Genomic DNA, 72,089 nt, shown 5'->3' on the forward strand with positions numbered 1-72,089 from the left:
AGTTTCCACATAACACCCAGTGCTCATCCCCATGAACTTGTGTTTTGTAAGTGAAGTCCAGTGGTACCACGGAGCATGTGTGTGGGCCGGGTCTGTGGGTCTCCATCCCTCACAGCCCCGTTTGTGTGTTGCCTTTGTGACGCTCCACGAGCATAGAATCCTGGTGGACTCATAGTGTGTGAGATTCTGAAAGACTCACAGTGAGTACCTCTGACCTAGTGTATCAATTTCTTTTGCTGCTGTGACAAATTACCACCAACCTGGTGGCTTAAACAATACAAATTTATTTTCTTACAGTTCAGGGGTCAGAAATCTGAAATATATGTCAGACGGCTAAAATTAGTCTGCCTTCTTTCCAGAAGCAATAGGGGACAATCTGTTCTCTTGATTCTTCTAGCCTCTCGAGGCTGCCTGTATCCTTTGCCTCATGGCTGCATCCTCTGCCGTCTTTAAAACCAGCAGTGTAGCCTTTTCAACGTTCTTTCTCTGCTTCTGTTGTTACCTCATCTGACTCTTTGATCCTCCTGACCCCCTAGAAGCATTATGATGGACCTCCCCAGATAATCTATGACAATCCCCCATCATAAAATCCTTAGCTAGGTCACATCTACAAAGTCCCTCCGGTCATGTAAGGTTACATACAGGTTTTGGGGATTAGGAGGGTGATATCTTTGGGGGGTATTCTTTAACTACCACACTAAGTGAGGACACCACACTTTCTGAGCCAGAACTTGCTTCAAACACAGAAAAAAGCCAGTGGGGTTTCTAGAAACAGAGATGACCAAGCAGCCCTATCTTTTCTTGTTCATAGCCCTTCCCTGCAATTAGTCAACTACTTGTGCTTAAAATGATGCCACAGTTTCTTTCATTTTCAGTCCTTCTTTCTTCACCAATAAGTGAAGAGTAGGAGTATAGGTAGCGTGTATGTATCAAGAATTGAAATAAAAATAGTGGCAGTTGTTCCACTGTTGAGTGGAACGGGATGCTTTTGTATGTATGAGCTATGAAATACAGTGTGTAGTTTGGTGACTTTGCATATGAGGTAAATGCTCTTAAGTTTGCATTTAAAACTGGCACTGTACAATATAAAAATGCACAGTAAAATTCATGTTAATAATTAAAATTTTGAATTTTTTCAGAACGATGTTAAGTAGCGAATACCAAACACTAGATGAGAAAGAGAGATTATGGAAGAATAACAAACCATTGCATCTCAGCATCTTTACAGCACTTTCTTGCTTTCTGAATAAGGGTTCCACATCTTCAGTGTGTAGACTATGTGGCTGCCCTGATTCCAGGAACCAAAAAACTCTGTTGATCTTCCATATTTCGTATATGTGCACACACACACACACACACACACACACACACACGCATGTAAGTGTATGTGTGTATCTATGTATTTGTGAGAAAGTGAATTGCTTTCTCTGAATTGAAAGGAAGTGGATACTTGTGGGAGGGGGAGAGCAAGAGGAAGCAGCATTCTGTTGAGGGTCTTCTCTCTCTGCTTCAGCAGATTTTTCTTTTTTAATTCATATCAGCAGGTTTCAAACTTTTTGTTGATAGGACCTCTTCCCTATAATATCTTAACTTTATTGAGGATGACAATGAGCTTTCTTTGTATATTATATTTATTAATGTTTACCATAATTAGAAATGAAAACTAAAAAATTAGAAAGTGCTTATTAATCTATTAAAAATAATGTTAATTGGCTATTGTCAGAAGAAAAGCTGGTAAAAACAAGATAAAAGGGGCCAGTCAGATGCCTGAGGCTGAATACTCCTCTTGGATACTTTTGGCTTTTGTAATCTTGTTTGCCTCCTGCCCCCACCAACTACCCATGTAGCACCACTGAGAAGGGCCCCCTCCCCTTTTTCTTTTGTCTCTCAACCTCCTACCAGCCTGGCCATAAAAGGAAGCTGATGTCAAGGTTCAGGGCCCAGCCTTTGGAGGTGTCTCCCCTGGCACCTATACGCAATAAGCAGTCTTTTCTGATCCCCTGAGTGTGTGCGGCTTGCATCTTCCTGGGTGCCCAGTATGTGCTGTAACAATTACATGTTTAAATTTGTAAAATAAGGATTAACTGTATTTTTCTAAGTAGAAAATGAGAAGCTTTGTTGTACATTTCAGTAAACTTCTTTAATAGCTGCTTAATAAAGGACAGCTGGAATTGCAGATCTTCTCATACATTTAATTTGTTGCCATCTTGCATATCATGTTGCTGTTGGAAAATTTCACCACACATCCATGACAGAATCATAGTGAAACATGCAAGTAGCATCTTATGTTATTATGAAAATACTTTGGGCTATTTTCACTGGGGTTCCTGGCCACACTATGTAAACTGCTGCCTTATATCATGCATTCCCTTGCCACAGGGCCTTTGCAGGGACTCTGACCTCTGACTGGGACCCTGATTTTCTCTTCTATCAATTCTTCCTCTTTTCTCAGCTTGAAGATAATTTGCCTTAGGAAGCCTTCTCTTATTTCCTCCAAAGGTTGTATTCTGTTACTTTAGCATTTATAACGGTAGGTACTCCCTGTTTAAAATCCTTTGTCATAGTTCTACGTACATCTGTATGATTATGTTTTTTTCTCTCCCACAAGACTAGAAATTTCAAGAGAATAGGACTGCGTCTCACCATTGCATCTCCAGAATGAAACGTGGTATCACAGTCCATATAAGTTCTGAAAAGCTGTTGGATAAATAAGCATGTTAATCTCAATAATATGGAAGATTTGCCATCTATCATGAATTTCAGAACATTGCAGACGTCAGTCAGTAGAACCACTGTTTTTTTTCAAGACGAGGACATAGAAAATCATAAGCCTATTCTCTTTGCATCACAACAAAATAAGAAGGTGATCAAGTTAAAGCATGAGGGGTTTGAGTTAAAAGAATTTCTTGATATTTAGTTTCTACTTTAAACTAAAATTATGGGATGCCAGGCCAAGATGTTGGCTTCCTCTAGATACATATAGAATACTAGATAATAGGTGCACCATTACATTGACAGTCAGGTGATTGATTATTTGGTAAATGAAACATTTGCATTAGTGTCAGTAGAACCAAGGTAACAGAAAAATCAGTAAAGACATCTTCTTTTGAGGTTTCTGCTGAAAATGTTAGGGAGATGATTTTTTGATTTAAAAATTTTTTTTTGAAATTTCATGGGTATATGAAAATATCTTTTTTTCATAACTAAGAAAAACTAACAAAAAATCATATGCATAGTCAATGGGATGCACAGATTCTTTTTTTTTAAAGTTTATTTATTTTGAGAGAGCGAGAGTGAGCAAGAACGGGGAAGAGGCAGAGAGAGAGAGAGAGAGAGAGAGGAGAGAGAGAGAAGGAATCCCAGGCAGGCTCCACACTGTCAGTGCAGAGCTCGATGTAGGGCTTGAATTCATGAATGGTGAGATCATGACCTGAGACAAAATCAAGATGTTTAACTGACTGAGCCACCCAGTCACCCCAGATGCATAGATTATTGAATTTAGGGTAAAGTTTTATATCTGTTTTAGGGGATGGATGGTTTTCTGGTTTCTTGATCTCTGGATTCTATAGCTCACCTGATGTCAAGGTCCAGGTCTAACTTACTTCTCTCCCTGGTTCTAGTCAAGTGCTTGGACAAAAAAAGGTGCTTAATAGTAATGAAGAAATTGATGCTTGAAGCAAACTTCTTTTCTCTGCCTAACTCTCTGATAACTGACTGAATTATTTGTAGTGTGTAGTAAAAGCGGCTTGAACAGTCTTGGTTATTGAACATTAGGTTTCCAATTTATTTTCTTTAATGTATAGGATTATATTGATAGTCTTGTTCTCTTATCATTTTCTATTAGACAGGAGGAAAAGTAATCCATGTGGCTAAGTAGAAGTTATTAAGTTATTGTCTACTGAAGATTTCAAGGTCATTTTCATTTTTATGTTCCCCAGTTATTATACCAATCCAGCAGGCAGTCATCTCCTTTGCCTCTTCAGGTATGAAATGGCAGCTGCTATTGAGACACAGCTTGGTCACTGTTCACACAGTGGAGCAGAAGTTAATCACCCTTTGAAAACAATTGGCTGACATTAGACCAGAGAGTTAATTAAAGGGAAACTGTTGAGACAAGAATTATGCTCCTTTTTAAAAAGTTTGCCTGTATGACTCACAGTCAAAATCATTAAGAATAAGAACAGAAATTTAGATTCCTAAATTCTAATAAATTCTATTTACCTAACTTTTGGATTGGCTTAATCTAAATTTACTTTGTTCCCTTCTGTTTTTAATGTACTCTGCTTGGAAAATGATATTACACTGTTCAATGTCATCTGTCTTTTCACAGTTATAAGAACCCCCTCTTTTTTTTTTTTTTTTTAAGTTTTGGCTTCTCATGCCTCTTTAGAATGAATTTTGTCTTTCTCTCACGGCCTGCTATCCAAAGTCACAGGATAAAAGACCTTATAAAATCTTCTCTTCTCTGAGTTTTAAGTCTTTGTAATTTTAAATCCATTGACTAATTTAGTGTCATTGAGTTTTCAATCTTCAGAGGGACTTCTTTTCATTTAATGGTCTTGCTTTCATTGAGATAAAGATATCTATTTTTAAAACACCTTTAATGCCAAATGAAATTGAAATTATTAATTGAATTGTTCTGTATTTCCCTGTACAAAGGATTTTCTGATCCTATACCCTGTTATTTGCGTGCATAGAAAGAACTAGAAAGGAGGTTAGTGGGAATGATCTACATTTTGGAATTAATGTATTCTTTTTGGATATATAGCATCTATAATTTCAAGGTCAGTTTAGGGAGAAATAATACTTTAACAACAGTACTTTTCCTGTGCACAAAGCTTCACATTTTCTCCTTACATTTGATTGTGGAGAGAACAGACTGGTGTAATATACAATAGCAGAACTTATCTCTAGGACTTGACTTCCTGAATTCAAATCTCAATACTGTACTGTACAGCCAAGTGGCTTTGCATGGATTACTTAGTTCCAAGATACCTCTTTCCACATAGCTAATATGATAGTAGTAATAATATATATCTCATCAGATGTGAGGTTGCAACAAATTGTTTTTAACAATTAGGTCTATTTCTTAGAATAAGACCTGGTCCAGAGTTAGAAATAATTATCATCATCCACCATCATTCAAGAAGCTGGATTGAAATATGAACACAATTATACCCCTGAACCCAAATCCTTATAGATTTGAAATACATACTGTTGGTTGGTTAACTTCAACATTAATGCCCCTTCTTTGCTAACCGAATGCTGCTAGCAAAGTACCCAGTCATGGGTCTAAATCATGAGGCATAAGCCAGTTATGGCTCTTAGAGTTCTAGCCAGTGAGATATAAGAATAGATATGCTGGGGATTTTCTGGATTTTATGGGATTTTCTTCCTGTTAAGCAAAATTGCCCATTTGTATGATTCTTTTTTTCCTGCTTTGGGTGCTATGATGACATGATGGCTAGTGGTGTGGCAGCCATCTTATGACCATGAGGATACAAACTTGAGACAAAATCCTAGACTTTAAGAGTGACAGAATAGGAGGAGAAGAGGAAACTTGGCTTTTGATGGCATTTTTGAAACTGGGGTCACCTTTAGGCTTGTTAACAATAAATATTCTTTTTCTTAAATGATTTTAAGTAATCTGTACACCCAGCATGGTGCTCAAACTCACGACCCTGAGATCAAGAGTCACACACTTCATTGACTGAGCCAGCCAGGTGCCACTGTTAACAACACACATTCTTAAAGTTTGAGATACTATCAGTAATTTTTTTTTTACTTGCAGATGAAAGTATCTTAACTAATACTTCAGCCATGAATTGTTTTGCATGCAAGTGGCAGAAACCCAGCTCACACCAGTGAACTTACTCAGGCACTGTGTATGAAGCAAAGGAATTGCTACAAGAACCATGGTTGTTCTGAGGAGCTCAGAGATGGAAACTAGGGCCTTGAACAACCTTGCACACTTCCCGCTCTGTTTCTCCTTTCTGCTTCCTCCTCTGTCCACCTCATTTGTTCCTCCTGATGAACAAAGAAAAACATGAACTTTTTCTTTCTAGTGGCGTGGGTTTTTTTTCTGGTCCATCCATAAAAACAAAACAAAACAATAAAAACAGAGTCATCTCTCTCAGCTCCTGTTTGAAAAAAAGGAAAGAATGCTAATTTGGTTCTTGCACCAATTGCTACAGCCAAAGAGGAAGGTTTTATCAGCTCACTGCTTTGATTAGGTTGTGAGGTCTTTCTGCTAGACTAATTGGGATAATGCACATATGACAGACAGAGAGTTACTGTGGGAAAGGCAGCCATCCTTTTATTTTCTAGTATAAAAATTTCATATTTGTGAAACATACTTTCCCTGGGGTCATTTGATTCATGGTTTGAATTAGTTTTGATGTGTGTGTGTGTGTGTGTGTGTGTGTTTTAATAAGGTCATTTCTAATTTCCCACTCATTTGGCCTTCTGTGTATGTGACCAAATGAGAAACTTAAAACCTGGAGGGCTGTGGGAGAATGCTCCTGTGGAATTTGCTAATGTGTCTTACATTCTTATATCACAGAGGCTACTGTGTGGTAGGCTGTGCTGCACTGGGATTTGAAATGAGGCACTCCAGGCTATATTGGGATTAAAAATGGGGTATCAAAATCAAAACCACTTGGGTTTTTGTCTGAGACTTCTAATGTCAGTCCAGTGCCTCCTTCAAAGACCTCCCCCTCTTTATCTCAAGTGTTTTTAGGAGGTGTCTCATAAATGCTCATTGAAAACCACAGGGTAGGGGCACCTGGGTGGCTCATTCGGTTAAGCAACCAACTCTTGATTTTGGCTCAGGTCATGATCTCACGGTTGTGAAATCAAGCACTGCATTGGGCTCCATGCTGAGCATGGAGTCTGCTTAAGATTCTCTCTACCTCTCCCTCTGTTCCCTCCCCTGCTCGTGCTTATGTGCTTGCTCTCTCTCAAAAGAGAAGACCACATGGTGTTCTCTGAGCTCTGCTCCACAGAAGACACGGCTGCTGGGCTCCACAGTGCCTGCTAGGTGTCGCTGTTGCTGCTGGACACCGCTGTCCTGCCTCAGAATCACTGATGCCGATCGGGGCTCCTCTGCCCTGTTTGGCAGAGCACAGTTGTTCTCCCTGCTCATGGCAGCCCCTTGTTTGTCTCCCATGAGGCTGCCACAGGCACAGGTATGAGGAAGGCTCTGAGATGCCCAGGCTCCCCAGTGGCACACAGGAAAGTGTGGGGGATGCCTCTGCCCCTTTGCATGCTACACTGTTTCAGGTGTTTCTAAACGTCACTATCCTATGGAGGTTTTAATAAGAACTTGGCTCTTCTTCTTTTTATGACCATTTCCCTTTTCCTGTACTCCCATAACCATACTGACAGCACCTAGACTTAAAGACCATGCCTGAAGCTGTGCCGGATTCTGACACAGAACCATCGCCCCCGTTTCCTGGAAAAGGCCTCTGCTGTTTAGCCTAGCTTGTCCTCTTGATATTATTTTTCTTTTCTATTGTGCTGTTGTTTCTTGGGAGGTTCTTCAGTTTGGAATGAAAATAGATTTATGGCAGGCTTATACCACCCACCATTTCACCCTGAATGCACAAACTTGTCTTATCTGAGAAATGGGTACCACTAGATTCTGTGGTTTTCAGAGCCTTGGGTTTAAAATATCAGCAAAATTTCAGGGGGAAAAAAAGAACTTATATAGATGTTCCAGCTCTCTTTTGCTTAGTATGGCATTAAAAACACTAACCCAAAACACCCTCACTGCTACTATCTATCCATTATATCATACATGAAAGATAAAACTTAAGAATGATAAAAAATGACATAGTTTTAGAAAAATGTAATTTGTTTCAAAAATGTACAGTTGAAAATACACTTATAGGCACAAATACTCAACGGTACCTAAACCTGACTGCACTTCACAAAGTACATATATTTACAGAGTTTCTGGACTTAATGCCTAGAGATGTTGATTTAAGACTAGTGATCTATATATTTTAAAATCTCCCCAGCTAGCCAGATTAGTACATACTCTATTTTTCTCTCCTTTCTTTTTTTCCCCCATGAGGTGGTGAAGAATCAATTGCAGATCAGCAATGTCTATAGACTGGCTCTCAGAACCCAGCTGGCTCAAATAAAACCTGGAGCCCTGGTCATCTGAGATTTCCCTGAGATACCCAGGTGCTTTCTTTTGTCACTGAAAGAAGTACTAAATGGTGAAATGTGGATAGGGAAATTATGTGACTCGGTCCAGGTCAAGCCTGGCAAGTGAGTGTCAAGGGATAATGAAGCACCGGTCAGTCGGCACTGACTGCTAGAATGTCATGCTGGACACGGTGCTAAGGATCGCTCAAGCTCAGAAGAAATGACTGTCATGATTGATCAGCAGCGTCTCTTGTAGGGTAGAAGTATCGTAGCACACGTGACATGGACTTGCCATATTTTGTCTGCCTCCTTGTAGGTCTATGCATAATGTTGAGAAAATATTAGGCGTTTTAAATGTTCTGGCATTCGATTCATTATAGTGCAGTAATAGTCTATTTGGAACCATAATAAATAATGCCTGAATGTCATCTCAAAAGTCTTTGTGCATTAAGAAGTCGTTTAATCTAGAATTGAATTACAATTATTGCATTTAAATTGAGACCATACTGTTGTGTCACATCTGTATGGCTGCTAAGGCACCTTACTGTTTATTGAATGAACATTTATTGGCTGTTTGCTAAATATCAATTCTAGGCAGTGAGTTAGGGGAAAAGTAAGGAGAGAGTCCTTACTTGCAGGGGCTTTATCTATAGGGGGAAGCAGACTATAAGCAAATGATAATAATATAAAATATGTGCAAGAGGCACCTGGGTGGTTCAGTCAGTTAAGAGTCTAACTTTGGCTCATCCCGTGATCTCATAGTTCGTGAGTTTAAGCGCTGCCTCAGGCTCTGTGCTGACAGCTTGGAGCCTGGAGCCTAATTCAGATTGTGTGTCTCCCTCTCTCTCTGCCCCTCTCCGACTTGCACTCTGTCTCGCAAAAATGAATAAATGTTAAAAAATAGAAACAAAAAATATGTACAAAACACTCCATGAATAAAGGAAAGATTAACTACAATGTATTTATTATTATTTTTAAGATGTTTATTTATTTAGAGAAAGAGAGCTAGCACAAGCAGGAGAGTGGCAGAAAGAGAAGGAGAGAGAATCCCAAGCAGGCTTTGTGCGATCAGTGTGAGCCTGACAAGGGGCTCAATCCCATTAACCGTGAAATCATGACCTGAGCCCAAATCAAGAGTTGGGTGCTTAACCAGCTGAGTCACCCAGGAGTCCCAAGAGACCTAAATTTTATTTTTTTTTAGTTTATTTTGAGCGAGATAGATAACGTGCAAGCAATGGAGGGGCAGAGAGAGAGAATCCCAAGCAGGCTCTGCACTGTCAGCACAGAGCCAGATGCAGAGCTTGAAGTCATGAACTACAATATTATGCATGAGCTGAAACCAAGAGTCAGATGCTTAACCAACTGAGACATCCAGGTACCCCAAGATTAGCTAAATTTTAAAATGAAGAAAGAGAGATAGCATATTTCAGTTAGTGGGAAAAGTTAGCAGAGTAAGTTATTTCAAACAAGATGCTGTAGTGAGACCTGGAATGTGTTTCTAATGTGGTCATTGAGTCTTTGGGCTATAGATTTTTACAGCATCAACTAGACATGATATTTACTTTGAGAAAACAGAAAATGTTACAAAGTGTTTCATGGTATTTATCTTACTTTTACTAGCATATTTATCTAGAACCTTCCTCCCTTAACAGATTTTAAGCTGTCCTATATAAATAGGACAACTATCAAAATAAGATGTAGAAGAATGGAGTGAATTTCCTGATATTAATTCCATATTTGGTATATGTGTGACCTTGGGCAAAGAAGTTTAAAAAATTCTTTATAAATTCTAATCTGCAAAATGAGGATAATAACTGTCACATTAGGTTGTTGTGAACATTAAAGAAGGAGATATATTTAAAAGTTGTGAACATTAAAGAAGGAGATATATTTAAAAGTTCTTAGCACAGTGCTTGGCACTTAGTAAGTGCTTAATAATTGTGAACTATTATTAATATTATTATATGTCCTTGAACTCTAAATCAATGCTTGTGTCACAGGGAGCACTTAGTAATTACTTGTTTGTGTTGAAATTAAGGACCCTTCCTTTTCTGAGTTTCTTCATCCATCCATCCATCCATCCATCCATCCATCCATCCATCCATCTCTCCATGCATTGAGATTATCTGCTACGTGTGCCTGACATCACTCAGGACTCACTCCTGTTCCCTCCAAAGAGCTCACAGTCTTGTTTTCTGAGTCTACTTTGATAACTTTTTAATTTTTCTAACTTTTTAGTCTATTTCAGACAGAGTTGAGTAAAAGCTTTACTTGAATAGCTTAATCCTGTTTTGATCAGTAGGAAGGGGCAATGATGTTAAATTTACTGAGGAGACAAATGGCACACACAGCATCAATATAACATGAGATAGGGTACCTCTGAAAATGACAGTGTGCTCTGTCACATAATCCTGTACTTTTCATCATGACACTGAACACAATCTTAAATTACTTTGCTTTTTAGTCATCTCTTATCTAAATTTCTACTCTTGGGGTGCCTGGGTGGCTCAGTCTGGTAAGCATCTGATTTTGGCTTAGGTCATGATCTCACAGTCTGGGAGTTCGAGCCCTGTGTCAGCCTCTGTGCTGACAGCCTAGAGCCTGGAGTCTGCTTTAGATTCTGTGTCTCCCTCTTTCTCTGCCCCTCCCCTGCTTGTGCTGTCTCTCTCTCTCTTTCTCTATTTCTCTCTCAAAAATAAATAAACGTTAAAAATAATTTTAAATTTCTAGTCTTAAAATATAAAATATGTTGTATCTGTTTTGTTCTTTCTATTTGTATTATCTAGCTGAGTGACTTTCACCTAGTAAGTACTCAATATCATTTGCCAAAGGAAAGCATAAATAAGTTGTGGAATTGACATTATGACTTTGTATTGTAGGGAGGGGTGTGATTGGTTTGAAGTAATATGAAACAGTGTTCCAGTTTAGACCTTTGCCTTTTTGGCTTCTTTAAGGCAACAGTACTCGGCATTATTCAATGCGTGTGTGTGATAGGGTGGGGTGGAAATGTAACCTGGTGATCACTTCCCATTGAAGGAGTCTGGTGTTCTGGAGAAGATACAGTTTTACAATTGGTAACATGGCTAGGTCAAAACTCATTTAAAAACTCTCAGTGTTTTGGGGCGCCTGGGTGGCTTAGTCGGTCAAGCGTCCGACTTTCGCTTAGGTCATGATCTCGCGGTTCGTGGGTTCGAGCCCCGCGTCGGGCTCTGTGCTGACTGCCGGCTCAGAGCCTGGAGCCTGTTTCAGTCTGTGACTCCCTCTCTCTCTGACCCTCCCCTGCTCACGCTGTCTCTCTCTCTCTTAGAAATAAAACATTAAAAAAAAAAATTAAAAAAAAAAACTCTCAGTGTTTCTACAATATAATTCTGAGTTAAGTGAAAGTACCACATAAAGCATCAAGCTAAATCAAATTAATACCATGTGTTCTTGAAGTCCTACATCTTATCCAGATGCATATGCCAATGATTTCAGAATTCGGTACACCTATTGCCATATACTTTTAGTGCTGTTTGACTTCATTTACATTAATGTGTTAGATAAAACTTAAATAAAGGAGAAATTAAGAATAAGGTATTATTCATATCAAACATTGTAGCATCACTATTTTTTACCCAAGTCTTGGGAGTAAAAATTCTTACAGGAAAGATATCTAAGCTTTTCAAATTATATCTATAAACAGAACTGGAGTCTCAAACAGCATTTATCTCTAAGTCGGAGTTAGAGCTCACTTCATTGCTCCCTAAACACCAGATTTTCCACTATAGATGTAGGACATATGCTCTTTCAGCTCAGTATGCTGTAGAGCACAAGGGTGGCACATTTACACGGGCAGCTCCTTGGGAAGAAAAAAATAGCAGGGAGAACATGGAAATCTTACAGTAGTGGCGGTTCAAAATACAAATGTTGAAGTGCTAAGCTCTCAGAAAGTAATAATTTCACTGATTTTTATTAGAAGGAGGATATATGAGCATAGCAATGAATGGTAAATCAGCATTTCTGCCTCTTTACCAGTTTTTATGATCGGCATTAATGGTGGCAACTGTCACAGAGATTGTGGCTGCTTTATTTCAAGGGAGTGTAAGAGGCAGAACGTAGTATGAGTATTTTATAAACATGTATTTTTAAAGTCAGCCATTTGGGTTTGCAGGGATGACAAACGATTCCTAGGAGGGCTTAAACAGGGAGAGGGATGGAGTGGAGGAGGGAAGAAGTAGGGAAAATAGTATCATTTATTTGATGTAGAAATTTGGTTGTTAGTTATAGTCCACATTTCTGTTAGCCATTTTATTCTAGCCTAAGCGGTGCCAAAATTATTTTATTGATCAGCTACCCTGGGATTGAAAAAGCCACATTCTGACCAGGGCCATGAGACTTTTACTTCCCATTACAAATCAGTATGGGCCTCCAGAGTGTAGTTGGTTTAACTACATTTGTGATTATTTTGTTGAAGATAAAACCCCCTATCTGTCACTTCCCAGACCTTCAAGCCCTTATGTGAGGTTTACAAAGTCATAGGGAGGAGATAATCTCGACCATCTTTCTTGTAGTGTGTTCTGTATGTTTGATAAAGGGAGCTAATGTATACGACTATGGTACAAAATGTATCCAAAGCAAATTGTTCCTATTGAATAGCAATAGTCAATAGTACCATTTGCTAGAAAGGAAGCTTTCAGGCAGTTTCTGACTTTAAAACATTTTGTAGATGCTCTAGTCTCATTGCTCTATTAGAACTGCAGCTACTGAAGCCATTAAGATAATGTCTGGAGGTTTTAGTAATTTGTTGGTACAGAGATAGAGGAAACACTCACTTAGAGGACCTGACTCTCAGCTTATATAGCTGTCTTTTATAGTTAACTCTGACATTTCAAACTCCTTTTCCCACCTTTACTCCCAAGTTGTTAAAATATTTCTTTTGCTCATTTATTCATTCATCAACAAATACTTATTTAGCATTTAATATGTGCCAGGGAGTCTACTAGGTTTGGAGTATAGAGTGGTGAACGAGATGGAAGCAGTTTCTGTGTCCAGAGAACTCAAATAGAGTTGACATATGAGCAGGGAAGCATATGGCAGGATCCCCTGATTCTGTCGATTGAGGTTAGAGAGGGCTTCCCAGACGAAGCAGCTTCTAAACTAACTGAAAGATGAGTAGGAGTTAAATCCCACGTCAGATGGTTTCATAAGATAATGTATGTGAAACAATTTATAACTTATGAAGTACTATGTAGAAATTATATTTATTATTGGTTTTCTTGTGATCAAGTAATCTTAAAATATCAGGTACTTTAAAAATCTCAATATATTTTGATATATTGTAGCAGCAGTATTGTTATTGGTGGTAGGAAGCACCTTCTCTATAGTTGTTGTTTTCCAAATCCTGGTAAAATATACCATTTTCTAGAAGTATAACCAAACATTTAAAATACATTATCTACTTAAATTTAAGGACTTAGTTAGGCTTTTCCCATTGGGAGGGGCTGGAGGGATAAACAGCGTCTATCCTAGAGTGTAACCAATTGGTTTGGAACACTACTTGCCTGATCCATGGGTAGATGGTTTTAGTATGATGGGGATTCAGAAAAGCTGAGTTCTTGTTCTTATGTAGCCATTAAATAGGCAAATAGCTCAAGACAAATCACTTCATTTCATTTGGTCTCATTTCCTTATCTGCAAAATGATTACTTCTACGAGAATCTATGATAAACTTACCAGTACAGTTTCTTCTTTTATTTTCTTTTTTAAAAAAACATTTATTTATTTTATTTGTTTGTTTGTTTGTTTACATCCAAGTTAGTTAGCATATAGGGCAATAATGATTTCAGGTTTAGATTCCAGTGATTCATCTTCTGTGTATAACACCCAGTGCTCATTCCAACAGCTGTCTTCCTTAATGCCCCTTACCCATTTAGCCCATCCCCCCACCCACAACCCCTCCAGCAATTCTCAGTTTGTTCTCTGAGTTTAAGAGTCTCTTATGTTTTCTCCCCCCGTTTTAATATTATTTTTGCTTCCCTTACCTCATGTTCATCTGTTTTGTATTTTAAATTTCTCATATAAGTGAAGTCATATATTTGTCTTTCTCTGACTAATTTCACTTAGGACAATACCCTCTATTTCCATCCACATTGTAGCAAATGGCAAGATTTCATTCTTTTTGAGTGCCAAGTAGTACTCCATTGTGTACTTTATCTTCTTTATCCATTCATCCATCAGTGAACGTTTGGGCTCTTTCCATACATTTGCTATGGTCGATAGCACTGCTATAAGCATTGGGCTGCATGTGCCACTTGAAAAAGAACACCTGTATCCCTTGGATAAATACTTAGTAATGCAATTGCTGGGCCATAGAGTAATTCTATTTTTAATTTTTTGAGGACCCTCCATACTGTTTTCCAGAGTGGCTGCACCACTTTGCATCCCACCAGCAGGTCAAAAGAGATCGTCTTTCTCCCCATCCTCGCATCTGTTGTTGCCTGAGTTGTTAATTTTAGCCACTCTGAGTGGTGTGAGGTGGATGTGAGGTGTGAGGTGGTGGTCTCATTCTGGTTTTAATTTGTAGTTCCCTGACGATGAGTGATGTTGAGAATATCTTCATGTGTCTGTTAGCCATCTTGTTGTCTTCTTTGGAAAAGTGTCTATCCACACCTTTTGCCCATTTCATCTCTGAATTATTTGTTTTTTTTGGGTGTTGGGTTTGATAAGTTCTTTATAGATTTTGGATCCTAACGCTTTATCTTTTCTTGAGGTCTTTTATTCCCTCAGAGAGTCCCCCTTAAAATTTCTTGTAGGACTGGTTTAGTGGTCATGAATCCTTTTTGTTGATTCTAATGAGAGTTCTCTGTGCTTCCTGGATTTTGATGCCTGTGTCTTTCCCCAGGTTAGGAAAGTTTTCTGCTATGATTTGCTCATATAAACCTTCTGCCCCTTTTTCTCTCTCTTCATCTTCTTGGACCCCTATCATTTGGATGTTATCCATTTTTAATGAGTCACTGAATTCTCTAGTTCTTTTTTTTAATGTTTTTATTTCTGAGAGAGAGAGAGAGAGAGAGAGAGGAGAGAGAGAGACAGCATGAGCAGGGAAGGGTCAGAGAGAGAGGGAGATACAGAATCTTAAGCAGGATCCAAGCTCTGAGCTAGCTGTTATCACGGAGCCTGACAAAGGGCTTGAACCTATGAACCATGAGATCATCACCTGAGCCGAAGTCAGAGGCTTTTATCTGTGAGCCTCACAGTAACTACAAATTTATTTTAAATTTTTTTAAATTTTTTAATTTTTATTTATTTATTTATTTATTTATTTATTTTTACAAATAGTTTATTGTCAGGTTGGTTTCCATATAACACCCAGTGTTCATCCCCACAAGTGCCCCCCTCCATCCCCGTCTCCCCCCTCGCCCCCACACCCATCAGTCCTTAGTTTGTTCTCAGCATTCAAGAGTCTCTCATGGTTTGCCTCTCTCCCTTTCCCCCACCATTTCCCCCCTTCTTCTCCCTCTGAAAAGCAGCTGAAGAGAAAAAGAGTGGAAACACTCAAAAGGAACTGAATAAGAAAGGGAGCAAAGAGAAAGGAAAGGGTTTAAATTCCATTAAGACCCTATAAACGGGACTGCAGAGTGTGAAATTCTGCAGCTCAATACCTGGTGGTGCTCTGGTGGGAAGGGCAAATCCCCAGGAGCAGACAGTGAGCTCTGAAGGGTACTCGAGCCAGAAGAGGAAAGGCAGTACCCCTGCTGGGAGGACATTTTCTAGAGTCTGTGCGGCCTCCCCACAGGCTAAGGTCCCAGTGGACCCCGGAGAACAACCACATTTGTTGGTGTTGGAACCAAGGATATTAAGGGGGAAGCCTGGCACCAGATGTGTGTTGTGATTTTCCATATTCCCTGAAATGCTGCTGCTAGATAATCACACAAACTTTTTCTGGGGCAGGCAGGAGTCTCTAGGCATGTGCAGCAGCATGGTCTCATGAATATTCCTGGGGGCAGGCCACACCCGGCCATTGCTCAGGGAGATCCTCCCCCAGAGGGTCTGAGTGGTCAAAGCCACAGGGCCCTCAGAAGTGAAGGGCTTGGAAACACAGCCCCATCTAAGATAAAACTCAAGAGGGAGTGCCACCTAGCAGGCTGACAATTTTGTCACAGACAGTGTGGAAGCGGGTAGTGGACAGAAGCCAGAGACAAAAGATAGGTGCTTGATTGCTGGTCAGCAAGAACACAGAGCTCTGATTCTAGAGACTGAGAAGCTGCATGACACCATTTTGACCCCTCCTGCACCTGTGCATACATGCATACATGTGCCACAAAGGTCCACCCAAGTAAACTAAGCAGGGCCATCTAGTGGAGAATGGAACCATTATACCAAGCCCATCCAACTGCACTCTAAAGGAACACCACAAGTCTCTCCACCTGGTTAGTTTATGGACTATAAAGTGCTTAATAGTTTGACTTCTAGGGGAAACTGGGTGTAATTTTAATCTGTTTCATTCTGTTAGCTGGTCCATCTATTCAATTTTTTTTCTTTTTATTCTCTTTTCTTATTCTTGAATACGAAAGATAAAAAAACATTTCTCCCTCATGGTCCTCCATTAAGTTCCCCCTAATCCTCCTATACATGCAAACATATGGTATCTGTCCTTCTCTGCCTGACTTATTTCTCTCAGCATAACAACCTCAAGTTCCATCCATGTTGCTACACATGGCCAGATGTCATTCTTTCTCATTGCCATGTAGTATTCCATCATATAGATAAACCACATCTTGATCCATTCGTCCATTGATGGACACTTAGGCTCTTTCCATGTTTTGGGTATTGTTGAGAGTGCTGCTATGAACATTGGGGTACATGTGCCCCTATGCATCAGCACTGCTGTATCCCTTGGGTAAATTCCTAGCAGTGCTATTGCTGGGTCATAGGGGGGTTCTATTTTTAATTTTTTGAGGAACCTCCACACTGTTTTCCAGAGGGGCTGCACCAGTTTACATTCCCACCAACAGTGTAGGAGGGTGCCCGTTTCTTCACATCCTCGCCAGCATCTAGAGTTCTCTGATTTGTTCATTTTAGCCACTCTGACTGGCGTGAAGTGGTATCTCAGTGTGGCTTTGATTTGTATTTCCCTGATGAAGAGGGATGCTGAGCAATGGAACAATGAATGAGAGTTCCTGTTGCTTATCCTTGCCAACATTTGGTGTTATCACTTTTGTCATTGTTAGATCAACTGATTTTGATGATTTCTAGCAAGTGTGTAGTGGTATCTCATTGTTTTAATTTGCATTTACCCAGTGGCATATGATGTGAAGCTCTTTTTCATATGTTCATTTGTCATCTGTATATCTCACTTGGTGAGGTGTCTGTTAAGGTGATTGGCCCAGTTTTTAATTGGGTTGTTTGTTTTCATATTCTTGAGTTTTAAGTATTCTTTGTATAGTTTGGGTAATAGTCCTTTATCGTATGTGTTTTGCAAACATTTTCTCTGTGAATTTGTGGCTTGTCTTTTCTTTGTTTTGATAGTATATTTTGCAGAGCAGAAAGTTTAAAAACATTTTTAAAGTTTATTTATTTATTTTGAGAGAGTGAGACAGCATAAACAGGAGAGAGGCAGAGAGAGAGAGAGGGAGAGAGAGAATCCCAAGCAGACTCTAAGCTGTCAGCACAGAGCCCCACATGGGACTTCATCTGATGAACTGCAAGATCATGACCTCAGCCGAAATCAAGAGTCAGATGCTTAGCTGACTAAGCCACCCAGGCGCCCCCAGAACGTTTTAATTTTAAGGAATTGCAGCTTATTAATTATTTCTTTCATGGATCATACCTTCACTGTGTATCTAAAAAGTAATTACAAACCTAAGTCATCTAGATTTTTTCCAATGTGATATTTTAGGAGTTTTATAGGTTTGTGTTTTACATTTAACTCTGTAATCCTTTTTGAGTTGATTTCTGTAAGGGTGCAAAGTCTGTGTGTAGCTATTTCTTCTCCTTGTCCTTCTTCTTGGTTTGGATGTCCAGTTGTTCAAGCACCATTTATTTAAAATACAATCTTTTCTTCATTGTATTGCCTTTGCTCCTTTGTCAAAGATCAATTGGCTGTATTTATGTGAGTTTATTTCTCAGCTCTCTATTCTGTTTCATTGATCTATTTGTCTGTTCTTTCACCAATACCACATAGTTTTATAGTAATCATGAAGTCACATAGTGTCAATCCTTTGACTTTATTCTTTGCCTTTAATATTGTGTTGGCTATTTTGAGTCTTTTTTTTTTTAATTTTTTTTTTTTATTTCTAGGAGAGAGAGAGAGAGAGAGCGTGAGCAGGGGAGGGTCAGAGAGAGAGAGGGAGTCACAGACTGAAACAGGCTCCAGGCTCTGAGCTGGCAGTCAGCACAGAGCCCGACGCGGGGCTCGAACCCACGAACCGCAAGATCATGACCCAAGCGAAAGTCGGACGCTTAACTGACTAAGCCACCCAGGCGCCCCTATTTTGAGTCTTTTGCTTCTCCATTTAAACTTTAGAATCAGTTTGTTGATATCCATACAATAAATTGATGGGATTTTGATTAGGATTGTACTGAATCTATAGATCGAGTTGAGAAAAACTGATATTTTGACAATATTTGAGTCTTCCTATTCATGAACATGACATATAGTCTCCATTTATTTAGTTTTTAAATTTCATTTATTAGAACTTTGCAGTTTTTCTCGTATAGATTTTGTACAGAATTTTGTTAGAGTTATACCTAAGTATTTCAGTTTTTTTGTAACTGTTAATGTAAATGACAATGTGTTTGTTATTTAAAATCCAACTTGTCATTATTGGTTGACTTTTTAACTTTCTGTCTTCAAACCTTGCTGTAATCACTTATTAATTTCATATTTTTTCAATATATTGCCAAACTGTTATCTTAATGGCTGCTCCAGTTTGCACATCTATCAGAAATTGCTAAACATTCCTATTCCTAACATTTTCCCTGACAGATTTATTGTCAAACTTAGATATTGCCAATTGATAGACAAGCAATGGTTCATCACAATAGTGGTGAAAAATTTAGAATTTTTCTTCTCAAAGGAGATTGGCCATTGTTATCTTCAAGACTCATTTCTGTGTTCTTGTTCTGTGAACTACCTGTTCATATTCTTTAACAATTCATCTATTGAATTTTTGGTCTTTTTTATTTGAGAGTTCAGGAAGTTCTTATTATATCATTTATGCTGGCCTTCATCCCACTCCCTTTTATCAGTTATAAATAATTTCTCTAAGTTTTTATGTACATTTTAACTTGTTTCTGCTCTTCAGGGTACTTTTAAATTATTAGTTAATTATTCATTCTTCTTTTTTGAATTGTTATTGGGTATTGAGATAGTTGGGAAAATTTCCCTGATCCCAGGTTGAAAAGGTATTCATCTATATCTTCTTCCAATTCATATAAAATTTTAATTATTGTTTTCAAGATCTCATTTTTTTTAAGTAATCTTTACACAATGTGGGGCTCGAATGCACCACCTGGAAATCAAGAGTTGCACACTCTACTGACTGAGCCATCCAGGTGCCCTGTAAAATTTTGATTTATTTTTCCACTTTAAATATATGATCTTTTTGACGTTTATCTTAGCACATGGTGGGAGTGCAGATCGAATTTTGTCTTAAGTCAAAAGGCTTTCCAGTTGTTCTAAAGCCAATTAAAAAGTTTGCCAGGTGGACAAGTCTTTTTGACTTTCCCCCATACGTTTAATTCCAAGGTTGGCAATTCATAGTTTTCTGGAAAGTAATATTCTCTGAGACTTATTAAAGAAAAATAAAGTTAAAACTTGGTTTGTCAAAATACAAATATTAATTCTTTATGTGCTCCATTAAAGACTTTTCAATAAATGGAGATCAAATATAAAGTCGCTAGGTTTTTTTTTTTTTGCTTTTTATTTTTATTAATTTAATTTATTTTTGAGAGAGAGAGAAAGTATGAGTGGGGGAGGGACAGAGAGAAACGGAGAGAGAGAATCTCAAGCAGGCTCTGCAAGATCAGTGCAGAGCCCAAAGCAAGGCTTGAACCCACAAACTGTAAGATCATGACCTGAGGTGAAGTCAGACACTTAACTGAATGGGCCACTCAGCTGCCCCTAAAGTAACAAGTTTTTAATAAGTATTTGGACATATTTCAAGCTAAAAGATTCAGAAAAAACAAGTTTTTAAAAAAACAATAAGTTAATTCAGATATAACATTGTTGCTGATTATAGCATCTCACAATGTGGTTTAAAGCAAAGCTGTTTTCATCTACCTACTCTGAAAATCAGCATGACTACAGGCAGTTAGAATCAAATAGATAGTCTTAGAAATAATTTTTCCAATTTCTGTGTTTTCTGAGGGTACAGTTATTGTCCGTATTGATGCTCTCCAGCTAAAGACCACGAGGAATACACCTATAGTTGGACAATTTGGATTTTTGCTCACTGTCATGAGCTGCTGAAGGATACACAACTGGTCCTGGGAAATCACAGGGCATCTCAGTAAGAGTGTTGGAAAGGACTTTTAAAATAGGATTTCAGTTTGGTTAGGTGATTTGGGGGAAGTTTTAAGGAATCTTAAGTCTTTGTTCTGAGACTTTGTTTTGGATTGGATGATGTCAAGAAGCAGGGTTACTCCTGATTGCGTATTTAGAATATCTTACTTAGAAGGTGGGGAGTCTAGAGGGAAGCTAAAACGAGTAGCATTCACTCATGTTACTCAAGATAGGGAGATGTTGGATTGTTTGGACAACATTTACATTTTTGTCTGTGTTCACACATGATTATAGAGTAGTCTGGTTTCTGTCTGTCTTCTTATAAATTCAAGTAGTTGACACACAATGTTACATTAGTTTTAAGTGTAGAGCATAGTGATTCAACATCTCTATAGGTTACGCTGTGCTCACCACAAGTGTAGTCACTGTCCGTCACTGTACAACACTACTGTGGTACCATTGATTGTGTCCCTATGCTGTACCTTTGATTCCCCTGACTTATTCATTCCATGGTCCTTTTTCTTTCTTTATGTCATAGTCAGAGAGTGCTTTGTCTGATGTTGGTGTTTGTGAGAAAGTGTTCAGGATAGTTTCCAGGGGTCAGGAGCTGGGTTTTTTTTTCTTTTACACTCCAAATAATGCAGAATTTTTCCTTTTTTATTCTATTTGTATGCAATAACATATACCTATATTAGTCAGGGTAAATAGTTCCAGCTGCTGTAGCAGATAATCCCCAAGTCTTTGTTGCCTCATATTGGGCCAATCTTCAAGTTTCATCCATCTTGCACACCACATGTAGCTGGCCTCCATATGTGGCTTCCAAATATGCCACAAGAGGAGAAGACAAAGTGGAGAGAGCACACCAGGTAATTAGATACCTCACTGCAGAAGTGACACACTTCACTTATCCATTGACCAGGATTAGTCAGTCACCTGACATAGATGTAAGGGGTATATTAGATAGGGTTCTCCAGAGAAACAAAACAGAACTGAGGGTGTGTGTGTGTGTGTGTGTGTGTGTGTGTGTGTGTGTGTGGAGAGAGAGAGAGAGAGAGAAAGAGAGAGAGGAGAGGAAGAACAGACTTTATTTTAAGGAATTGGCTCACATTATAATAGAGGCTGGCAAGTCCAAAATCCACTGGATAAGTCCAACAGGCAGGACACCCAGGGAAAAGCTGATGTTGCACTTGAAGTTTACAGGCTGTCTGCTGGCAGAATTCTTTCCTGTTCTGAGGAGGTCAGTCTTTTTTTTCTATTCAGGACTTCATTTGATTGGATGAGGCCTGCCTACCCTACAGAGGGCAATTTGCTTTACTGTGAAGTCCATTGATACAAATGTTAATCTTACCCAAAAAACACCTTTACAGAAACATCTAGAAAAAAATGTTTGACCAAATATCTGGACACCATGACCCAGCCAAACTAACACATAAAATTAATCATCTAGGGAGGTATGTGATTTCTGTATGGATTTTCTGCCAAACCACTTGGAATTGGCCATTTGCAGCATGAGTCTTTGGTTCTTAGCCAGCTTTCTTGCCAAAATACTCCATTTTCCAATATATATGTTTTCAATTAAAATGTATATTTTATAAACACATGTTTATTAACTCAGTGCATTTTAATTTTTTTAATGTTTATTTATTTTTGAGAGACAGAGACATAGACAAAGTGTTAGCAAGTAAAGGCAGAGAAAGAGAGGGAGACACAGAATCCAAAGCAGGCTCCAGGTTCTGAGCTGTCAGCAGAGAGCCTGATGCAGGGCTCAAACCCACAAATGGTGGGATCATGACCTGAGCCAAAGTCTGACACTCACCCAGGTGCCCCTCAATGCAATTTAATCAATGCATAAACCTACATTTATCTAGCACTTTACAATTTTATATTCTGTGTTCTAGGTAGGATGTGTATTGTTATTTCCATTTGACAAATTAAAAATAACAAACTGACGTGACTTGTGCAAGATTGCATGGTAAGGAGGTGAAAGGCCCAAGTCCAGATGTCCAATCCTCACTCCTTTTATCTGCCACAGACATATATATAATGAAACATATCAAAATAAGACAAATCAGTCTTGGAACTTTGGATTTCTGTCATTTGCTAGTAGGGGTAAATGTCTGTAACCTTGCATATCTTTAAGAAATAAAAATAAAAGTAATTGACATAACTTCGGTTCTTATAGCATAATGGCAATATCAAGAAGTATTAGACTTTCTGTAGTAGGTCACTGTGAGGAATGGTTAGTCCAAAAGGTGACAAGGTGGCATGGTGTTGTGTATTAATTATAGTTAGGGCTTTTAATAATAAGTGAGCTCACTAGCATGGGATTTCTAAGAGGTGCACAGTTGTGAGCAAACTTAGTGGACTTCTACTTTCTAAAATAAGTACTAGCCAGTTGCCCACTTCTGAGTTTAAAAGCCAGTGGCAGAATCATGCTGATGCTTCCTGTGTTGCTTCTGAGGGACTGCCAAGACACCGTGCAGCCTGCTAAGACTAGTTTCAGGAAAACCACAATCTTCATAGCAGTTTCAAGAGTATGTATTATATGTAAGTTAAGTACAACACAGTCTGAATTCATGGTGATAACTCTTTTTAATTCCTTTAAAGAGAGCATATGCCTGGCATACAGGAGGGTAATGCCAGGGAATCAGAAACATGCCATCAGGAGAAGATGTGGTTCAAAATGAGCCCCTAAGGCATTTTGGAGAAAATCATATTTAATCATGATGACAGGAATTTAAAATAGCCTCTTTTCATTGTACCAGTCTTCTACCTCATATACACCGTTTACTAGCAAGGCCAAGGAGTAGGCCATTGACAATTGACAAAAGACTTCTGCGACTTTAGTAGGAAACAGATGTGGGTACTAACCCTACTTTTTCTGGCACCTGAGCTGACATTTGGTCCGTGGGAGGGAATTGAGATGGAGAAACCATGGGGCTGACTTTAAGAGTAAGCAGGTGCCAGCAGACCAGAGCCGAGGGGAACGCCAGGCTTGCTGGATGACTGCACGTGCATGAACTATAATACATCAAAAAAAATTCCTAAATTGTTCTCTCTCTCCCTAGTCTTTTCTATTGATTCATGTTTGTTCTGTATTTATTTCTTCTGTTAAGAATGACACAGAAAAAAAGGGGACTGCTGGTAGAATCGGTCTTGGGACTTAAAAAAAAGCTTAGCATTATTTTCTTGGTTGTCATGTTTCACTGATTCAGAACAACTGGTGATTTCTCTCTCTATAGCTTTAATTATGTTTGCTGTCAGAGACCTAAGCCGTAGGAAAGGACAAGACAGCAACTTTATTTTAAGCTGTATTGAGTATCACTAAATCTCCCCAGTTCCTATCAGCTTGAGAATTATAGTTCTTCTCTCTAGGAAATATTTTATACTTAAGGTTTTTTAAGTTTAACTTTTGTGTTGTAAAGTAACCATTTTACTCTTAAAACATTAGTCAGAGTGGGGATAGAACTATAATAACTAGGCAACATTTTATAAATATACACAAAGAAGGTTTACTGTTATGGTAGTAAATCCCCAGATTAAAAACTCTTGAGCATCTGTAAGGAGTAAAATATATGTGTTAAACACTGTATTTACATGTAATATGCAGTAGACGTTAAGAGACTTCCATTTAATATTTACAAGGGAATCCTTTCCTTATGTATAGAAATCCAGTTGTACTTGAAAGTATCTACCCAAATAGATAATGTGTGATAAATACATATTTAAAATGCCTAATTTCCTTCTCTGATGTAAGATTAGGATGAATGTTCATAGTTTCTTTTTTCTTTTGTTAGGGATTTTAATACTAGTATTAGTATCTTTTCTTTTTTATTTATTTATTTAACGTTTTTTTTTAATATTTTTATTTATTTCTAGGAGAGAGAGAGACAGCATGAGCAGGGGAAGGTCAGAGAGAGAGGGAGACACAGACTCCGAAACTGGCTCCAGGCTCTGAGCTGGCAGTCAGCACAGAGCCCGACGCGGGGCTCGAACCCACGAACCGTGAGATCATGACCTAAGCGAAAGTCGGATGCTTAACCGACTAAGCCACCCAGGCGCCCCTTCTTTTTTATTTTTTTAAAAATTGAGCTGTAATTGACATACGACATTACATTAGTTTCAGGTATACAACATAAAGATTTGAGGGCTTGATAAAATTTCTCTTGTGGACAGGCCTCATTAAGAGGAACAGAATACTTTGGGCCTCTTACTTTTCCCTTCCCCTGCTGGAGGTGAGGCATATTTTCTCCAGTTTTCAGTGTGAGATTCTGGTGGGGATCCTGGAGAAACGTTTGCGTTATTTCCTTCAAACTGAGGATGGCTTCCCACCCAGCACTCTCTCACAGCCTTTATGCAGAGTGTATCACTGTTTTTCCAAGCAGGGCCACAGTCACCTCCTTGACCCCACTAACAAATAGACTAGCAGTCTCTGGATAAGCCTGGACTCAAGGTCAACTGATATAGTTTCAGTCTATGAACAAACAAGGCCCTGGATACCTTTTTCTTGTTGTTAATTTTTATTTATTTTTTAGAGAGAGAGAGACAAAGTGTGAGTGGGAGAGGGGCAGAGAGAGAGAGGGAGACACAGAGTCCCAAGCAGACTCTGGGCTCCAAGCTGTCAACACAGAGCCCAGTGTGGGGCTCGAACTCACAAAGAGTGAGATCATGACCTCAGCTGCAGTCAGCCATTTAACCGATGGACAACCCAGGTGCCCCTAGGCCCTGCATACCTTACTTGAAGTAAGAACGTAAGACCCTATCCAGTCTCTTGTTTTAAGATAACCTCCTGATGTGAGGGTTTTTTCTGATGGTAAGTCTCCACCCCAAAGTGAATGTAGGATGTAAGTTACATATATGTTTGCTCAATGTGTATGTTCTGTCTTTCCTATTGAACTCATGAATAGTCATATATCCCTGCCCTTTTCATCAGTTTGTATGTAATCTCAACCTCTATATAAAAAAAGAATCTGTTCTCTCTCTCTCCACCATCAGGAAGGCAGATTTGTGAATGCTCTCCAGCCTTCTCATTAGGCTTCCTTTCTGATAATAAAGCTCTTTGCTTCAAAAACAAAAAGAAACCATAATGATTTGATATTTGTATATAATGCAAAATGATTACCACAAAATGTCTAGTTAACATTCATCACCATACATAGTTACAGAATTTTTTTTTCATAATGAGAACTTTTAAGATCTATTCTCTTAGCAACTTTTAAATATATAATACTTTTAAATATGCAATACAGTATTATTAATTATAGTCATGATGAAGCACATTACATCCCCATGATTTATTCATTTTATAAATGAAAGTTTGCACTTTTTGACTTCCTTTACCCACTTCATCTCCCAGCCCACACTTTACCTCTGGCTGTCACCATTTTTTTTTTTCTCTGTTCTCTGTATCTATGAGCTTGGTGTTTGTTTCCATTTTTAGATTCCACATATAAGTGAGATTATATGGTATTATCTTTTTCTGTCTGACTTATTTCACTTAGCATAATGTCCTCAAGGTGCAATAATATTGTCACAAATGGCAAGATTCCATTCTTCTTTATGGCTGAATAATATTCGTGCGTGTGTGTGTGTGTGTGTGTGTGTGTGTTGTGTTTTTNGTTCTATTGTTAGTTTCTTGAGGAATCTCCACACTGTTTTCCAGAGGGGCTGTACCAGTTTCAATTCCCACCAACAGTGTAGGAGGGTGCCCGTTTCTCCACATCCTCGCCAGCATCTCGTGTTCTCTGATTTGCTCATTTTAGCCACTCTGACTGGCGTATCTCACATTTTCTTTAGTCATCTGTCAGTGGGCACTTAGTTTGTTTCCATGTCTTGCCTATTATAATGCTGCAGTGGACATAAGGGTACATATATCTTTTCAAGTTAGTGTTTTCATTGTCTTTGGAAAAATACCCAGAATTGGGATTTCTGGATCATATGGTGGTTTTGTTTTCAGGTTTCTTGAGGAAACTGTTGACCATATGTATGTCTTTTTTTGGAAAAATGTCTGTTCAGGTCCTCTGCCCATTATTAAAATGAGATTGTGTGGGTTTTTGTTGTTGTCATTGTTTTGTTTTGCTATTGAGTTGTAGGCATTCCTTATATAATTTGGATATTCACCCCTTCTCAGATATATGATTCATAAATATTTCTCTTGTTCAGTAGGTTGTCTTTTCAGTTTGTTGGTTGTTTACTTTGCTGGGCAGAATTTTTTTTTTTTTTTTTTTTTTTTGTTTTTTTTTGTTCCCTTTTTTTTTTTTTTAGTTTGATCTAGTCCCACTTGTTTATTTTTCCTTTTGGAGTCAGTTACAAAAACTCACTGCCAAAACTAATGTCTTCTGAGAAACAACTTCTGTGATCCAATTGGATGACAGTAGATATAGATAATTGTGAGTTCAATGTTGTTTTATAACATTTTTCTTCTTTGGTGATTTTATTTATTTGTAGGAGATTTTCATTCATTTTTCTATCACCTACTAAGAGGACTTATTCTTTTATGCACTACTTATTCCTGAAGAAGTATTACTTGATGTTGTTGCTCAAAAAGAGTATATACAAAAGAATTCTATAGTACATGACTTCACACAAAATCACAGTGGTATTTAGCTTGTAAAATCTAAATCCCATTTTGTTAATGCACAGCCTATGTTCAAAGAGGAGCAAGAGGCCAGTGTGGCTTGAATAGAAGTGGTAGAGGTTGAAATATATAAGGCATTTAGGCCATGATTAGGAATTTGAATTTTCTTCTGCATAAGTTGAGAAGAAGAAAGACATGGACAGGTTTTGAGCAAAGGAGTGAAACTATCTGATTTTTAAAGTGTTTACTTTGGCTACTGTGTAGAATATTGCCTGAAGTAGAAGAAAAGCAGAAGCAAGGAGAAGCAATAGGAGGCTCCTGAAATAGTCTATGTACTGATACATGCTGTATTTGTGATATTTTTTAAAGGTAGAACTCTTAGGACTTACCGATGGATTAAATGTGGGGTGCATAGGTGTGAGACTAAACAAGATGACTCCTAGGTGTTTTTTTTTTAATGTTTTATTTATTTCTAGGAGAGAGAGAGAGAGACAGCGTGAGCAGGGGAGGGTCAGAGAGAGAGGGAGTCACAGACTGAAACAGACTCCAGGCTCTGAGCTGGCAGTCAGCACAGAGCCCGACGCGGGGCTCGAACCCACAAACCGCGAGATCATGACCTAAGCAAAAGTCTGACACTTAACCGACTAAGCGACCCAGGTGCCCCGATGACTCCTAGGTTTTGAGCTTGAGAAAATATGTGGAGTGTGGTACTAATTATCCATTATAAAACTAGACTAAAAATTTAATGGACTTAAAATTATAAAAACATGCAAAATATCACATTATTCATTCAATACCATTACTTTTAAAAAACAGAAAGGTATATAATGTATGGTCAACTAATTATCCTGCATTGACATTGAAAGCATATCATTAAAAATTTGAAGATAAAATATCTAATGGAGTTCTAAAAGACCACCATGCTTTCTTATAACACTTCTGTTTGTGACACAGTTGTGGTAGATTCCTGAGTAGACGGGTAATAAGACTGAGTCAAATTACATTACAGACTATTTCTATCCTCCACTCGTTTATATTCTTCTTTGTGGAATTTTTACATAGTAAGGCAGGTAGGTTTCAAATAGGATCCTGTTAGGTTGAATCTTCCAGAAAGAATCATAAAATGCTAAGTGAAGACAACTTCCTATTGTATTTCAGTATTTCCTATTGATCCTGACCAGAGATGGAAACAAATTCAGAGGCATTGTAAGGGTCCTTTGCCCCATATTCTTAAATAGATCTTATATTTAAAGAACTGAAATAGAATCGTAAAGGTCTCTGGTGTTTAATTGCAGAGTGAAGTAGAATTCTGATCTGCTGAATTGGTAAACTTTTATTTCTGTCTTCCAACTTACTTTTTAATGGAAGAAAGGTGACACATAATATGGCTGGCACTATGTGTTCTCTTCTGGGCTTTCTCCAGAAGTTTATCTGATTTTACATTGTGATAAAGATGATACACTCTGCCTTGTAGTCTAAACATCGATGTTCAGAGCTGTAATCACATCTGACTGGTAGGCAGACCAGTTGTCTTTGTCTTCAATCTCTCCTGTTGTATTGCTGTGAAGTGCTGTCACAATGACTGATAGGGGGATTGAAGCTGTAAATTCAGGAGAATGATTCTGTTATACAAGCAGAAATGGTATCTTTCTTGTAGAGCAATCCTTATTTGTAAGTAGAGTGGAAACCACCCACATGTGAGTAGTTTCATGTGTAAGGGGAGACAGCTTCAGTGCATTCCAAAAGCTCTCTCTTATTCCCTTGAGGATGCCCAAAATGACAAAGGTGAAACTATAGTCTTTAATTCAAGCTTAAGTAGGCATGCAGATAACTTAAATGGGTAAAGTGTTAAAATCAAATGGCTATGATGCAAGTTTTGAGATAATGGAGAAGAATAAAATTCATCAAACACTTGGAGCTGGGGGAATGGAATTGTTATCAGAGCAAAAGGAAAAAGGCATTGAGGAAGAAAAATTGCCTACATCGCAATTTTGTCTTGGATTAACCTTATAATTTTTCTTCAAGTAGTAGGTTACCCTGAGTTTAGCTGTCTATATGCATCTGTGATTTTCTGTCATTGCTTTCTTTTAATTGTGTAACATGTATCCAACAGAAAAATCATTAGAAAACTTTCCTACCTTGTCAATTTAGTTGATTAACACTAATTTATCTGTTTCAGACCTATTTTCTATTAAGGAGGAGTCTTTCTAAACATGTAAAGTCTTACACCTTTGACAAAATATTTGATAAAATTGCTACCTGGCTAGTTTTGGCCATCTTTGCAAAGTTCTTGAACATTTCCATGGCAGAATAAAAACACAGGAGCACAGGATATTAGAAAGTAAATGAAATTCATTGAACTCTTTCTCCAGACTCACACTACCAAGGAGGTAGCTTGAACTGATGAGACCAGTTGGTTGGGGGGACATGTATTCTAATTTTTGCTATACAATTTCCATTTCTACATTTAACCTGTTTCATCTTATGTGAAAAGTGAGAATAATGTCAGCTATGCCTCAACTCAAAGCAATGTTATAATCAAGTAGATTTTTAAAGTTTATCCAAAGGGGGCAGGGACTTTTTAGAATGGCAGAGTATGGATATTGGTAGACTCTCTCCTTAAGAAACAATAATTTATGATGAAAATGATAAAAGATTAAGGTTTTAAAATTATTCTACAGATGTGCAGAGAATGGGAAAAACATATTAATTCAACAAAATCTACTAAAAACTCTCTGCAAGAACAGAAAAAATAGTGGCATTGAAGTCATGATTTGCTTCCTTACACTGCTCTCTACCTGTGTCCTTTTTCCATGTTAGGGAAGCTATGTCTCAGGTGTATCCAGCCAAGAAGACATGGGCTCCCTCTCCCTCTTGCTCCTAGTCTAGGGTTAAAGTTTCACTTCTGAAAGGACAGGTTGACATCATGTTGCAGGTAAAGGCATGGAAAGAATTGGATGTCCCTTTTTCTTTTTAAATGTTTTATTTATTTCTGAGAAAGAGAGAGAAAGACAGTGTGAGCAGGGGAGGGCCAGAGAAAGAGGGAGACACAGAATCCAAAGCAGTCTTCAGGCTCCGATCCAGCTGCCAGCACAGAGCCCCATGCGGGGCTCGAACCCACAAACCGTGAGATCATGACCTGAACCGAAGTTGGACACCCAACTGACTGAGCCACCCAGGCACCCCAATGGACGTCCCTTTTTCTACCTAGCCACAGCTCAAAGGGCAGGAGCTCCACTTCAACTTGCTCCTACTATTCTTTATGAAAATGCAAGAGAACCTGAACAGCCAAAACAATTTTGCAAAGGAGTATGGGAGAATTCACAGTTGGTGATTTAAAAACTTACCACAAGCCTATAGTGATCAAGGCAGTGTGGCACTGGTATATGGACAGACATATAGCTCATATAGCTCAATGGTACAGAATTGAGATTCCAGAAAGAAACTTGCATTTACAATCACCTGATTTTTGACAGGGATGCTAAGACAAGTCAGTCAGGAAAGAATAATCTTTCAGGAAATAGTACTGGAAACTGAATATCCAAATAAAAAGAATGAAGTTAGATCCCTACCTCATACTATATCCAAAAATAATACAAAATGGATTATAAACCTAAATGTGAGAATTAAAGCTTTAAAACTCTTAGAAGAAAAAAATCTTCATGATTTTGGCATAGGCAATGTTTTCTTAAATACAATAGTAAGAGTATAAGCTATAAAAGAAAAAAGCAGATAAATTGGATATATCAAAATTTAAAACTTTTCTGCTGAAATCAATGTCATCAAGGAAGTAAAACGACAATCCACAGAATGAGAGAAAATTTTTGCAAGTCATATATCTGATAAGGCACTTGTATTTTATCTATCATCTATCTATCTATCTATCTATCTATCTATCTATCTATCTATCTATCTATCTATATTACAATTCAATGATAAAAACACTCAATAACTCAACTTTAAAAAAAGACATAGAATTTGAATAGTCATTTCTTCAAACAAGATTCATGGCCAGTAAGCACTTGAAATGATGCTCAGCATCATTAATCATTAGAGACCTGCAAATCAAAACTCCAGTGAGGTAATAATTCATATTCAATAGATAGATCTAGTCAAAAAAAAAGTCAGACAATTGCAGATATTAATAAGAATGTGAGACACTGGAACTCTTTTGTGTTGCTAGTTGGAATTTAAAAAGCTTGGCATTTCCTCAAAATATTAAGCACAGAGTTTACATATGACCTAGCAGTTCTACTTTTAAGTATCTACTCAAGATAGATAAAAACATATACTACACAAAGAAACCTGTAAGGAAAGTTCAGAACAGCATTACTCATAATAGCCCAAAGTAGAAATAAGCCAAATGTGCATTCACTGGTGAATGGTGAAATAAAATGTGGTAGAACCATATAATGGAATATTACTCGATAATAAAAAGAAATGAGGTACTGATACATGCTACAAAATAGATAAAACTTAAAAACATGCTGAGTAGAAAAAGCCAATCACAAAGACCTTATATTGTATGATCCTATTTATATAAACTGTCCACAATAGGTAAATCTGTAGAGACTGAAAATAAATAAGTGGTTACTGAAGTCTGGGATGGAGTGAGAAGGAGAGGAATAAGGGCAAGGGCTTTTTTGTTTTTTATTTTGTTTTTTTTTGAAGACAACAAATTGATCTAAAATTAGATTGTGATGGTGGCTGCATAGTAAATAAATATTGAATTGCATACTTTAAATGGACAAATTGTGTGTTAATTATATCTCAGGAAAGATTTTCAAACAAGTAAGAAGGTGAGCATTTAAAAAACGTTTATGTAAAAACACTTAAGCTTTTAAAATTGATGTACTTTTTGATAACTATATTTATCTTACAAGGAGAAAAGGCAAAGCCATTTTTCTTTCAAGAACAATTTTTTTACTCCAAAAATAATTTAAAGTTATTACACTAATTAGAAGCTAATTAGAACATAAGTTTCCTCCTTTGGCATATTTCATATTTTAATGAGAAGGTAGGTTCATGGTAAATGTATGGAAGAAAAGAAATCCACTTTTATTGTATAGGAATTTTTATTTTTTAATTAACTTATTATTTTTTAGTAGTTTATTTATTTATTTTGAGAGAAAGAGAGATAAAGCATGAGTTGGGGAAGAGCAGAGAGTGTGTGTGTGAGAGAGAGAGAGAGAGAATCCCAAGTGAACTCTGCAGTCAGTGTGGAGCCTGATGTGGGGCTTGAATCCAGGACCCCTGAGATCATTCCATGAACCAAAGTAAGATGCTTAACTGACTGAGCCACTCAGGCACCCCTGTATAAGAATTTTTAAAGATCATCTACCTCTGTGCAACTTGGTAGAAAACAGATTTTTTAAAAAAATCTAAAACATTTTAGTGAACAGATTTCTTAAATTTTTTTTTTGAGCAAGTAACTTGCATCCTATAAACAGCTTTATAATTTTCAGTGCCAAGGTTATGTTTTTACAAAAGCTCAAATCGACTCAATAGTTAAAAATGAAAATATAAATTAAAATTCTTTTATTTTTTAATTTTTAAAAATATTTTTATTTATTTCTGAGAGAGAGAGACCCACAGCATGAGCAGGGAAGGGTCAGAGAAAGAGGGAGATACAGAATCTGAAGCAGGCTCCAGGCTCTGAGCAAACTGTCAGCACAAAGCCCAATGTGGGGCTCGAACCCACAAACTGTGAGATCATGATCTGAGCCAAAGTTGGATGCTTAACTGACTGAGCCACTCAGGTGCCCCATATATAAATTAAAATTCTGATATAATATGATGCTTGCTATTATTGAAATATGTTAGATTTATAATTTCTTTAAATCCTACTCATCATTTACATTCCAAGACGATATTACCTATGTTTTTCTGTCAGCCACTGCTGCCAGGTAAAAATGTCTTGACTATGAACTCAAGAGCAGGGTCTTTTTCAAGAAAGACCAAATGAAGACTTGGAAAGAGTATATGATCTAGTTGATTACATTGTTAATAAAGTCAAATAATTACAGTAGTAGATAATAAAAAGTAAGATAAAATATCATTTGAAGAAAGATGACCTGAAATAAACTCTTTGATGGGCACATTCTTTTTTTAAAATAATTTCTTAAAACTTTTATCTTAAGTAGGCTCCATGGTCAATGCAGGGCTCAAACTCGTAACCCTGAGATTGAGTCACATGCTCTACCCACTGAGCCAGCCAGGTAGCCCTCTTATTCTTTGAATAACCACTAATTAACTCATTCTAACTTTGATGTCTTTTCAATCTGATGAGAACTTACATTGAAATTTTGGCTACTAAAAGAGTTAGTTTTAGGCCTGCTTAGACTTTCTTGTTTCCTAATTCTTTTCTGTTCTGCTGGTCGAAGTAGCCTTCAGAGTAACAGTTGGCAAACTTTTTTCTGTAAAGGATCAAGTAGTAAGTTGTTTTTAGCTTTGTGATAGTTACTCAACTCTTTTAGTGTAAAAATAGTCATAGGTAGTATATAATGAGTGAGCATGACTGTGTTCTAAAAGCTTATTTACAAAAACAGGCCAGTGGACCATAATTTGCCAACCTGTGTTAGACTTTAATCGGCTTGGAACTCCTGAATCTCTCACTGTTCTAAATTGCTCTTTGTTAGAAACTTAGATGTTTCTATTGTGGGGAGGGTTGATTCCTTTGAAAATGAGACAGGAAGGTGGCCTCATGATGATGTTTGTCCAGTCAGGAAAACTACCATCACTATATAAAAACAATTCTTTTTTGATGTTCATGAAGAGTAAGGGAACTCTTAGGCCAGGGTTTTTCCTTTAGAATATTTGTTACTCTGTTCTTCATTTTTACGTTCTTAAGTGAACTTTAAAAATTTTAGCAATTATAATTTCTTACTTTTGCCCAGAATGTTTGTATTTTGTATTTATCTTTCAAGCCTTTAACAATTGATTTATACCTGGATTGCCATATTTAGCAAATAGCAATATAGGGTTATCAGTTAAATTTAACTTTTAGATAAACAATAAGTAATTTTTTGGGTATTTTTAAGTTATTTATTTATTTTATTTGTTACATTAGTTTCAGGCGTACAACTTAGTGATTTGACAAGTTTATACATTATGCTATGCTCACTGCAAGTATAATCATCATTTATCCCATTATATTGTTATTACAATATCATTGACTGTATTTCTTATGCCCTGATTTTTATTTCTGTGACTTACTCATTTCATAACTGGAGGCCTGTATCTCCCTCTCCCCTTTACCTTTATGCCAAACCCCTTACCATCCTCCCCTCTGGCAATCATCAGTTCTCTGTTTTATAGTTCTGATTCTGCTCTTTGTTTGTTTATTCATTTTTTTTTAAAGATTCCATTTATGAGTGGAATCCTATGGTATTTGCCTTTCTTGGTCTGTCTATTTTACTTAGTATAATACCCTTTAGGTCCAATCCATATGGTCTGAAATGGCATAGTCTCAGCCTTTTTTATGACTGTGTAATATTCTACTGTGTATATATACCACATTTTCCTTATCCATTTATCTATTGAGGAACACTTAAGTTGCTTCCATTATCTTGACTATTGTAAATAATGCTGCAATAAACATAGGGGTACACACATCTTTTAGAGTTAGTGTTTTCATTTTCCCTGGGTAAATACCCAATAGTAGAATTACTGAATCATGCAGTATTTCCAATTTTAATTTTTTTTTCAGAAATCTCCATATTGTTTTCCATAGTGGCTGTACTGATTTACATTTCCACCAACAGTGCACAAGGGTTCCTTTTTCTCTACTTCCTTGACAACACTTGTTGTTTCTTGTATTCTTGATTTCAGCCATTCTGACAGATGTGAGGTGGTATCTCATTGTGGTTTTGACTTGCATTTCCCTCATGATAAGTGATGTTGAACATCTTTTCATGTGTCTGTTGGCCATTGTGTGTCTTCTTTGGAAAAATGTTGACTTAGGACCTCTGCCCATTTTTTAATCAGATTTTTTTGATGTCAAGTTGTATGTATTGTCTATTTAGGATATTAACTCCTTATCAGATACATCATTTGCAAGTATCTTCTCCCATTCAGTAGACTGTCTTATTGTCTTGTTGATGTTTTCATTTGCTGTGCAAAAGCTTTTTATTTAGATATGGTCTCAATAATTTATTTTTACTTTTGTTTTCCTTGCCTTAGAGAATGTATGTAGAAAAATACATCCAATATCAGAGATTACTATCTGTATTCTCTCCTAGGATTTTTGTGGATTCAGGTCTCACATTTAGGTCTGAGTTTCTTTTTGTATATGGTGTTAAAAAGCACTTCAGTTTCATTCTTTTACATGTAGTTGTCCAGTTTTCACAGCACCATTTATTAAAAAGACTAATTTTCCCCATTGTATATTATTGTCTCCTTTGTTAGAGATTACTTCACCATATATTTGTAGGTGTATTTCTGGGATCTCTACCCTGTTCTATTGGTCCATGTGTCTATTTTTGTTCCAATATCATACTGTTTTGATAACTACAACTTTGTAGCATTTCTTGAAATCTGGAATTGTTATACCTCCAGCTTTGTTCTTTTTTCTCAGGATTATTGCTTTGACTATTTGGGGTTTTCTGTGGTTTCATGCAAATTTTAGTACTTGTTCTAGTTTTGCAAAAGAATATTGTTGGTATTTTGATAGAAATTGCACAGAATCTATAGATTGCTTTAGGTAATATGAACATTTTGACAATATTAATTCTTCCAATCTGTAAGCATGGAATATCTTTTCATTTGTTTGTGTCATCTTCAGTTTATTTCATCAGTGTTTTATAGTTTTCAGAGTATAAGTCTTTCACCTCTTTTGTTATGTTTATTTTTAGGTACTTTATGCTTTTTGGTACAATTGTAAATGGTGTTGTTTTTAAATTTCTCTTTCTATGACATAGTTGTTAGCATGTAGAAACAGTACTGATTTCTGAGTATTAATTTTGTATCCAGCCACTTTACTGAGTTTGTTTATTGTTTTTTTTTTTGTTGAATCTTTAGGAATTTCCTTGCATAATATCATGTCATCTGAAAATAGTGACAGTTTAACTTCTTTACCAGTATTGATCCTTCTCGTTTCTTTTTCTTATCTAATTGCTGTGACTAAGTAAGTTCATGCAATGTTTGGGGCATCAAGATATAAAAGTCTGTTGCTTATCTGAAATTAAAATTTAACTGGGCATCCTACATTTTATATTGCAGTCGTAGTTTATCCTCCATCCCAACACTTTCAAAACATTCAGAAAATAAGTTTTCAGTTACATCATAGGGGTTTCATCATCATTATTAAGGTTTGCTATAAATGTCCTTTCATCCACTTTTCTTATATTTTACTAAAGGGTTTCTTTCCACAATAGTTTCAGACTATTGTAAATAAAGCAAATTATACATATTATTTACTGTCAAGGAGTTTAGCAATAATTTCCTATGTAGTGTTTTATTTTGTTTCTTATTTCCTAGTTTTCCAAACTACCCAATTAACCAACCAAATGCTCTCTTACTTTATATGCACCAATGTGCTACCTCTCCTATTTATCAACTTATTTACTATTTTTCTAATACTTTATTTTGTCCTACCTAGGCAATGATTTGCACGTCATACCACCTGCATCTAGACAAAAACAAGACAAATATTTTTTAAAATTTTATTACTATTTAAAAATTTTTATCAAAATAGTACCAGTACATTATTTAACAGGTAAAACTAGTAGGCTAATATATTTTTAAAAATTTTTAACATTTATTTTTGAGACAGAGACAGTGCAAAAAGGGGGGTGGGCAGAGAAAGAGAGAGGGAGACATAGAATTTGAAGCAGGCTCCAGGCTTTGAGCTGTCGGCAAAGAGCCTGATACGAGGCTCGAACTCATCAACTGAGAGATCATGATCTGAGTCAAAGCTGGACGCTTAACCTACTGAGCCACCCAGGTGATCTGAGTAGGCTAATATTTAATAATAGTCACCTGCCTAATTCTCTTCTCTCCTGGTTTCTACTACCTTTTGATAGCCATGCTCACATGTTTTTAGTCAATTAAATATTCTGATAAATGCCCTCTGTTTATATTGATGTATCTTGATTATTTGGTTTTACATATCATTTATTAGCCTCCTATTTTTCTCATTTATTCAATATAGTTACATTACAATATTTGATTATATCAACATTCAATAGTTACATTTTTAATAATAACATAACCATTATTTACTGATGACTCAAAAGGTGTTCTATGATTATATTTCTTGTTATTTTTTTTGCTTTTCCTGGAGGTACTAACTGTCTAATGTGGAATTTGTCTCATTTTCTATGTATTCTTTGGTAATTAATCTGCACATTATTTGTAAAGCCCTCTTCTAAAGTTCTTTATACACAGTTAATATTTTACCAGTTTCTTTTCATCTTGGAGACCTTTCCTTTTGCCTCTGTCTTCTCATTTCAGTTGGGTAGGCTGACCTCTGGTTTTGCACAGATTCATCCTATGTACTTCTTTTTTTTTTTTTAATATTTTTATTTATTTCTAAGAGAGAGAGAGAGAGACAGCGTGAGCAGTGGAGGGTCAGAGAGAGAGGGAGTCACAGACTGAAACAGGCTCCAGGCTCTGAGCTGGCAGTCAGCACAGAGCCCGACGCAGGGCTCGAACCCACGAACCATGAGATCATGACATAAGCGAAAGTCGGACGCTTAACCGACTAAGCCACCCAGGCACCCCCTCCTATGTACTTCTTTAACCATCAACCTATAAATTCTTTGTGACTTAATATGCTCTATTTTTTGTTTGTTGGATCATTTTGGTTTATTCCAAAAGTTTAATCTGTTTAGGTTGTATATGATATTCCTATGAGATGCCTACATGGAGCTGAGTAGTAATTAGTTAGAGGGGGCTTAGGAGTGAGGTCTGTTCTCCAGGTAAGTATTTATTAACCATTAACATATAATCTATATAGATACTAGAGGTCATGAATGTATAATATGATCACCCAGAAAGAGTGTGTGGATTAAGAGATTTTGCACTTAGAATGAAATCTACATGTCTACTGACAATTAAAGAACTGGAAGTAGAAGATGACTTTGTAAACTTTGCTGAGAATACACAGGCAGAAACATTAAAGGAAAATCCAAAAAGTGTGGGAGAACTGAAGCCAAGAAAAAAAAGTGGTCACCTGTGTAAAAATACTGTTCGATGATGAAGTTTGTTGCTTTTAGCAGCATTCAAGACATGGATGAAGGTCATTTCAGTGAAATTATAAGAGATAATTATTTAGGTAATTATAAAATAGGAAAGAATTGTGATCATAGTTAAATGCTAAGGAGGAGTTAGAAAAGGGTGAGTTTGGAGATACAAAGAGGAGGAGAGAAAAGCAACAGAGTAAATGACAAAGAAAAGGATGACTAGTAGTGCTTGTACCTTTGTAGGTTTTTTTGTTTGGGGGATGTAGTAAGGTTTTCTTCTTATCATTTCTATGATAAAAATAAGACAGGGTCAAGTTGAGATTTCAAGAGAACGGTGAACTTTGGTGAAGAATGAGAGAGTGAGTTATGAAGAATAACATTAGTATTGGAATACATTAGTATTTCCAAGGAGTGAAGGAGGATCCAGTTGGTGAGCACAAATTTATAGTTGAATCAGTTTATCCGGTAGGCGTTTTCTAAGGTGAAGGTACAGAGAAGACAGATATTTTTGTTAATTCAATGTAAGGTGTTTTTGGGTAGGAGCATAGGGAAGGAAAAGAAAACAAAGAAAAGACACTGAGAATATTTGCAAAATCATAAAAATTAGAATTACAAAGACAAAAAAAAAGCCCATAAAAGGGTCAGTATCTTAGGAGTCCTGATGAGGTTGAAGAATTGGTATCATAGGAAATGGTTAAGTGAATGAATTTGGAGGATAAGAGGCTGTGTTTAGAAAGTAAGATAAGTGAATCCAATATTTCAGAGGAGACTCTGATCCAGATGATGAAAATATGTGTGTACACTTATGGAATGTGGGGCTGAAATGGTATTGCAATCACTCAAGTGGGACAGTGAAAACATTGGATAATTCGGTGAATTGATGATACATGTGAACACAGAAAGCCTCCAGGTTGAATATAGATCATGTAAGAAATGAAATTTCAGGGCTTGTGTCATCAAATGGCATGATTTTCAAATGAGTAATGGTATATGAAGAGGAGGGGGAAGATGGTTGACTTGGGATCTTAATTCTGAGACATTTGTGAATACATAAATGAACACACTGCTCATGAGAGAGCTCAATAAGAGATGCTGTTATTCAAGAGTGTATTAGGATAGGCTAGGTTATGCTGCTGAAACACACAACATCTAGGTCTTAGGTTTTACATAACAAGAGTTTAGCACAGAAAATGTCAGATTGAAAGACTCTCTAGGACAGCTGTCCTCCATAGGGTAACTCAGTATTCCTGTGTATTTTCATATTATGTAACTGTACATCAAGATAAGCTTCCACAAAAACCATACTAAAGGAAGAGAGTATAGAGAGTCACATACTGGATTTTACATACTCATCCAAAGAAGCAATGTCTTTTCCTTTCACATTTCACTAGACTACAAAATTTACATGGTTATACCTAACTTCAAGGGGGTGCCATACATAAACATTTAGGGAGGAGAAGAAAATAAGAAATGTTGATGATCATTAGTAATGTCTACTTCAAGTGGTAAACAAAGGTTAAAAGGAAAATTAATTTAAGGGATAAAAGATTTTGGGAAGTTTGTTAATCATGGAATGCAAGTTCTGGGGTACACAGTAGATGGGAATGGAGAGAGGTAGTGAAAGACTGTTACAGAAGATAAGTACCCATCAGAATTAGGATGAATGTATGGTGAATATAAATGGCTGGAGGGGCTTATATTAGGGTATTAGAAATATAGGAATTATAAGCAAGGAAGGATCATCTGGTCATCACTTTGCCAAAGATCAAATATTCTGGCTTCTCAAATTTGTGCACTGATGTTGGTTTGAGGGCTTCAAGGGATGGACAGATCCATTGCAAATGTAATGAATGGGGGTAAGGTGGGAAATTTTCGGTGTGGTTCATAGGAGTGATACAATTGGTAACTCATTAGTACTTTGCTCTCATGATTTCTTTCATGTTTGTATTTCTGTTCTGGATTTTGTAATTCACTTCATCATATACATGTTAAAACTGGGGTGCCTGGGAGACTCAGTTCATTGAACATCTGACTCTTGATTTTGGCTCAGGTCATGATCCCAGGGTCATGGGGTCAAGCCCCATGTAGGGATGTAGGGCTCTACACTGAGTGTGGAGCCTGTTTGGGGTTCTCTCTCTCTCTCTCTCTCTCTCTCTCTCCCCTTCTGCCCCTTTCCCCTCCTTGCACTCTCTCCCCACCTCAAATTTTAAAAAACATACTAATTTTCACTTATTTTAACTTATTATTTTCAAATTCAATCTTTTTCATCATTTTTATTCATTAATTTCTATCATTCTCTATTTTAGTCTTTCCTGTATTGAGTTTCCATGTACCATTTGGTCCTGCTTTCTAGAAGAACTTATTTTCTCCCCTTCTCAGTGACCCTAGGGTAATTTCCTTTCTTGAATTCATGAAGAATGAAGTATTTTTACAAGTCTCACTTTGAGGAGATAAACAGGCATATGAAAATAAAAAACTTGAAACCTATAGGTTGGCTAAACACTAGAGAATTAGAATCTAGTATTTAACTTTCTTTAATCAATGTAGCCTCAATTGTAAGTTTTTGGTTTGGAAATATACTCATAAGAAGTTTACATTTTAAGAAAAGCAATATGAGAAAAGGACAGTTATATGGGTCATATGATCACTATATTGTCATCAAAGTCCTTGAGAACCAATATTGCCCTGCAATTCCACAGATAATTGTATGTGGCCTACCCTACACTTAATCTAGTACCTCAGAATTTCTAAAGTGGTTTTCAACTGTGACAATGTGCCATTTTTAGACTGTCATGTTGTTAAATGTTAAAATATAGAGTATATGAAAATCAAATGGCTTCTAAACTGCACACATTTTCAATATGCTTTGATAAGAAATAATTTCATTGTTTTAAAATTCATTAGAATAATGGATGCAAATGACTTGTGACACTAATTTTTTTTTTCGATATCCACTTTAGTTCACTCTGTAACTCAGTTCAGTCACCCTAACGGTTCAACACATTACAAAAACTTACTGACTGGGGAGTACACTATGGTTAGCAGTAAACAGCAAGGCTGAAAGGGTCACAAGACGTATCTGTGAAATACCTCATGGAAATAAAGAGCTGTTTCCTACCCAAGAGAACTGAAGTCTGTGAATTCACAAAGTTTCCTAAATTACAAGGGGAAAATGGTGGAATTGAAGGGACAAAAATAGTTCAGTTGTTTTTTACATTTGAAACCAACTCAATATAACTGCCTAATGGAAACAATTAGAATTGATATTTGATGTCTTGCCTTCTGATACCACATCAGATTGCTGGGAGGCTCTTGGAAAGGGTTAGATGGTGTGTAATACATAAACTTTCACCTTAGTATCTCAAAGCATTTAGGAACTTAGATACTTGGAATTTAGTTCTAGCTCTGCCACTGAGCAGTTCGGGGACCTTTTGGATCTTCACATAGCTCATATAATTCACCAGGGAACTATGTGATAATAGCTACAGTTTTTCTACCAACACTCTTTGAGCTGTACCCCATGTGAAATGCACACAGAGCTGGCCTTTCTGCCGGTCAGAGTGATCTGAAAACATTTCTGGTCATTTTTTCCCCCTTTTCCTTTCCCTTTTCTTCTTCCTTATTTCTGCTTCCATATACTTTTATTCTCTTTCTCTTATACAAACACTTATGGAACAGGTACTCTGTGGTAGGTATTGTGCTAGCCTGTAAAACTGCATTTATATCTGAAGAAAAACATACCATTGAACACTTACACTAGTCACTTTTACTTGAAAGGATGTTATAAGGTAGATGGCAGTCCCATTTCTCTTTATCTCTTTTCCTCATATGCATGTGTGAGCACACACTCACACACACACACACACACACACACACACACAGAAACAGAATTAAAGGCAGAGCTACGCTCTTCCTACCATGCAACCCTGTGTGATTTATGGGAGTATATTATAATGAGAGATTGTTGCTCTGCCTGCAAGGTAAGGGGATTTATGTAGGATTGGCTTTATATTTGGTACTTAAAAAAATGAGAAAGTATATCATTAATCATCCTGTCTTCATCTGAACAGTCATTAAAGATGCGATCGGAGGTGCCTGCCACAATTTCTAGGTTTGTAGTGTGCACAGTGACTCTACTTAAACACAATTACTGTGTGGCTTCTGTCTGTACACCATGCTGCTCTCCCAGCTGCTGAAGCACCCTGCTCAAGTATGTGGTGCTTCATCATTAGTTTTGATGCCATGGGGGTTTTGCTATGATGTGTATCACATTTGTCCTGCTAAGCTTGTTTATTACTCATCATCTTGCACTTCTACTTTCGGTTCATTATGACTTGGAGGAGTACGAGAAGCTTTTTGTGTCATTTATGGTTGATCCCGGTGTCCTAAACAGGAAACGTTATCTTAGATTTAGTTTGGGATATACTGATGCTACCGATTCACTTTCTAACAAAGGCTTTTACTTAAAAAAAATTTTTTTTAAATCATGATACCACTGTAAAGTGTTTTGCCCCAGAAGCTTAGGGACAAATTTAAGGAGAGTGTTTTGCATTGTGTTTTAATGAAAATGTTAGTTTCTGTGGACAATTCTCATAATATGTTACGGTATTGAATACCTAATTGGCAGTTCATACTAATGTATTCAGCTGTAACACTGTGCATGATTAATCGCACATCATGTGCTCACTTTTGTGCACCTGGCCAAGTTCCTAGGTGAGTGGCTTCATGGATTTAGATGCTGTCCTTTGTCTGCTGACTTGAAAAATGGAGATGAAAAACAGCACAGAGTTTTCTTTTGAGCCCCAGTTGTCTGTCAGGGCCTGTCCCTCTCCAGTGAGCTCTGGTTCTGCTTGAAGTTCACTCAGGACATACAGGTTCGGAAGGATGTAGTGGCACTTACTGATTTCCCATGGCATGGACAGGAGCCAGGCAGAAGGACTGACTTTGGTAGAAAGCAATCCACAGCTCTGAGAATTTGCTAATAAACTGTGAATAATAATAAAAATGATCTTGATGATGATACCATTTCTTGAATATTGTTTCTATGCGCTTTACATGCATTAATTTATTTAACACATACACTACCACACATAAACCTTATGACAAATGTAGTATCTTCATGTCCATTTTGTAGATGATGAAATTGAGGTATTTGGAGTTTAAACAACTTGTCCATAATCACAATGTAGTGAGTGGCTGCATAGGGATTTGAACTGAGGCAATCAGCACTGGAAAAGCAGCAACAAGATGCAACATTCTTTGGAGCCACCGAAATATCCCTTCTCTGCTTCTTGTCTCCTGCCTTCTCTTGTCCCACTGGTCGGAGTCCATTTTGTGAGCTAGTGCCTGATTTGCCTGCTTCGTTTTTCATGTTTTCCTGTTACTTTCTTCTTGTTTTGTATCACCTCTCCTCACCCATTAACACCTTTGTTTGAATTAGAAGAGATTCCTTTTTTTACAAGTCAAATTTCTTTATGTCATTATCCAATCTGCAGAGCCCTTTGTGGCAGCAGTGCTGGCCGTGCACACGCACCCACTCTCTTGCCCATTTATACCCTTCTAACTTCCATGTGTACCTGCCACTAGCACTGCACGCATTCCTGACACACCCTCTGACCTCTTTGGAGGTGAGGAATTGAATTCTAAGACCTTTAGGGCAGGTGAGGACTAGCCAGGACTTAGCCGTGTGTGTGTGTGTGTGTGTGTGTGTGTGCGCGCGTGCGTGCACGCACACACGCACACGTGTGTTGTTTGAGCATGTGTATGAGATCCTACATGCAAACTTTAAGGGCCAGTGCTCATGTAGGAAGATTTCTTTTCCTCTTTCAAAGGCTCATTTGGAAGCCTCAGGATCTCTATTCCTGCTCTTCCATATTCACATAAGTTAGCAAACGTCTAACACACAGGGAGGTAGTACCTTCGAGTAGTGTACTACCTGGAGGCCTATATGCCAAGCCCTGCACTGCCCTCCCTTTGAGAACTTTCCCTAAGTGTAGCCTAGAAGACAAAGTCTGTGGCCTGGTGGTTAAATAGGCTTAAATTTTAGCCTCCTTTGACTTTGAATTTATTTTTTATTTCATCCTTTAAAATTTTCCATTTTTGTATCTGTTACATAATAAATACTCATGAGATGTTAGTATACAAGAGCTTTTCGATTACTAATTCAATCTCTTTACTACTTATTGGTCTTTTCAGATTTCCTATTTCTTCCTGACTTAGTCTTGATAGTTTGTGTGTTTTTAGAAATATATCCATTCCTTTGAGGATAAATTTGATGTAATTTGTTGGCATATAATTATTTATAGTAGTCTCATGATCTTATGTATTTCTTATAGTATCAGTTGTAATGTTTCCTCTTTTTTAACGTATTTTAATTTATTTCTGAGAGAGAGTTGGGGGGGGTGGTCAGAGAGAGAGGGAGACATAGAATCTGAAACGGCTCCAGGCTCTGAACTAGTTGTCAACACAGAGCCTGATGCGGGGCTCGAACCCACGAACCATGAGATCATGACCTGAGCTGAAGTCAGACGCTTAACTGACTGAACCACCTAGGTGCCCTATAATGTTTCCTCTTTTATTTCTAATTGTATTTATTTGAGTTTTTTTTCTTAGTCTAGCTAAATGTTTGTCAATTTTATCTTTTCAAAGGACAACTTGGTTTTGATAATCCTTTCTGTTGTTCGGTCTCTTTCATTTATTTCCACTCTGATCTGTATTATCTCCTTTCTTCTGCTAACTATGGGCTTAGCTTGCTCTTTTCTTGTTCCTTAAAGTGTAAAGTTAGGTTTTTTAATTTGAGAACTTTCTAATTTTTTAATATGTGCATTTATTTTTTATAAGCTTTCTTCCAAGAATTGCTATATGCAACAATATTTGATGCACTCCCATTGTCATTTGTTTTGAGATAATCTTTTTAGTTTCCTTTTTATTATATTTTCTTTGATCCAATAGTTGCTTGGAAGTGTGTTGTTTAGTTTCCATGTATTTGTAGATCTTCTCATTTTCCTCTTGTTAATTTCTAACTTCATGCCATTGTGGTCAGAGAAGATAGCTGGTATGATTTCAATCTTCTTAAACTTGTTAAGAATTTTTTTTTCTTTTTGCCTATTGTATAATCTACCCTGGAGAATGTTCCATGTATAATCTACCCTGGAGAAGAATGTGTATTCTGCTGCTGTTAGATGGAATGTCCTGCATATCAACATTAAGTCCATGTATGGTTCGGTTCCATTGTTTTCTCTCTGATTTTCTGTCTGAATGATCTATCCATTGCTGAGAGTGGGGATATTGAAGTTCCTTGAAATTATTTTATTGTTGTCTATTTCTCCCTTAAGATCTATTATTAATTGCTTAATATATTTAGGTACTTGTATGTTTGGAGTGTATATACTTATGATTGCTACATCTTCTTGATATAGTGACCCCTTTATCATTATATAATGACTTGCGTTGTGACTATTTACCCTTTTTGGCTTGAAGTTTGTTTTGTCTGATAGAAGTATGGCTAAGTCTACCTTCTTTTCCTTTTGTTTGCTTGGAATATCATCTTCTATCTTTTCATTTTGAGCCTTTATATGTATTTAGAGCTGAAATGAGTCTCCTGTAGGCAGCATATAGTTCTTTTTTGTTTTTTGTTTTTGTTTTTTATCATCTAGCTACCCTAACTTTCGATTGGTGAGTAAAATCCATTCACATTAAAAATATTTTTAATTTTTAATTTATTTTTGAGAGAGAGACAGAGAGAGACAGAGAGAATGGGGGAGGGGCACAGAAGGAGGGAGACACAGAATCTGAAGCAGGCTCGAGGCTCCGAGTTGTCAGCACAGAGCCCGATGCAGGGCTTGAACCCATGAATCATGAGATCGTGACCTGAGCCGAAGTCAGAGGCTTAACCAACTGAGCCACCCATGCGCCTCTCCATTTACCTTTTTGATGATTGACATGTAATGTTTTAATACTGCCGTTTTATCTTTGCTTTCTGATTGTTTTGTCTCTCCATTGTTTCTTTTTCCTTCTGTTTCTGTCTATCTTTGTAAGTTGGTGATTGTCCATGGTGATTTGCTCAATCTCCCTTCTTTCTTATGTTTTGTGTATCTGCTCTATAGTTTTTGCATTGTGATTATCATGGGGTGTGCATAAAACATCTCATAGATAAAATAATTTTCTGTTGATAGCAATCTATCTACATTTGCCTATAAAGCTTTCATCCTTTTGCTTTTCCCTTTTATATTTTTGATGTCACATATTCTCTTTATGCTGTGATTGTGTTAACAAATTGTAGTAAGTGTAGGTATTTTTAATACTCATTTCCTTTAACTTTATTCTATAGTTAAGAATTTGAAGTGCTATTCTAAAAAAGAGAGTATTCTAACTCTCACTACCACTTTGCTTTTTAATTTGAGAGAGAGAGAGAGAGAGCACAAGTTGGGGAGAGAGGCAGAAGAAGAGAGAGAATCTTAAGCAGGCTCCATGCTCAGTGTGTAGTCTGACACAGAGCTTGATCCCATGACTCTGAGATCATGACCCAAGCCAAAATCAAGAGTTGGACGCTTGATTGACTGAACCACCCAGGAACTATTTATCATCTTAATCAGAATTTTGTATACTTTTGTTTTTTTGTTTCATAATGAAGAACTTTCAACATTCCTTGTAAGGTAGATCTAGTGGTGGTGAATTTCTTCAGCTTTTGTTTGTCTGAGACAGCCTTTATTTACCCTTCATTTCTAAAATTTGTAATGTTTATTTATTTATGAGAGAGAGAGAGAGTACGAGCAAGTGGGGGAGGGGTGGAGAGAAAGGGGGACACAGAATAGGAAACAGGCTCCAAGCTCCAAGTTGTCAGCACAAAGCCTGACGTGGGGTTTGAACCCATGAACTGTGAGATCATGACCTGAGCCAAAGTTGGATGCTAAGCCAACTGAACCACCCAGGCACCCCTACCCTTCATATTTAAAGATTACTTTTGTTCAATACAGTATTCTTGACTGGCAGTTTTTATTTTTAAATATTTTGAATATGTCATTCTACTCTCTCCTGTCCTATAGAGTTTCTGATGAGAAATCTGCCGACCTGCGAATAGCCTAATAGTGGCATACCGGTTTCTTTGTAGATTGCTTTCTTCTCTTCTCTTCTCTTCTCTTCTCTTCTCTTCTCTTCTCTTCTCTTTTCTTTTTTTTTTCTTTTCTTTTCTTCCTCTGGCTACCTTAAAATTTTTTCTTTATTGTTGACTTTTGACAATTTTTTAACATAATGTGTCTTTGAGAAGGTCTTTTTGTGTTGGGATAATAAGGTATTCTATTAGTTTTGTGGCCTTCTATATCTGGCACTATCCCCAGGTTTGAGAAGGTCTCACCTATTCTTTTTAAAAATAGCTCTCTCTTCCCTTCTCTCTTGCTTCTCCTTCTGGGATACCCATTATTCTTATATTGTCTTTTAAAAAGAAGTCAGATAGTTCTTGTATGGTTTCTTTACTTCTTAAAATCTTGGTTCTGCTCTCCCACCTGAATTATTTCTATATTTCTACCTTTCAACTCACTAATTATCACTTACATTTTTTTTCTCTATTTCCAATGCATTTGATGTGCTTTTCATCTCATTTATTGAGTTCTTCAGCTCCAGTATTTGTTTTGTTTATATTTAGAATTTCAGTACATTTGGTAAAGTACTCCAGTTCATTGATTTTAGGCCTATGAGCATTGTATTGACTTTCTGAGTTTCCTTGTGGCTCATTTAATTTCTTTGTAACAACTATTTTAAATTATCAGTTGGATTGTAATATTCCATGACTTTGGGTTCAGTTACTGGAAAATGTTCTTTTTTTTTTGTGATACCATATTCTGATTTTTCATGGTGTTGATAAAAAGTGCCTCTGCCACTACACTACATTTGAAGTAACAAAGACTTTTATTATTTAGGCAAGATTTTTATTTACTTTGATTCAGAATCAGTTTACTGGGTTGGTAATTAGAAGCCTTACTTTTGTTTTCCAGAAGATGGGGATATAGCAGAAGTTTTTAGTTTCTCTGACAGTGTGACTCACTACTAAGATTGGAAGCCATTCATTAAAACAAATGCATATACACACTACAGAAGGGCAAAGAATGATGGCAGAGTTGGAAGGGAGGTGTGCAAGGGGGCATATACTTAGCACTTGGGGCTTTGGGTGTGTTCCTACTGCCTGCCTTCAGGTATCCTGAAGGTGGGGGGAGAGCCCCAGAGGTATCAAGTCCAGAGGTATAGAGTCAGCCCTCTTGGCTTTAGAAGGAGACACTTGTCTCCAAAAGGAGACTCTTTTTTTTTTTTTTTTTTTTTTCTTTCTTTTTTTTTTTTTTTTTTTNTTTTTTTTTTTTTTTAGCTTCCTTTGCTTTTTTTCCTTTTGCTTTTCTCCCTACATGACTGTGGCCTCTCCTCAGAGACAGCACTGGTCTTTCGAGCTACAGCATGTGTGGCAGGGCAGATCCCCACTCACTGCCTTCACCTTCCACCTTCTTTTCCAGAAAGATCATGCTTGCTTGCTGCCAGATGAGCTGTAGCCTTCTTTGCCATCACTGCCTCCGCCACCACCTCCCTTGCTCTGCTTTTTCTCTGTGGTCCAATCCACCCGCTTTTGGTGAACAGATGAGTGGGTGTTTGAGGTGTCCTGGTATGCTGTACAGAGGCACTTTTCTTTTTTCAGTTAATGAATGTTGGATTAGTTGTACCTCAAAGGGAAGAGAAAAAGAAATGACTCATGCTGCCTTAATGTTGATGTCACAATATGATATTGTCACTATCATTGTTATTGTCATAAAGAATTCAATTTAGGTAGCTGTTATCTTACATGCATGCCATTTAATTTCCAAAGTAGCCCTGTGGCATAAGGGTTATCCTCATTTTACAGATGAGAAAACTGAGGCCCAGAGTGGTGCCATGAATCTCCCAAAGGTACACAGCTAATGAATAGTGGAGCAATGGTTGGCCCAGGTTTGTTCAACACCAAAGCCCATATTTTAAAAATATGTGAAGCATCTTCCCAGTAGGATTATTATAATAATGTACACAAATTGGTTAACTTCCATTTAAATTTTGTTTGCACAAATTTCAGGAAGCATTTTTTTTGCATTATTTGTCAATATAAGAGGTAGAATAGCTAGGTCTTCCATTTCCCTCAAAAGCAAGTCAGTAGAACTGTAGGATGAAGGCAGTCACAATATATCGAGACATTATCAAGTAATTACAACAGCTCTCATGCTATGACTAGTAACTCCTTATTTGAAACAACAAAGCAATTGTGCCTTGTTAGTAAATAAAACCCTCTTGCTAGGAAGAAACTTTTAAACTTACAATGTCTACCTCATGACAGAATATCACTGTACCTGGGTAACATACATTAACTGCAACTATAACCTCATAACAATCCCTCATTTCAAGTTCTCTTTGGCCTATAATCTCTTCATAATTTCATATCACCCCACTCATCAACCTTCATCCACTATAGCTCACATTTTACATATATGCACTAGCTAAACTTTTATATTTATTATTATTATACTTGGATGAGTTATAAATCTTCTCCCAGACTCACTTTAGTATCAGTTTTGTCTTCTCTGTGTGCTTTTCCTATCACCTTTTAATCTTTACCTACTATTTAGCTACTGTAGTTTTCCTCTACTAACCCAAATTTGCTGCTTAATTACTCTATCAACTAATTTCCAAGCCACTCATGTCTGAAACTAAAACCCATTTACAACCCAGAAGGTCATTTACAACACAAAGTTACTGGAACTATAAAAACAGGATAAATCAAATCTTTGTAAAGTTTTATTAATTTATTTTGATAGAAAGTGTGTATATGAGTGAGGGAGGGGCAAAGAGGAGGGAGGGAGAGAGAATCCCAAGCAGGCTCCATGCGGAACCCACAAACTGTGAGATCATGACCTGAGCCAAAACCAAGAGTCAGATGCTAAACTGACTGAGCCACCCAGGTGCCCCTTGATAAATCTCAGTTTAACCTGATATTTATTGAGTGTCATATGCAAAGTAGTGGTGCTCAGTACTATCTAAAAAGAATAAATAAATGAGCAGGGGGCTGAGGTCAGGTGAGGAAGTGCTGACTTCAGTGATTAAGCTTTGCAAGAAGACATTAATCATGAAGGTGACCAGATGTTCCTAGAAGTGGGAATGTGGCTTGGATAATGTGACTAATGATTGCAAGGGATTCTCTTCTGTGTTGGTAGGACTCAGAAAATTAGAACTTTAAGTATGCAAAATAACCTCCAAAGGTGAAATTCTAAAGGATTATGAGAGTTGGTGGACTGAAAAAGAGAGGTGATGTAATGACTATAGCAACAATAAGGGGAATAAGGGGGAGAACTCATGGTCCAGTATTCCAACCCCTCTGTTTGGAGCAGGTTCTGTGTTTGGTAACAGGAGTCACTTGGTATGAAGGATGCAGATTCAGGAGAAATGGTCTTATCAGAAACTTGACCTGATAAGCCAAATGGAGGCATACTGAGAGACTCTCATTTTATAGTCCCAAAGTGATGCTTTCATTATTAATTAGTTTTCTAGATATCTCTATGAGTCATGCAAACAAATATTTTCAGAACTAGTTAACCTGGGATAAAATGACTATTGTCCCCTGTGATATTGACATGCTTCACCCATAGTTTCCAACTAAAGAATATGTGCCAATCTAAGGTATTTATGCTATGGTGTGGTTTCAAAATAAGTATTCTTTTTTTTTTATTTTCTACTCCAATTTTACCCTAGTATATTTCCCCCTTTGAAGAACATGAAAAATGTACTACTTTAATATTACATCTTAGTTTGGTATTGAAATGATAAAGTCAATAGGCCATTAGTTTAACAATGCTTTGTCCCAAGTATCTTAGAAAATATTGATGTGTAATTTGTAAGAGCTTTCTAAGGCTAACTGCAGGCTCTCCCCAGAAAAGTTTGAGAACTTGCTACAAAGGAAGAAACATTTCCCCCATTGATTAACAAATACCAATTCCATTATAAATATACATGTGTGTTGACCTTTTAGTTTGTTTTCCAGAATACAAATTCAGTAGAGCCCCCATAGTGTTGCACATGCTGTGAAGGTATTTTGGGGGCGCTGAAACACAAATGGGGACATCAATCTACCCACTCCATTTTGGAGCCCCTGTATGAAGCCTTATTTCTTACTCTGTGGTACTTGAACAGAGTTCCTACTAATCAGTAGGCCTGGGGTTTAAAGATTTCTTCATACTGGAGCTCTGTAAGCTTAAATGAAGAACAGATTAGAGTCTTAGACAAATAAAATGAATACTGACTGGCTTATAAAGTCTTCCCCCTTTGACTTGAAAAACAAATATGCCTGCATTGTTAGACTGTATGTACATTCATATAGGCTTATATAATACAGCTGGTAAGCTAAGAAAACAAAAACAAAAATGAAACCCCAATTATTTTTTCCACAGACAGAAAAGACTAATTTTCATTTGTGTGATTTTGAAGGACTGCCTTAAATATGGTACTGCCAATCAAAGCACAAATTGGGAGGTTGAATAACATAGCACTTCCATTTAAAAGGTATTTTCAGATTTCTTGTACTAAAGTTTACTCTGTATGAATAGCTGCAGTATAATTATTGCTTCCATGTACATAGTGACTTGTCAGAATTAGACACTGTACTATTGTCTTTATATTTTGTATATATTATTTATAATTTCCACAAGAAAGATCTTATTTTCCTGATTTTAATAGAGAAAACAAGAACCTAGAGAAGTAAAGTATGAATTGCAGGTTCAAATTCTGATTTCCCACATACTCTCAGTATAATCTTGAGGGAGTTTCTTAACCTCTTTGAGCTATAATTTCTTCAACTCTAAAATATAGACAAGAGTCTTAACTACTTGTAGATTCATTGTGGAGATGGAGATGAAATGAGTTAATGACATGAATAGGCAGACATACATAAAGTCCTTAATACAGTGCTTGACAAGTAATGAGCATTACACAGTGCTTATTATTATTATTATTAACAATACTATAATAGACTATGTTATGTATTTCCTGAATATCTAAGATTTTTTTCATGTTTTAATAATTGCTTTGCTTTCAGCACCTGAGATAGCAGAGAATAAAATGAAACTAAAAATTCTTCTTCTCAAGAAGCTTCATCCTAATAGAGATGTACAGTTGATGAAGAATTTAAATAAAATAATAGTATGTTATATGGTGAAAATGCAAAAGTGAAAAGCTATGGAGGAGGATGAAATTTGAGAGTTAGGGTTTATGATTTTAAGTACTCTGATCAGGGAAAATCTTTCTGAGAAGAGAGCACCTGAACAAAGACTATATATACATAAAGAGGTAAAGGACTGAGTCATGTGGATATCTGGGGGAGGAGAATTCCAGGACATGAGGGCAGCAAGTACAAACACTCTGATGTGAAAGCACATGGGGCAAGTCTGAGGAGGAGCAAGGTGCCCAGCAGGATGGAACACAGGAGGAGTGAGAGATTATAGGACAAAAGAGTGAGCAGGGAGCAGATCCTATAGGGCTATGGAGGCTATTGTAGAAACACTGGTTCTTTTTTTCTTTTTAAAGTTTATTTATTTATTTGTGAGACAGAGAGAGTGGGGGGGCAAAGAGAGAGGGAGACAGAGAATCCCACGTAGACTCTGTGCTGTCAGCACATAGCCCGATGTGGGGCTCGAAGTCACAAACCATGAGATCATGACCTGGGCCAAAATCAAGAGTTGGATGCTTAACCAACCAAGTCTCCCACCAGTTTAAGACACACTGGGTCCTTTCTTTCTTTTATTTCATTTATTTTTAAATGTTTTATTTATTTTTGAGAGAGAGCACGTGCGCATGTGATCATGAGTGGGGTAGGGGTAGAGAGAGAGGGAGACACAAAATCCCAAGCAGGCTCCAGCCTCTGAGCCCAATGTGGGGCTCAAACCTGCCAATCGTGAGATCATGACCTGAACAGAAGTTGTACACTTAACTTACTGAGCCACTCAGGTGCCCCCAGAAATATCGATTCTTAATCTGAGATATCAAACACTTTGGAGCAAAAGAGTGAAATGATCTATCCTACTTGTACATGTTTTCCTGGGATCCCTGTGGCTATAGTGTTGAGAATTCATGGAAAGAAACAGGGAGACCAGTTAAGAGGCCTTTGCAATAATGTTGGCAAGATGTAATGACAGCTTGCACCAGAATAATAACAGTGGAGGTGGTGAAATGTGATAATACTCTGGATATAGTTTGAAGACAGAGTTAGTAAGATTTGGTATTGAATGGAATAAAATGTAAGAGTGTATATGTGTGAGAAGAAGAGTCAAGAGCGACGCCAAGGTTTTTGGCCTGAGAAACTGGAAGAAAGGAACTGCTTGTCCCTAAGAAAGTTTGTGGTAGAAGATTTGGGGGAAAGAACCAGTTGGGGAATTCAGTTGAGGTATTTTATGCTATAGATGCTTATTAGACATGCATGTAGAGGCATGTAGTAGCAGTTTGAAGTGGAGAGGTGAGGTGCAAGTTAGAGATTAAATTTGGGAGCCATCAGCATGAAGGGAATAATTAAAGTCTTGGATGGAATCATCAAAGAATGAGTGTAGGGATAAAATAGGTGAGGTTTAGAGATTGCCAAGTCCTGAGCTGTTCCATTGTTAAAAGGTTGGTGAGCTGAGGAGAAACTAGCATAGAGAGTGAAAGGAGTACCTGGTGAGTAATGAGAAAATTAGGGGAGTGTGGGGTTTTGGAAACCATGACAAGGAGGAGTAAATGATCAAATCTATATATTACTTGGTGAATTACAATGATGATTGAAAATTGACTCTTGGATTTAGCAATGATGAAATCATGTTGACAACCATAAGAAAAAGAGGAATTTCCATGGAGTCGTGGAGGCAAAAACATTATTGGAATGAATTTAAAAGAAAATAGGGAAAGACAAATAGGACACAAGTAGGCACAGGGACTTCTGTATAGGTATTTACTATAGTGGGAAGGAGAGAAAGTGGTCTGTAATTGGCAAGGGAGGTGAAATCTAGGGACAATTTTTGAGTATTTTAGTGGGAGAAATGATACCATGCCTGTCGTATGAGAGGCACCAGCAAAGGTAGTCTTCATAATGCAAGAGAGAGAAGAAATCAGCCATACCAATATTCTCAAGGAGGCAAGATCTGATGATATTCATTGCTAAGTAGAGCAATTAAGCTTAGCTAGGGACATGGACATTTAATTCACAGTAATGAGAGAGAAGAAAGATAGGTGGGAAGATATTGTAGTAAAACTTGTGGAATTCATCTCATTGTTTCCTTTTTCTCAGAGGAAAATAAGAAGAAAGTTAAGGGAAGAAAAACGACCAGAGAGTCCAGGGTTTCCTGTGATGAAGACATAAACAGTAATGAAAGTCATTTTGAAATTAGTCCTGATGGTCCCAAGGCTAGATTGGGCTATCAGTGTTGAAGCAGGACCAAAATATGGCAGTCTTACCTGGAGTTGTAAAGTTTTGGTGTTTTAACCTGACACTAAGCAGTGAAGGTGTAAAGGAACAAAGGTGTTAGGCTTATTGTTAGCACTTGGAGACCCCTCTGGACCCTGCAGATAAAAAGTTGGGGGAGACTAGAGGGCAATCTTACTTTGAACATAAAAGTCTCTCTGTGCAAGCCTTTCTCTTGACCCCTGTTGGTGGAGGGAGCTCCCGCTCAGCCCATAGCTCCATAGTTCCTCAATACTTGATTTTAAAGATAAAATCTTTAGACCTGAATAAAACATAAAGGGATTTATGTAGTGAAGTAATGCTACAATAATAATATTGAGTAGTCACTGTCCAAGGGCTAATGAAGTATGCAGATACAGGGAGCTTCTGTTTTGGATTAGTTTCTCATTTGTACTTATTTGATCCATAGCATGAGGTCAGTCCTTTTCTGTTTCAATTAAATTGATTTCCATCATTTAAACATTATCTAAGTAGGACAGAGAATTTTGAAAACTTTGGGAAATTATCCATCATTAATAAGGGACTTCAAGGTTTCCATTGAAAGTAGGAAGGCTTGATTTCATGAGGTAAAGCAGTATTCAGATTTAATCACAAGTAACTATAAAATAATCAGACTGATCCTATACTGAGCCAGTGTCATTTTTTTTTAAATAGTTTATTGTCAAATTAGTTTCCACATAACACTCAGTGCTCATCCCCACAAGTGTCCTCCTCCATGCCCATCCCCCCTCCCCCCACATCCATCAGTCCTCAGTTTTTGTCAGCATTCAAGTGTCTCTCATGAGTGTCATTTTTTTTAATAAGCAGAGATATTATATTGTATATTAATTTTCTAAAACAACAAAGCTTTTTATAGTCTCCATTTGAGAGCGAAAGTAACAACATTTGATTTTAAAAATGGGAGTTATCATTAAGTTCCCAGAGAAGAGGTAATAATAATGATAGTTAGCGTTTGTTACATGGGTACTGTGTCCCATATATATTATCTTTTTTATTCTTTAAAATAATTCTGGGACATAGTTGCTATTAATTCCATTTTATAGGAGAACATTTAAGATCAGATGAGTAAAAGTCAAACAGCTATCAAATTGTTGAGCAGTGACTTAACTCCAAGTCTGTCTGCTTTCAAAGTCTGTGCTAATATGGTATTCTTTCAACTCTTCTACCTTGAACCACTCACTCTGGACAAATCAGCCAGGACAGCTTTATGAGTAATCAGGGTAGATGATTGCTTAAGCTCAAAAAAATTAACTCTACTTCCTCTCAGTTCATCATTATAATTTCAATCTTTTGGGTCATAATATGGTAGTCTTTGAGAGTCCATTTATGTTTAAAATGCTATTACTTGTGGGTCATTCATTCAGCCATTATCAACTCACATCTTTATTACTAGTCAACTATGCAGCATGAATTACCAGAGAGTTTGACTGCTGAAGAGTGAAAATATTCACCCAGGATAAGAGCTGGAGGCTTGAGGGAATTCTGGGGAGGATGTTCCAAGAGGAGAGAAATATAAATTGATAGGGAGGTTGTAGGCCAGAAATTGAGTTTCCTCTATCAGGTCACAGTAGAGAAATGTACAGCTTGAATGGTTCTTCCAGATCAAGCACTTAAATACTCTTATTTTGTAGATTACAAAGCCTAGCCCCAAGATGACAGTGGGAACAGAGGTAGAGGTAGGATTATAATCACAGATCAGAGTCCTTCCCATTATAAGACTGCCATATTAGGTTGTTGTCAAGTTATAGCCTTTGAATCTTAATGCATTCACTCTCCTTCCCTATTTTGGAATCTGAGCCATGTACCTCTCTTTCCTCATTTCCTTCAAGGTTTCTTTGTCATAAAAAGCACTGAATTGCTCTTTAGTTCCCAATTTCTCCTACCTCTGTGTGTCCCAGAATCCAAGGCCATTAATATATAAATTTTTACCCCGAGAGCTGAACAAAAGAGACTCAATTACTCCCACACATATAGGTCTAGAAAAAAGGATGCAAAACTAAGTTGTATGATCTTACTTGAAGCAGTTCCCACTGTCAGTATTAGGGATCCTGTCAGCAGTAAGAAAATGCATAAGCACCAATTCCATAAACACTCAGAGGCAATTAACTCACAATCAATTATCTCAAATCATTGTCTTCCATAAAAACTTAAAATCGTCTTTGTTCTCCATTTCTGGCGAGGTTTTGGTTTTAGAGTATGAATGGAAAATAAATAGATAGTAGTAGGTGTCAAATATACAGAGAATCTGCTTTTGCTTTAGAAGCTATATAAAGAAGCCTGTGAAATCCTTTAACCAGGCAGTTTTAACTGTCCATGTCCAAAAGAATCCTCTGAATACTCAATTCTTGTACATGATTCTGTTAACTTCCAAACTTGATGTGTTGTCCAAATTCTACCAAATAATAGAATTGACTCCTACAACCAACCACCATTTATCTAATCATTTCTAAATCCTTCTGCATTTACTGTGGATACTCAGCAATACAGAAATGAATAGATTTAATGTCCTTTGAGGTTATGTGGAATTTGAAACTATTGATAGGAATTTGCCTAAGAGTTAGTCAATAGGTCATTTGTCTGGGAGAAGTTGTATCCAGACAGTTATTGACCTTTGTATCTACATCTGGTCCTCAACTTTGAGTCCAGCTGAACTCAGACTGACCAAATTAATGAGAGTCTAGCATCTTACTGCCATTTTATATAGGTGGTTGGCCTGTGTAGAAAATGAAGGGGAAAGTCTGGATGTGGACTACAGCGTTTACAAATATGGTTGTAACTTGATCTGATCTCATTCTTGAAGACATTCTTGGATGTAGAGAAGAGAGAAGAAAGGTTTCTTCTTTGTCTCTAGGGAACAATTTTGTTTATTTACTAATATTGGTGGAAAGGCCATTTCTTCACATGGCTGAAATAGTTATATAAGTGTAGTTCTAGTTGTGGTCATATCCCTAGTGTTTCTGCTTACAGTAATTTCCTATTTCCTAGAAGAATATTTATGTATGATGTGATAGGCAGCCTGTGACACAGCTCTCAATGAACACTTCTTCCCTACTCTATCTCCATAACTGTTTCAAGTAGTGTCATGCCTTCATGAAATCCCCTTCCCTTGAGTCTGGTTGGTCCCTCATGACTTTCTTCTAATGAACAGAATGTGACAAAGTGATGCCTATCACATTTGTGATTAGATTACAACAGGTAATCTTGGTTTGATGAAGTAAACTACTATGTTGACCATGTGCAAAATCAGTAAGAACAGAATAATAGTAAAGGAGGTCTCTGGGCAAAAGCGCATTAAAAACTAAGGTCTTAAACAAGCTGTAGGAAATTGAATCTTGCTAACAACCATCTGAGAGTGTAAGAAAGAGGCTTTTCTCAATTGAGCCTTTAGATGGCTGCAGCCTTGTGAGAAACTCAGAGCCAGAAAACTCAGCTGTCACCCAGATTCTTGAATCACAGATTTCTGTGACTTTTTGAGCCACTAAGTTTTGGGGGTAACTTATTATCTAATACTAGGTAACTAATGTGCATTGTGAGGGCACTCTTATAGATTTCTTAGGAAAAGTGTGGAAAGTATAGTCTCTATCAAAATACACTTTTGTTCTTTTAGTCAACAAATATTTATTGAGCACCTATTATGTGCCAGCAGCCTTGGAGGCTGGGTTGAACCTATGAAAACAGACACAAATCCCTGTAGACTAGGCATGATCTATGTCAGCTGATAAATGTGTTTTATCTAGATAAATTAAATTTTTCATTATTCATCCACCAATGGATGCTATTTCTAGGAAATCAATCATAAACTTACTATATCACGTGAGAAATATAATGTAGCAAACAAATTACAATCAGCAACTATCATTATAAGCAAGAGGTCCTTAACCTGTTATAGTGCTCTGTTAGATGTTCCTGACGTTTGTGACTAAATAAATGCTATTTCTGAAAAGGAAGCAAGGAAGCAAGGAAGCAGGAAGCAAGGCGGGAAGGCGGGAAGGCAGGCAGGCAGGCAGGAAGGAAGATGTTATTTTTGAAAGAGTAAATAAAAGAGGAAGAGCAGATTTAGGTTTAAAGAGTATGAGTTTACTTTTCTGGGGCGCCTGGGTGGCTTAATCGGTTAAGCGTCCGACTTTTGCTTAGGTCATGATCTCGCGGTTCATGGGTTCGAGCCCTGCGTCAGGCTTTGTGCCGACTGCCAGCTCAGAACCTGGAGCCTGTTTCAGAGTCTGTGTCTCCCTCTCTCTCTGACCCTCCCCTGCTCATGCTGTCTCTCTCTCTCCTAGAAATAAATAAAAAAATAAAATAAAATAAAGAGGATGAGTTTACTTTTCAATTTGTTTGAATTTGGGGGAGATCCAGGCGGACATATTAAGAAGAAACTAAAGAGTGAGTTTTGGGTTAGAAGAGTGCCTGGGTGACTCAGGTTAAGTGTCTGACTCCTGATTTTGGCTTAGGTTATGATCTCATGGTTTGTGGGTTTGAGACCCACTTCAGGCTCTGTGCTGACAGTGCAGAGGCTACTTAGATATTCTCTGTCTCCCTCTCTGCCCCTCTCCTGCTTACACACACTCTCTTTCAAAAATAAATAAACATTTTTAAAAAGTGAGTTTTGGATTGGAGATAAACATTCAGAGGTCATTAGCATGTAAGTGACAGTTGAAACCATAGATTTAGGACTTGTCCAGGAAAATATATAGAATGCAAATTAGCACATATTTAAGGAGTGGGAATTCAGGCCCTGTGTCGTTCAGGGCCATTGCTTCTTTAGTGATTCTCTGTCTAGTTGATCTATCCATTGCTGTAAGTGGAGTATTAAAGTCCCCTGCAATTAGCACATTCCTATCAATAAATTTGTTTATGTTTATGATTAATTGTTTTATATATTTAGGTGCTTCCAAATTAAGTGCATAGATATTTATAATTGTTAACTTCCTGATGGATAGATGCTGTAATTATTATATAATGCCCTTATTCATCTCTTGTTACAGCCTTTAGTTTAAAGCCTAGTTTGTCTCATATAAGCATGGCTATTCCAACTTTCTTTTGACTTATGGTAGCATGATAGATATTTCTCCATCCCCTTACTTTCAATATGAAAGTGTCCTCAGGTAGGTCTAAATGAGTCTCTTATAGACAGCAAATAGATGGGGCTTATTTTTTTTTAAGTCCATTCTGATACCCTATGTCTTTTGACTGGAGCATTTAGTCCATTTACATTCAGTTTATTATTTAAAAATATGGGTTTAGAGTCATTGTGTTATCTGTAGGTTTCATGCTGGTAGTGATATCTCTGGTACTTTGTGTTCCTCGCAACATTTCCCTCACAGAGACCCTCTTAGGATCTCTTGTAAGGCTGGTTTAGTGGTGATGAATTCCTTCAGTCTTTGTTTGTTTGGGAAAACTGTTATCTCTCCTTCTGTTCTGAGTAATAGGCTTGCTGGATAAAGGATTCTTGGCTGCATATTTTTCCTGTTTATCACACTGAAGATTTCCTGCTATTCCTTTTCTGGCCTGCCAAGTTTCAGTAGATAGGTCTGCTACTACCCTTATGTGTCTACTTTTGTATGTTAAGACCCATTTATCCCTAGCTGCTTTCAGAATTCTTTCTTAATCCTTGTATTTTGCCAGTTTCACTATGATATGTCATGCAGAAGATTGATTCAGGTTACGTCTGAGGGGAGTTCTCTGTGCTTCTTGATTTTAATGTCTGTTTACTTCCCCAGGTTGGGGAAGTTCTCAGCTATGATTTGTTCAAGTACCGCTTCAGCCCCTTTCTCTGTCTTCTTCTTATGGAATTCCTATGATACAGATATTGTTCCATTTGATTGCATCACTTAATTCTTTAATTCTTCTTTCATGCTCCTGGGTCATTTTAACTCTCTTTTTCTCGGCTTCCTCATTTTCCATAACTTTATCTTCTAAGTCACCTATTCTACCCTCTATCTCCTCAGTCTGTGCTGTGGCCACCTCCATTTTATTTTGCATCTCATTCATAGCATTTTAAAATTTATCATGACTATTTTTAAGATCCTTGATCTCTGCAGCAATGGAGTCTACTGTCTTCTATGCTTTTTAAAGTTGAACAGTTAATTTAATGACTATAATTCTAAATTCTTGTTCAGTTATGTTGCTTATATCTGTTTTGAGCAATTATTTAGCTGTCACTTCTTCCTGGAATTTCTTTTGTGGAGAATTCTTCCATTTCATCATTCTGGATAGTTTTCTGTCCCTTGTAAGTTTTAAAAGCTTGTTATGTGCTCTACACCTGTGAGTACTGCTAAGTTAAAGGAGGCTCATACAACGTCAAGGGTCTGGCTGTTCAGGAGGTGTTTTTTGGGGGAGTGTTACTTGCTCTCTATTATTGTGAATTTGGTTATTTTTTTCCCCTACACATAGTGATGTTTTGGACCCTCCACCAGGTGTGCTTTGGTTTGTTCCTTGAAGTAGCCCTGGAAAGGAAAACAAACAGACAAACAAAGAGGAAACAAAAACACACAAATGCACAAACAAAACAAACAGGAAACAAACAGAAACCAAAAGCCAAAAAACCAAAAACATGAAAAGCCAAAAAAATCCAGAAACACCAGCTACAAGTAAGGGGCAGGGTGGAGGCCATGCTGATGGAAAAATATATACAAAGGAGAAATGACGGGTGTGGCAAAAAAGAGAAACTGAACATTGATCAGGCAGAGAGACTAAAAGGCTTAATCCTAGGAGAGAGAAAGGAGAATAAGGAAGGAGGTTAGGAAAGAGAAATAAAGATAAAGTTACCCAGAGAAACTATATGGCCTGATTATTCCAGCAAGAGAGAAAGGAAAGAGGGAGGTGTAGACCATGCATCAAGAGAATGGATTAAATATGCCTGTTTAGGCAAACAAATAACCAGAGTAACCAGCCTAGAGGATGGAAGAAATAAGGAGAAAAGTGAAGATATATCTAAATAACAAGAGTTGAGCTAGAATTAATCCAGGCAATGCCACAGTGCTGGTCTGGAGGGGGCTGGCTGGTTCCACAACATCGATCCAGCTCCAGTAGATAAGCGACAATCCAACATGGAGGGGCATGGTTTGGTGTAGGTGGGTCCCGCCTCCATTGTGGGCCCCACAGACCAATCCCTGAAGCCTTGCGTTGATGGCTGTTGGGAGAAAAATGGTGACCCCCTAGTCCTTTCTTCTCAGACCACGTGTGCTAAATCACTCCTTTGGATCCATCTTCACTGTGCCGCAGGCGCAGATGAGGCTGGCTGTGTTGCCCCACCTTCTCCTATGTCCCAATGTTAGCTGAGTTTTAAACTCTCACTCTATGTGTTCATGATGCCACCCAAGATGTAATCCCATGGCTGTGTTGCAGCACTTCAGGGGAGGGGACCAGATTCTCCTGCTGTAGTCTGCACCCCTGATGCACCACTGGACCCGGAGGGGACTCTCCTCTTTCCCAGGTGTGTGAATAGGGAAGCCAGCCCCCATCTGAAGAAAGCCCTGCAGATAGAGATGGGATGATGGGATCCCTCTCCGTCTTGGTCAGAGGTTCTCCTCTTGTCCAGATACAGTCCTACGTTTCCCGGGCCTCTTTCTTTTCTCTTTGTCTCTCCGCAGAAGGGGATACCTCCTTCTCCACAGCCGTTTTATCTCCCCAAGTTTGCAATCACTCACCTATGGGGCCTTCTGGTTTTCCCATTTTCTTCCTGGTAGAGTCCATCTCTTTTCCTCCTAGACTCTTGGGGTTCAAAGTCCTTCGGCTTCAGCCCTTCTTTGAGAGATGCAGGAAGTATGGATCCCCCTACTATTCTACCATCCTGGCCCCCTCACTATTGAAATACGATATTTTGATTGGTGCTGCATTGGAATATTAGAGTGAAATTTAGGAATATTATTTTGGCAGATGCAGGATGTATGGGCTCTCATCTATTTCCCTGTTTCAATGCTTAATGACGAGTGATAGAAAGAAAAAGAGAAGTCAACACTATTGCCTACTTTTGGCTGTGAAAAGATGGTGATTAATGAAGATGCAGCGAGCAAAGATGTAGGTCTGAATGTGAGATGAATACGTATGTAGAATGAGGATAGAAGTAGATGAAAGTAAAAGTTTGAGAGTTTAGGGAAGAGAGGGAAATTTTATTGAAAATGAAAAGTGATGGGTTAGCATAATATCTAAAGAGTTGTAGAAAGAGAGACACTTCTAAGGCTGAAGGTAAGTAGATAAGAAAGGATGTAATTATAGATAATTTGTAGATGGAGGATGAGAAATTGAATGGGTTCATTTCTCATTCTCTTCATTTTCTGAGAAAATAATGAACTCTTGGGCAGTCTGAAGGGCTTCATGAGAATGCTGAAGTTTGGAAAAGCTGCCATCTAGACAACAATGGAAATGGAAGAAATAAGGAGTAAAGCAGTCTTTGATAATGTTTTACTGGCTCTTGTTTTTGGCACTAGAAGGAACTCGATGCACTTTTCTCTATTGTTCCTATTAAGTACAGTTAAAAATCCTGGATATAATAATTTCTTTCTCTTTTTTCCTGTCTTTTTCTCTGTGTCTCACTCTTACTTTCAAATAAGGAAACTCTGGTACAGAGAAGGCAAACTGCCTAAGAAACTCAGGATCTAAGGAACTATAGAATGATGAATCCTCTGGGTTTTCTTTCTTACTTCATAGACTCCAAATTTGGAGTTGGGGAAGCCCACAACCCAGAAATGTTAATGGGAGCAGATAAAAACAAGCCCCCCCACCAAGCCTATATTCTCTTGCTAAAGGACCTAAGTAAAAGGGAATCGTAGCAAACATAAGACTCTTAGATAATAATCACTCTACTTCAGCAAACAACACTTAAGAAAACTGAGGTCCCACTCTGTCACTGAGCAAAAGCTAAGTGGTAAGTGGAGAACCTAGATTTCTGTTCTTGTTGGATTGTAATAGGTTTCCTTGTTTCCCTCCACAGTGTGTTCGACAAGGCTGTAGGGGCCCGGGACTTTCATTTCTGTGGGTTGATAATGAGACTCAGTAAACTTGAAGATAGAACAATAGAATGATCCAATCTGAATATCAGAAAGTTTTTTTAAAAAATGTGCAGAGCCTCAGGGACTTGGAGAACTATAACAAAGATTTAACATTTATATCATTGGAATCCTAAAAGGAGAAGATAATGATGATGGGGCTTAAAAGTTATTTGAAGAAATGATGACTGTAAAATTTCCACATTTGGCAATAAGCTTACAGATTCAGGAAGCTCCTCAAATCTTAGACAGGATAAACCAAAAGCGATCTAGGCAAGATGTATCATAAACAAACTCCTGAAAACTGAAGATCAAGAAAAAAATCTTGAAAGCAGTGAGAAATGATGTTATCTTACCTATAAGAGAAAAAGAATTTTAATGATAGTAAATTTCTCATCAGAAACCAGAGTCCAGAAGGAGGTAGCACACACATATTTCAAGTGCTGCAAGCAAAGTACTGTTAACCCAGGATTCCATGTCCTTTGAAATATCCTTCAGAAATGAAGGGAAAATCAAGATAAACAAAAAGAATATGTCACCAGCAGAACGACCCTAAAAGAATGGCTATAGGAAGTTTGAAAAGGCAAAAAAATGATAAAAAGAAGGAATCTTGGAACATCAGGAAGGAATAAAAAACCATGAAAAGAGCAAAAAATGGTGAAATACATTCAATTTTCTTTCTCTTTTGAGTATTCTAAATTCTGTTTAACAAAGCAAAAATTATACATGTCTCATGTCGTTCTGAAAGTATGTAGAAGCAGTATTTAAGCCAACTATATTGTAACTGGGGGAAGGAAAAGGGACTTAATGGGAGGTAAGTTGGCATTGGTAAAATGTCAGCACCTGTAGGTCGTGGTAAGTCATACATGTATAATGTAATGCACAGAACAACCACTAAAATTCTATACAAAGGGAGATACACTAATGAACACTAAATAGATCAAAAAAGATTTCTAGAAACAATAAAAGTCCTCTATGGGAAAGGAGGAAAGAGAAAGATCCATAGACCTTTTTTGGGGGGGCCAATGTGCTAAAAAAAGGAGAGGGAACTTGGATACCTGAAAGAAAACGTTTTGAACATTAATCCCCTATGGCACTCATTGTGATTCCGTTTCTGCATCTGACATCAATTTTGTAGCTCAAGATTCCCTTTCTTGTTTAAAATTTGTTTTCCAGTTCTAGGAAAAATGTTCCTAAACTTGGGCCAATTTTAGGGGAGTACTTAGCTTGAGTCCATTCCCAAGGTACTTTTTGATAATAAAATCAGTTGAGTATTACACTAAGTAGAGACTTGGAGATAGATTTCCAGACAAAATACAGGTAACCCACTTAAATTTGAGTTTTAGATAATAAAAAAAATTTAATGTATAAAGTATATATGAATACTGCATGGGACATGCACAAAAATATTCATTATTTATCTGAAATTCAAATTGAACTTGTAGTCATATATTTTTATTTTCTAAATCTGGCAATCCAACTTGGAATAAAAAGGGAAGCTCTTAAACACTATCTTGAGCATCCATATTCTTTCTTTTTCTTGTCTTTCTCAATTAAATACTCACGCACTTGCTCATTAGGTTTTAGAAACAAAGTGTGGTATAGTCTCACCTTTAAAAAATAAATCTGGTCACCTTTTTGAGTCCTGATTTTCCAGTTCTGCAAAGAGAGGGCACCATATCATGCCTGAGGGAGGGTTATGGTTGAACAAGAAAAAGTGCAATTTTGGGAAGAAAACCTCCAGAGAAAGAACATGGAAAAAGATTGTGTAAAGTGAATTAAAATTGATTTTCCCAATACTGCAATTTAACCCAGATGGTGACAGAGAAAATTCATGTCATTAGACTAAGGTGTGTTTTGTTTTGTCAAAGTGAATCCAATTATGGCCAAAATTAATTTAAAATTTTAATACAAAATTTATTTAAAAGTTATTAGAACAAAAGGAGAGCATGCTCTCAAATAAACTGGCATTGATGTATTTCTCAGAAGCTTATAAAAATAATACACATGCCAAACAGCCTAGAGACTCTAAAATCTCCTTCTAGTTTGTTCTAATTTTTAGTATGTATCTTACCGCTATTATAAAAGGAGAAAGTAAACCTGACCCTTGAGTAGTTTACTGCTCATAGAGAGTGATGTGTTTAAAATCAGCCAATCCAAGTAATAGGAGGTGGTTATGTCAAAAAATTGATGGTTTAGCTTTATGATATTGGTCTTATTTTTAACTTGATTTAGTTCTTTGTTATACATCTATATCCATATCCACAATAAAAATAATCACTTTTTATTTACAAAATGTTTCCAATTATGCTTGTTATTCTTGTCAACTAGAGAGTAAGAAACATGAGTACATGAAGTTGAATCATTGAGCTCATTAGTATAGTTGCCTGGGAGTTTAGATCTATGGTTTTAGTATTAGAGTTGTTTCTTTAAATATTAATTATATTTTAATTACTGTGCTGATACGAAATAAACTTTGCTTTAATTATGGTCCACTTAGCCTCTTCTAAGATTTCTCTCCTTCTCTATAAAATTACCAAGTGTATTTAAAAAATAAGCACCAGCTTTAAATCTCTGGGGTATTCTTCAGGTATGAAACAATGATTAAAAAACTGAAAAGAAGGAAGAATAAATTATAAATTATTGGGATAAGTTTTAAAAACTAACTCAACTTTAGTCTTTTTATCCATCTTAAACAAAACTGAATTCATCTCTCTGGACTGATTGAAATAAACACATCTAGAATAGAAGGTAGATAATTCTTAAGGCTCAAATAGAATTTGTGAAAGATTTCTGTATTAAATTTTGTAGATAGAATGTAATTGATTTAGCAATGGGGGAGTGGTGGTAAAGAGAGGAAGTAAACCTCTGTTCAAAATAGATTTTTAAAAATAAAATACCATTGAGTGATAGAGAATAACACTTAAGAGTCGTATGTATAGGAACCATCTGTACTCATAGATGTATGACCTACTGTCCTACAGCCACTTGACATCAACTACCTAAATTCAAAGTGGTAGTTGCATGTCGGGTGTGCTCTTTAGCGCTAACGGGAGTATTCTACATTACTAGAAATTAAGGAGGAAAATCATCTCTAGAAAGAGGTTGTGAAGGCTTCTATCTGGTCTGTCAGCACCCCTTACTGGTGGGGTGATACCCCTAACACCAGTGTGGTACAATAAGGTCAGTGAGCAGAAAAACTAATGAATTAGTTTACTTGTTGTAAATATACCTTTTAATTTTGTCTGTGAACAGGAATAGATTTTCTGTTGAGAAGGTCTCCCATATCATGCCAGTCAGCACAGACTCCATAACTAACTGACAGAAGACCTTTACATTTGTGCAAGATGAGAAAGAAATCTCTATCATTGTGTCTTACCAAAGAGAAAGGGGAAAGGTAGTCAGTCATGTTTCTGTAAAAGTAAAGAGAGAACACTAGTAAATTGTGGCTAATAGTATAACCTTTTGTTGCAGAAAGGGAGAAAGTAGCAGACATTAAAAGACGGATTTTTGACCATCTGCATTTGCTATAAACCAAGTACTTACTTTTAATTACACAGTTTTCTTAAAAAAATAAAACAACCACCTCTCCCTTCTTCCCTTCTATTCCCTTCTCTCTCTCTCTCCCTCCCTCTCTCTCTCTCTCTCTGTTTTTTCAAGGTGGGGGTGAGAGAGGCATTGAGACAGTAGTTGTCAAGATAAAACAGATGAGGGGGCAGATATAAACTTCTCTTTCTCTATTTTATTTGACAGAAAAGAATAAAAGGTAGTAAAGGAAGGTAATAATTATTGACCCTCAGTATTAACTTTGTTCTCTTGGGTAAGCACATAATTAGGTTGTTCTTTAAAATGCATATTATGTAGTTGGCAGCCCACTCTGGTTTAGATCTGATAACTCCTTATGCAGGCAGCTTTTTAAATGCACATCATGTACCAAAGGAACTTTTCTGGTCTATTGGGTAAATATGTATTAAAGTAATTTTTAAAATACTTATGTACTCAATAGGCTGGAAGTGGTCAATGGTTTAATGAATAGTCATGCATTTTTAAACATGTATTATTATTTATGCACTGACCCAAGTGAGAAAGTCTTTTAAAAATGGCATATTCCTGATGACTGTGTAATTTTGCAGTAAAATCTTAAAAGTATTTCAGGAGAACAGAAGCCAATTTTAAAATTACATTATCTCATCATCCTTTCACCTCATTTTTCCTGGCTGCTCTTCCTCTTATGGGATGTATTATAATAGGCTCATTTATGGCCTCCCTGCTGGCCTAATTTCATTTTCATAGATTAAAGCTGATTTACATTTGAATTGTAATTTTGTGTTGAATTTATCCTATGTTGACTCATAGTGTCTGGAACATAGTAGGCACTCAGTCAATATCTGTGGAATGAGTAGTTTTTATATTTTTGTGTCATTCTTGCAAGCAAACATGTCTTAATGCTAAGCACAGTGTTGGGTATCAATCAGCTTAGCACAAAGGTAAGATATCTAAGGGTCACAAATGGAGTCAAGCCTGACTTCCAGCCTCATCACTTATCAGCTGCCTCTCCTTTGACAAAGGACCTCCCCTTCTCTGGAACTCAACTACACAAAGGGGAACAACAGCTCCATCTGGCAGATTTCTTATAGGGATCAACTGAAACTTCGTATCGAAGATGCTGAGCACAGTACCAGATACCCAGTGAGCTCTCAGTCAGCGCTTTTTCTTTCTTGACCTGTTTTCCCAACCAGAAACATGAAAAACATTCATTGCTAGACAGCAGAGGCTTCCAAACTATACAGTGCTCTCATCGCATATATCAGAAAGAAAATTTTAATATACTCATAATGCCTCATCCTCTGGTGTTGGGAATACATTCACTAATTCTCAAAGTTCCCTTTCCAGATGGGGGCCTCATGTGGGCACTGACTTCTGTGCACCATTACTTACCTGAGCATCCTCAAACCCTGCATGCTCATTTTACTCCTGCTTCCTGTGGTGGCTTCACCCTAGTATTCAGGTTCTTTCCCTCCCATGTTGACAACCTCAGGAGCAGAGGAAGGCAGTCCTCAAGGTCCCTTCTGAATTTCAGAAAGGTCCACAATAAGCTATCCAAAAGTCAGAATTTCTAAGAGCAACAGGGGTAATGGTATCTACTGCAGCACAACATGGTAAATAGGGTCTTGAGAATAAGCATTATTAACATGCTCACTGAGCTGCCTCAAATCCTATTTGGAGGGAGGCATGGTATAAATAAATAAACATGCTCCCTGGATCTTTACAGTCTGAGCTTTAGTGAGCCACTTCAATCTTGGAAAGGCATTAAAATCGCTGGTACATAATTGGATTTGTTTTGCTATTAGGTGCAGCTCTCTAACTTTTCCACTGTATGCTGCATTCCTGAACAGGAGAGTCTCATCCTGATGGAAATGCTATCAATGATGTGACTTCTGGGATCACCTGAAGGGTAGAGAAGGAGAATTGGGGGATGCAAACTCTTTTGTTCCCTCTCATTCTCACTGCATACCTGTTTTGTCAGCAGATGCTCGGTAAATGGACAGTGCTCTTGTGTTGGCATAGGGTGTCTCTTCAACACGAAGTTGTTGATTCTTTATAGAATCCATGGTCTTGGATTAGAAGGCTTTGACTTGTTAAAAGAACTTAATTTGAGATGGAAATCTTATTTAGGTTTACCTACTGGAAGATTATATTTTAATACATTTCATCTGAAGAAAGTATATATATTTAATATGGTAGGCTGTTCTAAAAATCTGTTGCAAATGGTTGTACATGATGGTTTAAGTAAATTATTATTTTTAAAGCTACCAGTGTTAGAAAGCAGTTTTTCTTTCCCTATTAAAAATGGATAGACAGAGAAGACTTGGAGTCTTTCCAAGTGACTATATGAAGGAAAAATCATAAATATCTAGGAAAAGTTGATATTCCACTGGAGGGAACTGTTTAGACACAAACTTGGGTCCTGCCAAAACTTTGAGGCATATGCAAATCTTCAGAAAGAAAGCAACCAAAATGGATTCAGGGAAGAATGAATCCAGAGGCCTGATAGGGAAATGACAGTTTTGAGGTCAGTTCTGAGCAGATTTATAGTGAAAGAGTGATTATAAGTTTGAAAGGAAACCTCTCAAGATTGAGCTCTAGTTCTCCAAATGAGGGAGCACAATTTCATTAATGGAACTATAGTTTAGTCTGGGGATAGCCAGGAGGACACAGGCTTCCCTGTTTGTTAATAGAATAGCTTATCTCTTTCAGAGTAGCTGAGAAGACAGATATCAGCTAGATTAGGTGAAGAATGCATCACTGCAGCCATGAACACTAATATACCAGAAATATTTGTCACTGTAACTTCTGAGCCTCTTGCTTCAGGATAAGACGGGCTTTTACAGAGTGCACATTGAAGGGTATGAGTTGAGTTGTAAGATGGAGTTAACATGTATGGCATGAATTGTTTAAAAATGGGGGCATGTAAAAGGGACCTAAGAAAGGTCCAGAAAAGATTGTTTTACAAGAAAGGCAGATGCATGCCAGAGGTAAGGATATTATATGATAAGCAGGGATGACCTAGATGCACTCAAAATCTATAATCTCAGATAAGAAAGGTGGTTCTGGAATCAAGACCAAGAGGTCACAGATGGGCTTAGGAGACCAAGATTCTTATGATAAAATATGAACAAAATAGCAAAAGTGTGGAGACATGTATCTGTTAGTGGAATACTGATAGGTATACTTCAACACAGCTTGCAGGGTCTTTAGGGAAAAGCAAAGACTGAATGCACAATTGCTTAAGAATATAGCATACCTTAAATACCCTGCTTGGACATTGCTGGAATCAGAATCTCTTCTCTCTTATTTATTCATTTAGAGCACCTATTCATTAGTCAGTACTTTCTCTCTTGGTTTCTGACTGGCTGTGGGAGGGATCCAGTTATAATCTTAGATTTGATTTACTCCTCCTTTCTAATTAATGTGGTATTACCAAACCAAAACTAACAATTTCTACCACTTACCACTTAAGAGGAAATTACCTTTGTAGCCAAGGAAAGAAATTGTACCAGTAGGAATATTGTCTTCACGTGGGTTCAGTGGACTGCTGTGTGTGTCTAACTATCCTTCATCTCTCATTGCTGCCGACCTCAAGCCACAGGAGTGCATCAAGACAGGAAAATAAGTGCCTGGCCTGCTAGGGAAGAGACTTCCAGAATATTTGTCCCTGGGCTAGTCCCTCTAACATGTTTTTATAGTGTTCATAGTTTCTTAAGACTAGAAGACTGATACCCAAATAGCTTCTGGCTTACTTCCTCTTTGGTAGGTCTGAGAATGTACAACGAAGTTCTCTCTAATCACTAGGAGGCAAGGGGGCTAGGTGGTGAAGTCAACTAAGTAAACCCTGGGATTGATGGTAGTTCCTGCCCTCTTCAATGGCACGCTATACCTGAAACTGAGAAGGCATAAACCAGCCCAAATCAAGGATGGTGTAAGGCAGTGACCTTTGTTCTTTATCTTTGCTTCTGTCCTTTATTATCATGTACGGCTGTGCCTTCATAATAGGAGGAAAAGAACAGGGTGGGCATGTTATCCTGTGGATTATAAGAGGTTATGGGTATCTTAGTGAGTGGATTTAGTATGATCAAAAGTTGTAGAGCAAGGAGTGAGTGGTAAAAAAGCAGTAATAGGGCTAGAACTTACATTAAAATGAATGAATTGAATAGAAATGCAAGGAAGATGTGACTAAGTCCTCTCCCACCATTTTGTTTTTAATGTGGGATCCTTTGTGTGATTAAGGACAGATTAGTCAATACATAGGGTATGTATGAAGGTATGAATGTGAAAAGGGAAAAGTAAGTCATGACTGCTATTCATTAGCACTGTGATAATAAGAAAGGTACTACTCTTATATAATTTTATTTTGAATTTTTATAATAAAATTGGTGGTTAGTTTAGGTCAGTTGTATATTGGATATATAGTTTCTGTGGCTTAGAAGTCAAAGTATGGCTTAGATGAGTCACTTCTAAGACTTAAGTAAGGGGCCAATTGGTGAGATCTCATTTGAGGTTTGATTGGAGAAGGATTTGCTTCCAAGCTCACATGATATTGGCAGTATTCGTGTGTGTGTGTGTGTGTGTGTGTGTGTGTGTTATTGTATTGGCTTGAGAAACTCAGCTTCTTGATGACTGTTGATTAGGAGCTGCCCTCAGTTTCTTGCCATGTAAGTCTACCCCA

The sequence above is a fragment of the Crocuta crocuta genome, unplaced genomic scaffold, assembly GCF_008692635.1.
Source record: "Crocuta crocuta isolate KB4526 unplaced genomic scaffold, BGI_CrCroc_1.0 scaffold192, whole genome shotgun sequence".
Classification (NCBI taxonomy): Eukaryota; Metazoa; Chordata; class Mammalia; order Carnivora; family Hyaenidae; genus Crocuta; species Crocuta crocuta.